The sequence below is a fragment of the Adiantum capillus-veneris genome, chromosome 3 (genome assembly GCF_014529385.1).
Source record: "Adiantum capillus-veneris isolate H3 chromosome 3, ASM1452938v2, whole genome shotgun sequence".
NCBI lineage: Eukaryota > Viridiplantae > Streptophyta > Polypodiopsida > Polypodiales > Pteridaceae > Adiantum > Adiantum capillus-veneris.
Genome location: NC_140933.1, coordinates 92,269,573 through 92,341,661, shown reverse-complemented (window position 1 = coordinate 92,341,661; position 72,089 = coordinate 92,269,573). Strand labels below are relative to the sequence as shown.

General features: G+C 43.7%; 1 protein-coding gene and 2 pseudogenes across 2 annotated transcripts; 1 reads left to right on the top strand and 2 right to left on the bottom strand.

Annotated features, from left to right (window-relative positions):
- Window positions 1–24,333: 24,333 nt before the first annotated feature.
- On the bottom strand, window positions 24,334–59,005 carry RAD51C (RAS associated with diabetes protein 51C). 2 transcript variants are annotated; one of them, XM_086508884.1, is made up of 9 exons: window positions 58,849–59,005; window positions 58,582–58,683; window positions 27,809–27,931; window positions 27,312–27,345; window positions 27,172–27,242; window positions 26,865–27,079; window positions 26,055–26,186; window positions 25,547–25,613; window positions 24,334–24,945 (listed from the first exon to the last, which is right to left on the bottom strand). In XM_086508884.1, the coding sequence occupies exons 1-9, from the start codon at window positions 58,961–58,963 to the stop codon at window positions 24,773–24,775; spliced, it is 1,032 nt and encodes a 343-aa protein (XP_086365010.1). In that variant the 5' UTR covers window positions 58,964–59,005; the 3' UTR covers window positions 24,334–24,772. The 2 variants fall into 2 exon arrangements, with proteins under 2 accessions (XP_086365010.1, XP_086365011.1); XM_086508885.1 differs by having other exon boundaries at window positions 26,865–27,073.
- Window positions 28,400–38,804, top strand: LOC147461307 (uncharacterized; annotated as a pseudogene).
- Window positions 59,006–59,463: 458 nt separating the features above from the next.
- Window positions 59,464–59,877, bottom strand: LOC147461305 (putative cellulose synthase A catalytic subunit 10 [UDP-forming] pseudogene; annotated as a pseudogene).
- Between the last annotated feature and the right edge of the window lie 12,212 nt (window positions 59,878–72,089).

Here is a 72,089-nt window from a genome sequence, read left to right as displayed (position 1 = left end):
ACTAGCTTCCATGTCTTGTTTTTATGCAGAGCTGTCATCTCTGACTGCATGGCCAATTGCCAATTCCCAGAGTCCTTCATTTGCACCGCTTCCTTGTAACATGAAGGCTCATTGCAATCAGTCAACATGACATAGTTCATAGATGGAACAAACCTATCAGGAGGTCGCGTGAAACGTCCAGATCTACGCACAATAGGTGGCTCAGGCTCAGCCACAACCTGTGGTTCCACTCTATCCTGTCCTTGCTCCTCTTGAGCCCTGACATTTTGTCTTGCACGTGTAGGTCCATCTTCTTGGAAGACAACTCTTCTAATCTCCTCAACCCTCTCTGGTTTAGAATGATATTTGGATTCATTAAAGTGAACACCATTGCTGCGGACAACCTTTATGGATTCAGGATCCCAAAGTCTGTACCCCATCTCACCAGAATTACCATAGCCTAGAAAGATGCACTTTCTACTCTTTGGCTCAAGTTTGTTCCTAAATTCCTTTGGAACGTGAGTATAGGCCTCACAGCCAAAGACTCTGAGATGCTTGTATGAGGGCATTTTGCCTGACCATACCATCTCTGGCACTGAATCCTTCTGCAAAACCTTACTAGGAGATCTATTTACAAGATGAACAGCTGTTGATACAGCTTCAGCCCAAAACCCATTTGGCAGCTGTTCATTAGACAACATACTTCTGACCTTCTCTTGTATGGTCCTATTCATCCTCTCAGCAACACCATTTTGAGGAGGATTGTAAGGAGCAGTAAGTTCACGTTTTATACCTTTTGACTCACAAAAGTCCTGAAAGGCCTTTGAAACATACTCTCCACCATTGTCAGTGCGTAAGCATTTAAGCTTCTTGCCACTCTGATTCTCCACAAGTGTCACAAACGTTTTGAAAACACTAAACGCTTCATCCTTGTGCTTGATAAAGTAAACCCATACTTTCCTCGAGTAATCTTCTATAAATGTCATAAAGTAAGAAGCTCCCCCTAGAGATAGGTTAGGCATAGGTCCACACAAATCACTATGAACAAGTGCCAACTGTGTATCTCTTCTACTGCTTCTATGCTTATGTGGCTGCTGTGTTTGCTTACCATACAGACAATGTTCACAGAATTCAAAATCATTAAATGAAAAGCCAGACAAATAACCAGAACGAGACAAGATTTCCATTCCCTTCTTGGACATATGTCCTAACCGGCTATGCCACAAAGAAACGTTCGGCTGCTCGGTTACATTGATTACATTTTTAGAGACATTTGATACATAAATCATGTAAAGTCCTCCAGACTTTACTCCATGTGCTACTGTCATAGAACCCTTGGATATCTTCCACATGTTCTATCCAAAAGTGGTGATGTAGCCAGCATCATCAAGTAAACCTATGCTGATCAAGCTCTTTGTAATTGCGGGAACATGTCTCACATTCTTCAGCGTGAAAGAAGAGCCATTCTGAAACTTCAATTGAACATCTCCAACACCTAAGATCTCACATGTCTGCCCATTGCCTAGCCAAACATGATCTTTAGTGGTCACATAAGAAGTAAACCACTCCTTGTTTGGAGACACATGAAGTGATGCCCCTGAGTCTATTATCCAGTCACTCAGTGCATTTCCATCAGATGCTGTAAGAAGAGCTGAGTCCATTGTATTCTTCAAGAAGTAGATGTCTCCTGACACTAGACTGTCATCCTCTGCAACAGTGTTTGTCACATTTATTTCTTGAATCTTCACTGAGGACTTGTTCTTCTCACCATGGTCTTCAGCTTTCTCTTTGCCTTTTTCTGCTTTCCATTCTCTGTAGTCTCTTTTCATGTGACCCTTCTTGCCACAATGGTAGCATTCTATGTCACTCTTGCCTTTAGCACTGTGGGACTTGCTACGAGACTGATTCCTCTTTCCACCTTTGTACTTTTCTTTGGTCCATCCCCTGACAACTAAGGTTGTTCCTTTTCCTTTGTCCATTGTCTTTCTATTGGTTTCTTCAGTAAGCAGACTTCCTTCTACACCTGCTATGTTCAAACCATCTGGAGGTGCAGAATTACTCAAAGCTGTGCGAAAAGTGTCCCAACTTTCCGGCAATGTGATCAACAGGAACATAGCTCTAACAGGTTCATCAAACTTGACACCTTGAGCTGACAACTGACTATAGATTGTGTTGAATTCATTCAGATGATTGGACATAGGTGTCCCTTCTTTCATCTTCAAGTCAACAAGCTTCTTAAGCCAGTATACCTGTGAAGCTGCACTCTGCTTCTCATAAAGATCACTCACCTTTAACCATGCTTGATAAGCCGACATCTCGTCTGCTACATTGAAGTAAACGCTTTCTGCCAAAGTCAGCATAATGGTAGAAAGTGCCAATTCATCCATTTCGCTCCATTCATCTTCGTCCATATCTTCTGGTTTTATCCCTTTGAGCTTTATAGGTTTTATCTGCTTCTTTTGTACCAACACGTGCCAAATTTGCTTCTTCCACAATGGGAAATTGGTTCCATCCAGCTTCTTGATATTGTAAAGAGCAGTGTCCTGTGATCCAGCCATAGCTACTACGCTTCACAGTAGTTTACTTTCCGGGGAAAAATTCGACAGAGTTTCCCCTGTAAACTGACCTCTGAACCAATATCAACCTGTCAAATGAACCAAGAAAGCTTCAGATTCTGTAGAAATTTTGGCAGAGTCTCCTTTGTAAAATGGCTCTGGTGTACTAAAAACAGACCAAAAAACAGCTCAAAAAACCATTGTCTCTCTAACACTGTAAGCTGTGGGTAAACCTGTCCTGCACCTGTACTGTCCTGTCACTGTCCTGTAAGCATAGACTGCGACAATGCCTCAACGGCAGTAAAGCAAAGATGCAATCCCAACTCTCTAACTCACAGTCAATACATCCTAGCTGCCTATCTAAGGGTGCTCGAGGGATCGCTCCAAGACCTGTATCACCGAAAGGATCTCAACATTCGAGAATCCCCCATCTCAATAAAACCTCACTCGACCCTCAACAAAGGCTGCAGTAAATCTAACAGTACATAGACTTCCCACAAAGTCATACATCCACAAATTTCCCACTGTATGCTGTAACCGCTGCGGCGGTTGTTTGCTGCGTGACTCACAGCCATCAAACCCTCAACAGACATACATCATCTCTGACAATACATCCCATGTGGAAGTACCTGCAATGTCAGGATGAAATCTGGAATATCAAGCAGCAAACACAAGCTACCTGATGAACTAGTTGATGTCGCCTACAGTCTGTGTGTAGATGCGCCTGTGTCGTATGTGACACGCCTCCAAGAACTGTGAGCCGTCCTTCGATGTGTAGACAGCCACAAATCAACACTCTGGGAGTGTCGATATCCTCAGCACCTGCAGTCGTAGGCCGAGAACCCCAAATTTGCAGAGTCGGATCTGCACCCGTCGAGACCACGTAGTCGAAAATGGCCTGCGTAGACCTTTGTCGAAGCCGAACGGTGGCCGAGATGACCTCAGAATGAAATTCTGACAACACCGAGCCCTTCGATTCTTCCCACGAGATTTGGGGCCGTGTCTTCGCCTGTCGAATTTCACTCCAATCTGAGCTCGTGACTCTAGCCTCCTGCAGTGCTGCCCCGAGCCTCGATCTGAGCTCTGATACCAGTTGAAGGAGTACGAGCGGAAGTGAGACGCGAGAGAGAGAGAGAGCGAGAAGAAGAGCATGACGATATGGTGAACTCGCTCTACTGTAATGTGTAGAGCATAGTGAGTTCTTATTAGGTTTTTACAAAGAATATGTGTACATACCTGGCGGCCCGCCCACTTACCTAGGCGACCACATTGGGCTTTATACCCAAACAGAGTTGTATGGTCTAGATTGGCACAAGAACAATTATATGGTGGAGAGGGGGAATGGGAACACACCTGGAAACACAACCAAATAGCCTCTCTATAGCCCAAGGTACTCATAGCACCCCACTCCTCTCAGAAACACCTTCAAAACTTCACACATCCACTAGAAAAACACCACTTGCATACATATCAACATACACATTCTCTACAAAATCACCAAACATCACACATCCCAATTTTTGTCTGCTTCTAGCACTTCCACAATGCACAACACCTCTCTCTCTCTCTCTCTCTCTCTCTCTCTCTCTCTCTCTCTCTCTCTCTCTCTCTCTCTCTCTCTCTCTCTCTCTCTCTCTCTCTCTCTCTCTACACACACACAGACGGTCCAGGGGGCACACATGCTCTCACACACACACACACAAGAGACAAGCAAAGAAGAAAGGGCAAAGGGGGGAAAGAGGATGTCACAATCGACAAAGGGGGAAAAGGGAGGAAAGAGGACGTCACAATCGACAATGATAGCTTCAATTGCAATCCAAAAACACCATATACATCTTTCATATGCTCTTCTCTGAACTGCACCATGGCCATCTTCTCCATACAGAGGGACACACACCTCCCTCTTGGCTCAATTCCATCGACAAATCTCGATGAGCATCCCTTCTCCTTCGCTTCCTCTTAGAAGAAGCTCCCTAGATAGTCTCTGTGCTTCTACCACACGTGTCAGAGGTTGGGGACTTGTCGAACACTGTGTGAGAGCCACGAATGGCTGCAAGCACACAACCAAACTATCCTAGTAAGTTCAAAGGAGCAATGGTGTATCACTCACCACTCAATGCTTGCCGTCGTGAAGGATTTCGTGCCGTGAAAAGAAGCGGGAGTCGCCGCCGCTGCGCTCAACCTCTGATGTCGTCGCAATGCTTGATCACTCTCTCTCTCTCTCTCTCTCTCTCTCTCTCTCTCTCTCTCTCTCTCTCTCTCAAGTATACACACACACACACACACACACACACACACACACACTCGTGAGCACACGATGGAGAAGAAGATAGAGGTAGAGCAAGAGCACTTCTTTAGCATGCACCTCCGGAATGAGGATTTTAGGTCAAAATGGACCTTTTATATGAATCTGACTCATTCACACATGGCCGCCCACAGTGGTCGGTCATAGCAAAAATAATATAAAAATGAGATAAGTGGTGCACCTCTCATCGCCGATCACCTACGCACCTATAGAACCGACAAGCCCGGTCCATGACTCACATAAAGTAATAAGGCGTCCATCAAAGGTGACAGGGTGTCCGTAAGTGGTTAACATATCCCCCTTCTGATATAGATTCCGTCCTCGGAAGCTGGTGAAGTGAAGTCCGTTCATCGAGGTGGAAGAGCATCTGAGATTGAAACATTGCAAAATCAACCAAAAATGACACAGTAATTGCATTCTCATAGAACATATATAATTGAAAATCATATGCAGTGAATAGGCACACAGATTGACTGGGAACAGAATATTAAATAATTTTTTAGCAGTAAAAATTAAACTGAAATATAATCAAACGCATAAGCACTTGTAAATGTCAAAAAATAAACAAGTCTAGGGTTGCTAATTTAACGGTCAAAAGGCACTAGAGGTCAACTATTAATACCACGGGCAAGCTTCTCAATTCTCTCTGGTCAATTACGTTGTTTAATCGTGAGAACAAAGTATTTCATGTCCGAGAGCTAACTAGAGGCTATACCTAAAAGACCTTCTAGTTAAGCTACGATAAAGGGTATTGCATATGAAATCATCGCCTGAATTATTCCCTTTGTTTGACCCCCCAAAGTGTTTTTACATTGATTCAATTTTTGACGTGTGTGTTTTATTTGTATGCCTCGGGATTTTTGCTTTTCTTAATTCATAAACCTAGACAAAGGACTATGACATAAAATTATATTGAATTTAATGTTTAATACTAAGAAAATGCGCTAAATATTGTGCTACCAATCACAATTAAAGCAGACAAACATGGATGCTAAAAAAGACAAGAGGCAATTATAATGGACAAGAAACACATGTTCGTGTTGATGATCGCACTCGATTCAAAGAGTGAACTAAACAAAGATTGCATGAAGTTCAAAATTTCCAACTACTGCAATGCTATCTTGTACAAACTAGAAAACACAAGGAATACCTCTAGGAGGCACATCAGTGTGAAGAGGCACCAACCTTTATTGAACACAATCAAAAAAACATAAAAAACCCTAACGTAAGTATTTGCACCCCCCTAGAGGGTCAAGGGAACAAGATATTATATAGATGGGCGGGTAGCCTTAAGTCTAAACCCCTATCCTCATCATCATCAAGAATAATAAAGTCATCATCAGTGAGACCATATGTGCCATCCGTATAATCATGTAAATCTTTATCATCATTAGATGCACATATGTTCACTAAGAATGTCACTAGGCGTGTTTAGTCATCTTGCTCAAAAGGGTAAGTTTGTGCAATTGGAGAGACATTCTCTATTAAGTAGGGATCGGTCGTGGTCAAGTCGTGGTCAAGAGACGTATCAGCCATCTAATTCCTCAAAATTTTTCTCACATACTAATGTATCTACCAAATCCCATTCACGAACAAGCATCGGATAGACTATGTGAAACACTTGTAAAAAGTAAAGAGGGTACCTCTCACCCAAGGTAGGAGTGGATGACTCTAGCATACTAATCATATATGTACACACATATAGATTTTGGTTAGTGTAAAAATATTATAAGGGTCATGTCAAAAGGTCTTGTCCTTGTCCATAATGTATTATTATGATTTTTTGATCATGTACTAGAATTTGTAGGTTTCAAGCTTTTTGTTTGGTGGCTCTTACTCTTTTACTTTTTTATTTTTACTTTCTTGAGTAGAGGACTATATATATATATTCCCTAAGATTGGGAGATTGAGAGGTTGGGGAGGAAGGTTAAGAGGGGAGCAAGTGAATGATGGATGTCAGCAAATACTCCCCCCTTCCTTGGATAGATCATACCTTTTGGAACGATGTCGTCACCTTTTGAAACCAATTGTTCCAAGTTGTAATGGGTGAAGACTTTGACCAATAGTTTTTCACCACCCTAGGCGTTTCATCTAGTTGCAAGGGTGGTAAGGTACTCTCTCATGATTTTACTTGAAACATTGTTTTAGGTGATGAATTTACAATGGGAGGTGCTATTCTTTCCTTGTTTTTCTGTACAATTTTGATGGTAGGTGGAAGTTGTGAAGAAGTTTGTGTTTTTGTAGAAGAATTACATGAAGAGCAAGAAGCTTCATTTGTTTTTTCTATGTTTGAGCCAAGCGATACAAGTCGTTCTCGCTTGGGTACCCAAACTAGCTCCATATATCAGGTATATTGTATTCTGTGATCTTTCCCTTCCCACGGTCTTCAATCGGCTTTATCATTACAGGATTTGACTCACATGGGTCTATAGGTGACATGTAAGAACACAATTTACATTTATGCACTCATACTTGATCATTCCTTTCATAGTAGCCTTGGGCTTCCAATAGTCATTTAGGAATCCAATGCAACGTTTTCTTACATTTCTTGGAGTGAATGGGGCGTCTCTTACAAGGCTTTTGTTTTTTAGCGTCAGAAATGGTCACTAAAGAAGCTTTAGGGACCCATTTGTATGTTTTCTTTGTTATATTATGATGAGTCTTGTGTATCACATGCTTTGTTTCATGTACAGAAGTTGAAGCTCTAGAGGGTTGGGCTATAGGTGTTGATGGTTCAACCTCTTGGACATGCAATGTTTTGGGTTGTATTTCCTCAGAAGGTGATATCTCAGGAACTATCCTTGAGTGGTAGGGCTAAGAGTTGGTTCTTGTGTTGTGACACTCCCAGTCCCCCAATCAATAGTTCATTTGGTCGCTAACATCCACTTGCATCCTAGGTTTATATTGCCTTCCATAGTTCCAACATGCATGACCAAAAAGTCTTGAGCTACAATCCCGTTGTCATAAGTGACGGAAGTGTGTCAGGTTCCAAAAAATATATTTTTTTTCTTGTTGGTACCCTTGACTTGGATGGTACTCTCAGATAAAGATGGCTTTCCTAACTAACACCATAATCCGTATGATAGCACATGTGTCCAATAAAGTGTTATATAGCACTTTTCCATAGGCGTTATTTAGCTCAATAGGGTATTGTAGAGGTGTGTCAGAGTCCAACCAATCATCCTCTATTTAACTTTGAAATGCATGTGTAACTCCAAGGTTGGCCTCTTGTTGGCTTCTAATACGTTAATGTCGCTCCTTAGCCTCAACTTGAGCTTGTATCTTTTTCAATTCTGCTTGTGCCTTGGCTGCTTTTTTTTATGGATGGCACGTAGCTCCTCTTGGCTTAAAGGATCATAGTATCTTTTAAATTTACTCCCATTGAGGAATCCAATGGTTTCAATACCATCAAGAGTTTCCACACGAACTTGTGGGGTGATTTCACAAACTCTATATGGTCCTTTTCCCGCATATTTCAACTTTTTCTTCTCGTTACGCACTCCATACATAAGGACTTTATCCCCAACCTTGATGTCCTTGTTCTTTAAATGACAGTCAAACCATTTGTTTCTCCTAACTTTCTCCACGAGTTCATTTTGCATAGCCACTTGTCTCTCTTCATCTAACCTCTCAAGGATATATAAACGCTCAACTAAAGGGTGACCATCCCAACATTATTGTGAAGCTACTGGCAGACTAGGAATTACAAACTTCCATGGCATAACTGCTTCTTGGCCATATACCATCTTGAATGGTGTACAATTAATAGCCACTTCGTAAGCAGTATGATAAGCCCATAGAGCTGAAGTCAACTTCAAATCCCAATCCGTGCGATGAGCTTTTACTGTTTTGGTCAAGATAGAAATTAAAGTTTTGTTAGTGCTCTCAACTTGGCCATTTTCTTGTGGATAATAAGGTGTAGACTTATGGTGGGCTATCATGATGTTTGTTGTGAGTTCCTTTATGAATCCATTGATAAAATGAGTACCATTGTCACTCACAATCTCAAGGGGACAACCAAATCGTGTAATAATGTTCTCAAAGAGAAACTTAGCAGTTGACTTGCATCAACCTTGCGTGTCGCCTTGGCTTCCGCCCACTTTGTCACATAGTCAGTGGCAACAATAATATATCGAGATTGAGTGTTTTGAGCTGCCAGACTAATTGGACCTACAAAGTCTAAATCCCATTTTTCAAATGGTTGAGTCACTTTAATAGGATGTAATGGCATCTTATCCTTTCATTGTGTGATCTTGTAACGTTGGCATTCATCACACCCTTTTGCAAAAAGTGATGCATCCTTGAATAAGGTAGGCCACCAATAGCCTGATTGCAACACCTTTCTAGTAGTCAGTTCCTTGAAAAATGTCCTCCGGCTATACCCATGTAGGCTTCTTGCACTATGTATAAATACTCATCCTCACAAGCACAACGTCTAAGAATATCATCCTTCCTTAGCTTGTAGGGAGTTCCTGCAATTAGAGAATAAGGTTCACATTCCTTTAATAGTTTTCAAGCTATATCCTTACGAAGCTCTTTGGGTGGAAAACCATTAACTAAAAAGTTCACAATCTTCTCATTCCATTCACACATGGTCTCGACTAGGAATAGGAAAGTATCGGGCAATTTATCATCAATTCCAGTAGGGGCTTTACCATTGGGTATACGAGACAAATGATCCGCCATGACATATCTTTTATCGGGTCTCACCACAACGGTAAAATCAATCTCAAGAAGAATTAATAACCATCGTGTAATTCTTCCCGTGGAACAAGGTTTATTCACTAGATACAACAACGCTTGATGATCCACATAGAAAACAAACTTGTTGGCAAGACGGTAGTAGCAAAATTTCTTTACTGTGTAAATCATAGCTAAACCTTCCCGCTCTATAGTGGTGTAGTTCCTCTCAGCATCATTTAATTAACAACTTGCAAAGCTAATGTGGTAGTCCAATTTATATTCTTCTGGTTGAGCTAGAACACACCCAATACCAAAGTTTGATGCATCGATATGCACATGGAAAATTACATTTCAATCGAGTACCCGTAGGATGGAAGCACTTATCAAGGCCTTTTTTAATAACTCATAAGCATGGCCACAGTTCGCGGTCCAGTGGAACTCAATAAGAAGCTTGTACAATGGGCGAGCTATCTCGATAAAGTTTAAAATAAACGGCCGGTAATAACCAACATGGCCCATAAACCTTTGAACTCCTATATAATTTGTAGGTGGTGGCAAATTGAAAATGACTTTAATTTTGCTCTCATTTGTGGAAATCCCATTTTTGGACAACCCAAAATTGGCATTTGAAAGGGTTTAATGAGATGCGCTACAATCTACACTTTTCAAACACTTTTTGTAAACATGATAGATATTCTTTCCAAGAAGAATAAACACAAAGGTCATCTAAGAAAGCTTCCTAAAACTCCCTCAAATATTCTTAAAAAGTAGTGTTTATTAATCTTTGAAAGGTAGCAGGGGCATTGATTAAGCCAAAAGCCATAACACGAAATGCGAACACTCCAAATTCGATTATAAAAGCAGTTTTAGCTTGGTCCTTTAGTGCAATTGTGATCTGATTGTAGCTAGAGCACCCATCTAAAAAGCTATAAGCTTCCTTCCCTGCAACTCTTTCAAGCACATGTTTTGAATATGGCAAGGGGTAATGGTCTCTCCTAGTGGCTGCATTGACCTTCTTGAGATCCATGCACACTCTGAGTTTCCTATTATTTTTTGGCACAATAACTATTGGAAACACCATTCGAAGTGCTCAATAGGGTATATGAATCCACATTTGACAAGATTTTCAATCTCTTCTTCAACAATCTTTGCATACTCTTAGGATCCATTGGGTAGGGTCGTTGCTGGATTGGTTTAGCCATGCTAGGCACCATGGGAATTGTGTGTTGCACCACGTAAGGTGGAACACCTTTCATATCATGATATGTCCAAGAAAATATATCCTTGAATTCCTTAAGAAGCTCCTTAAGTACATATTCATCAGTCTCTATCAGGTCTTGGACAATGAAAACAGGTTTGGACTCCTCATGTGAGTCTGCTAACTCTATTTCCTTAACTATTGCTGGACCATCATAGACTCCATTACTTCCATCGATAGATGTTCTATGGACCTTTGTATACACTACCTTACGCTCCTCCATGGTGTAGGATTTGAAATGCTCAGGTGCAGGATATAAATCTGTGGGTCTTGTTGTTCTGTGGACTGTGATTTCTATTCCGCTTCCTTTTGTTGTTGAGCTAGCTCTTGATTTTTTCGTCTCCTTACAGTACGGCTCAACTTTGGCTTCTCTGTACCTTCTAGCTGTGCGATGTCAATGGGTTGTGGACTGCACCATATGACACTTTGGAGGTATTCGCCCCAATTTTTCACCAAATTTCAATGAGCATCACATGCCCCCATATAACTGAGCCATTATGAATTAGATTTCTTTTCATTTATCCTAGCACGTACATTGGCTCGATATTGTCGTCTCTTATATTACTCACTCCTCTTGTCTATTTTTTTATTATGGCCGATCTCTATTGCAGAATCGCTAGATGAATCGCTACTTGTGTCTTCTCCTCTCCATGAAGATTGTCATCTAGGGTGCCACTGGGCCTTGAATGGTTTGTCCCCACATTTGCACCAAGATTTAACTCAAATTCTTTGTCCTTAGAGTCAATTTCAATTGATGATTTCGACTCTGAATCGTGTAGGCTACAGTCTTTTGAGGTGCTATTGGTTCCAATGTCAGTCAAGCCTTCATCTGGTAGGTCATCAGAAGCTATATGCATTACTCCTATCATATTTAAAGGTACGAGTTGAGGTATTTCATCCCCCTCAAGTGTTACCCAAGTCGTCTCCCTATTTTTCCAAGTGTCTATGGTTGCTTCTAGGTGGACCCAATCCACATTGTCAGACTCAGTCATCCCAGGTAGAACATCCATATAAGGGGAATCTTCCCCAACATCAATGTCCTTTTTACACGTGTAATAATACTGCAATGGGGCTGAGTGAATTGTGGTGTCAGATCTATGATCAATTATAAATGTGTTGCTAGAGGATGTGCTCGACCAGTTACAAGATCAGCTCGAATGACAGAGTCTTGGAACTGCAAGTAGACATGGTTTTAGAACAGTCATGCACCATTTTTTATTCCCTCATGAAAGGACGTCCTAATATCATCTCAGATGACATAGTGTGCTTGGAAAAATCCATAACAATGAAGGTATGCCTTATTTTGTGTCCAAGGACCTTGACCTTGAGATCTTCTAGCATCCCAATAGGTTTAACAATAGTCCCATTGGCCATCTTTACCACTATGCTTGTAGTCCCAAGGTGAGGAATTTCCATAGATTCTCAGCAATTTTTAGTTACAATGTTAGCCCCAACGCCACCATCAAGGATTTCCTTCACAATTAATCCCTTGGTAGTGATTGGTATGGTCGCATTGGATTCATCGCCTTCAAAGTATTATCCCAACTTGTCAACAGGTATTTCAACAGCAGAGTTCTCATCTAGGTTGGGTCGTGGATCTAAATGTTCCTCCTCTATTGGCACCTCCCTAGCTCCATCCATATGTGCAAATTGTGGTAGCCCGACTTTCAGTTCTCCATTGAGGAAAGCTCAAAGAGCTAAGAATAGCTCGCGGTCTCCATATAGTTTAGACATGATGACGGTTCTAACTTCTGAAGCCATGAAATCAATCAATTTGGCAATATTTAATAGAACTTTTTGGGCTTCAGTCCCTTGACATGGGCAGATGGGATTTCCATTTCTTCCTCGATAGGCTTAGGTAATCCCTCTGTAAACATTCTCTCCAACAAGAAGGGAGTACGCCCACTTCCCAATGACTTAAAGTCACTTTCTTCTTGGATGACACTAGGTATGGCTAGTGGTCTATGGTCTTTGTGAGGTTGATGTTGCGTAGAGAACAATGTGTCTGTAATCTGGATCTATCTAGGTGCTACTCTAGATCCCTTTGGGTCTCTTCTACCAAAATCATTAATTGCTTGACTCGCTTGATCTCCTCTATAGGGTTTGTGTAAGTTCCTATCTTCTTCTTGGGTTCCTTGGGTCCTAGCCATTGTGGCTCATGATGATCTTCCTTGTTGGTTTCTTTCCTAGTGATCATTTTAGTCTCCATGGTCTCATTCGAATCAGAATCCTCTTCAGCGTCGTTCATATATACGGGGTCGTCACCAGTCCCTCTATTGGTCTTTGAACTGGGGTCTGACTTTGCTATTTTTTGTGATCTCTTCCTTCGTGTTTTCTTCTTCCTTCAAGATTGGGCAATTGATGTTGTGTCTCTTTCTTCAAGAATATAATTTTGGTTTTGGAGCATCGATCGTGTGAGTGCATTCACTAGTACCGCAAGTGTACTTTGTGATGGCTCCTTGGTAACCTCAATTAAGTTCAATGGCGTGATCTTTGGCTCATTTGGATTATTAGGACATTGGGGAATCAAATGATCTATGCCACATCGATTATAGTATCGACATTGTAGTTGTACTCGCTTGATTGGTTGGCATTAGTGTGGCATTCTTTTGTAGTCTAATAGGACACTTGGCTACACGATGTGAACCCAACACTCGGAGCATTAAAGAGGTGGTCTCTTGGCAATGAAATTGATATTTTGGTCTCTTGCCACAAGAGAAGCTACTTGATAGACAGGTTTGACTTGTTCCCAATAGTCCTCCATGTAGTATTGTGGACTTTCTTCAAGTGCATCAATCCCATAGGCAATATTAGGGTCTAACTCATCCTCGCAATCCACACAAGCAATAGATGACTCACAACCCACTTGATTCATAGAATTGATTCTCGGATGTGGGGGTTGTGGTTTCAGCATTGGAGGTGGTAATGGTGTTGTTTGAACAACATTTTGGGCCCTAGGGACCGTGTGTTGTGACGGTTGTTCAAGAGGTGGGGCCGGCATCAATGCAGGCACTCAAGGTGTATTCGTCCATTCTAAAATTGGTCTATTGGCCATCGCGCATTTAACTGTTATGTAATCCTTGTCTTGATGACCATACCTCCCACATGCATTGCAATTCCCATTAAATTTTACTCTAAACATAGGGCATTCACTGGTACTATGTGGACCAAAGCAAAATGAGCACCATTGTTGCTCCCTTCTTTGTGGAGCATGATTAAGACTTTCTTGAATAGCCTTGGTGAGATTTTCTAAAGTCATCTTAGATATCTTTGGCTCTTTAGCAATAGGCTTTATTGTCATTGGCTCATGCCCCGATGTTTGCGAGCTAGTAGATTTAGGCTCAACGGACCCTCTTTCTCCTTGAATCATTAAATTGTCCTCCAATTGGATAGCATTGGTGGTGAACTGCTTCCCAAGTGGTGATACCTCTAATGACTAGGCCATTGTAGATATCCTCATGTCATAGTCTCCTAATGAATCTATCGAGCAATTGGTTATTATTGAAACGCTCATTTGGATTACAACAAGAATTCAAATGCTTCAAGTGACTAATAAAGTCTCTCACGGACTCCCCTTCCTCTCGTTGGGCTTTTTGGAGCTGAGAGGCTACACCCCAAAGCACTCCCTCTCGTATGTACTCGTTCAAGAACAGTCGCCTAGGAGTAGGGTAAATCGTAGTCACTTCCACCCTTAGGGTGCTATACCAATCCCCAGACTTCCCAATCAAGGTCAGGCTTAAAGCATTACTCTTATGCAGCTCATTGTGTTCTCCTAGGGAATCGTATATTTGTTCAAATACTTTGATATGCTTTCTCACATCCCCGTCTCCACTAAATTTTTGTGTGAGCTTGGCTATTTATATTGCCTTATTTCTAAGCTCTCTATCAGGCATGTTATGCATATTTTCAGCAATAGATCGATCGATAGCTTGAGCAAATGTTGCCAAGTCACCCAAGTGAGCAGGTATAGTGGGGACAGGTGCTCTTGGGACTACATGTGGCATGGGGGTTGGCATCGGGTTAGGCATACGGGTGATCCTTGGGTCCCAAGTTCGGTACCATGTTGTGCCATGTGGTGGCCCAAAGTTCATATGTGTGGCCATGGGCATAGCAGACGTGGGATGTGACATGCTAATGCTAGCTTGTATGGTCCCATTGAAATAAGGGCTTGGATGTTGTGGTCGTGGAACATAAGCTATTGAAACAATGGGAGGGGTAGGAGCTACATGAGCACGGGGGCCCATAGTTTCATATGATTGATACATACTTATAGGTATTGTTGTAGGCATTGGACAACCATGTAGCAGTGCTTTACTAATAAATGAGATCCATGGCGTGTTTTTTGTCATGCCCATCACTGGGGTAGACATGGTAGCCGTGGTGTCATCAAGAGAAAGAGGAGTTAAACTTGGAAAGGTAAAGCTATTGCTTGTGGGCTCAATTGTATTGAGACCCCTGGAGAAACAACATATGGAGGATACATCGGGCTTACGAAGTATGTTTTCATTTGTGATAAAGTTGGTTGCTTAGCCTTCCCTGTATCCAAGAATCTCATGAGACCCATTGAAGGCATGTGGATCCTTTTGTTCTGTCTCTCCAGCTCAATAACCGTATGGATGACATCACAAACTCTTTGTTGTTGCTCCTCTATGCTAGTAGCACCCGATGTGGATTGTAGGACATCTAACCAGCCCACGTGATAGGTGTGACATGTGTATAGATCGGTTAAAGTCTCCGTTTGTTGTTTCATACTCTCAATTTTCATTTAGAAACGCTCCATCTAGGATTGAGGTGCTAGGGGTGTCCATTGAACTAGATGCAATGTGGCTCTATATGGTTTGACCCTTAGTGGTTACTAATTTAGGAGCACTTGATTGCTCGACTAGCATGGTTGTTGACATAGGGGCCTTCGCCTTTAGCTCTCTCCGTTGCTCTGCCTTGCGTAAGCTTTTGATTTCCTTTTCCCTAGCTGCAAGGATATATCGCTCAACCTCTTGCACTTTTTCAAGGCTTCTACCATCAGGTAATATAACCTCGGAGGGGAATAGCTCTGAAGAGTCAGGGAGTGCAGTGAATGGAGTATTCACATGCACACTCTCCAAGATCAAGGGGTCTATATTGGTCATGAATGGTGAATTTACTTCCCCGTCCCCTTTATTTACATCACTAGCTCCATCTTCGGAGTGAGTGGATCTGCTAAAAGTCTCTTTCAAGCGGCTAAGAACACTTGGCCCGAACCGTGGGTCCATGGCATGCATGTCTTGGCTTGAACTATCGGGATTGGATGTCAGGTAACCTTCCATGACGTCGTAGTCAGAGGAAGAGTCACTAGATGCAATATGTGGGTCATGAGTGGTACTACCTTGGGTTCTCGCTGACGGCCTAGAGCCTAATGTAGAGGAATGATGGGTGCCAACGTAAACAGAGACACTCTCTATATGATCGTCCTCTAGCACACGACCAGAGTGTAGGTGCATGTGACCTCAACACCCTAGAAGTGTTGATGAGTGCCCATGAAGGCTACTCACCTAGCTTTTTGGATGTTTTGCAACCCAAATTCTCTCTTTTTTTATATTTTTTTTGTCTTTTTTTTAACCAAGCCATAGAATATGGCGTGTGATAGCTCAAAACAAGTGTCTTGGTTAGAGAGACATGTTGTGCTTTATAGTCTTCGATTCGATTACTTAAGGTCCTCAAAATCCTAAAAACAATCTTTTTCTAGTCGGAAAGAAGGCTAAAGTTAGTAAGTGCAAGGGTGTAAGTGTGAAGGGAAGGGTGGAGGACTTGAAGGACTTGTCCCACATGCCCTCCCTTCCTCTTGAGGAGGTAGTCTATATACATACTAAGCAATGAGTGCAGACTAACTTTATATACCTACTATCGACAAGGCACCTACTTTGAGTCTTCTCAACGGAATGTATCAAATTTTTATATATAAAAACCATAACAGTGAGGATAATTTTATTAAAAAGGACAAAAAGAATTACATTAACAACCCAATGAAAGAGGTGGAGATTACAACCTAAACCAACAATCATTCGAGGGAATCAATCTCTGTTTGAACTTGCTTCAGCATCCTTCATGGATCCAAGATTCTACGTGGGCGATCTCGCTATTAACCTTAGCCTCCCATGCAACCTTGGTGAAGAGGATGTCCTCATCTTTATAGTCTTGCTTCTTGTAGAAGCAAGAAGGCCATGCTCTTGGATTTGGAGAGGTTCTACAATGTATTAATTTTTCAAATTCAATTCCGAAAAAAAAATATTTTAATGCAAGAAAGAGAACTGTAATAGCTTGTTCTCAGGTGGGTGTCCTCCTCTATGCATAATCCTGCTCCTAGCAGATCTCACTCGGAATGAGCCATGCCAAGGGCCCCCATGAGCCCCTTGTACACACCCACAAAGAGGCACACCAACACGTATTGTTAAGTGCTGCAGACGAGAGAGAGAGAGAGAGAGAGAGAGATTTAGCGCGCACATGCTACGATCACTCTTGCGTTCGGTAGCAATAGGAACGGGGTTGGCCGATTGTCTATTCGCGCACATGACATGAAAAATTGGGCGTTCGTTCCTGCCACTGTCCAGCTGACAAACTGCGTGCACGGTGGAGAGTGTTGCAGTGAGCGCCACCTCAGCCGGTAGCAACTTTTACAGGCTTTGTGCGCATCCAGCTTTGTTCCTGCCAGCTGAACGTTCAACCGTTCACGTGAACGTGTTGGAGGGGGGGATCATTGTGGTGAGATTGGTGACTGAACCGTTTCTTTGAGATAGGGGTGTGGTGGGCTTGGTTGACGTGGCAGTCTCTTTTTGAACGAACGCAGAGGTGAACGCCTGCATGTGCACAGCACGAGAGAGAGAGAGAGAGAGAGAGAGAGAGAGAGAGAGAGAGAGAGAGAGAGAGAGAGAGAGAGAGAGAGAGAGAGAGGTCATGCGGCTACACTTTACCATTAGGTTGCATTGTTTAAGTGATGCACGCACGTGCGCACGCACAGAGAGAGAGAGAGAGAGAGAGAGAGAGAGAGAGAGAGAGAGAGAGAGAGAGAGAGAGAGAGATGCAAGCAGAGTATTATGGGGTTTTCTGAGCCTAGTATGGTTGCAGATCCACAAACCCATCTTGGTAGGGGTAGCGTGAGCATCTCGAGAGGCATGTGTATGTGCTTGTAGAGTGCAGCGTGCGCGCGCACCTGCACGCGCGTGCACACACACACACACACACACACACACACACACACACAAAAAGAGAGAGAGAGAGAGAGAGAGAGAGAGAGAGAGAGAGAGAGAGAGAGAGAGAGAGAGAGAGAGAGAGAGAGAGAGAGAGAGAGAGAGTTTAGAAGCAGGTAACTTGAAGGGCAGGGTGCTATGGGTGCCCATATTGTGCATGTATGAGCAGTGGCTTATAAAGAAATAGCCGGGAGTTGTATATGCGCTCTTCTTAGAGTGTTCAATATTGCCAATGCCCCCATGGAGAGATGACAAACAAGGAGGGCATGCAACAAGAGATCGCAAAATGTTAGCATAAATGTGAGTGGCGATGGTGTCCTTCAACAACTCAACAACATGCAGCAACAAGGACTATATGACATGCCCATGTGCTTGAATTATTTCTCGGCCACTTGTAGCAATGGATGCTCAAGAGTGATGGGTGATGGTCAAAGTAGCGGGGGGAGGGCAAGAGCAAGAAGCTTCAATATGTTCTAATAGAGAAATCCTTACAAGCGAAGATGCCACTTCTTTGACCTTGATTAAAATTATAGTACGCTCCTCATGAGCCTGATATTGCTTCCACCACCACCCTTTCCTCGTTCACTACTAAGATTCCTTGTGCACCACTCTTCCCTCTCCTCCTGTAGCTCCCATGGCGACCTTCAATAAACAATGTCCACATTGCTCCTCTTCTCTAAGAAGACCAGCACATGGACAATGTGGCAAAGAGTTTCATTCTTGGAATGGGCGCATACAATGCCACACTGAATGGAAATGGAGATTCATCTAGCTTGCGATGCGCCTCCTATTGCATGCCGCTATGTTAAGAGTATAAAGGCAGCTTCCAAGAATAGTGCATATCACATGTCCTGTTATAATTTGTCTAATAGGGCCATGTTGTGTCTTGTGTCTACTTGTGGAGAGGGATGTACGTCTTATGGTCACGAGAGACCATCCATATACAAGTGTATCATGTATGGTAAGCCAAAGAATCAAAGTATTATTGTGGTTTATAAATTATGACCACTGGTAGAAGAGAGCACTAAAGTGAGAGTATTGAAGCTCTATTGGATTAACCTTGACTCTAATTATAAGTATCGTTGGTGCAACTAAAGTTGATTGATGCTATGAAGTGTTCAAGGCAGGGCTTTGTGTGTTTACAAGTACATGATAAAGTGGCAAAGCATATATCAAAGTCAAGGGCAGGCAAAGGGCGGTGAGTGTGTATGCTTAATGTGGGTTTTTGGGCCAATATGCCTTGTCAAGGTGCCTATCAAAGGTGGCTATTCAAAGTGCTCTAAGTGAAAAAAATGAAATTGCCAAAGGTGGTCCTCGATGTGTTCTCTAAGTTGGTCCATATGGCTCCTCAATTTGACTTATGAAGTGCAAGATATGGCGGTTTGAAGCTAAAAGTGGTTTGCAGAGCCCTGCCGGATTGGACAATTGCATATGGATAGTCATAGTGGAAGCAAGTGCATGAGCATAAAGTTCTCACCTCATGGTGCATGTTAGTCTTTTTGGATTGACAATCAGAGTTCAAACAACCAAGTTATAAGCAGTTGAAGTTTTGTCGGGGGCCAGTTGTGTGCATGTTTGGTCGCCACGGTAGGCATGCCATCATGTGGGTTTTTTACCTTGCCAGAGTCTACATGGATACTATGCGGCACGTGAAGTTCACTGGAAGTTATAGGGCATCAATCAGAGCTCGGAGTGAGAAGATACGCCCCATTGAAGTTGGTGGATAAGTGCGAAGGTGTGGAGACTGATGGTTTATTGCAAATTTTGGACGAGTCGTTCGAGGTCGCGAGGAGATCAAAGTGTCTCGAGGGTCTCGGATCTTGAAACCTGGGCTATGGAGTTTCACCGAGTCTTTATAGCCTGAACATTGGATCATTGAGCAGTAAATGAGAAGAGGTCAAATGTGGCACCAAGAGAAATTTTTTTAAAAGTGTTTTGGTGAGGATTTCCAAACTTCTTGAGGGTTGGCTCGCATGGGACTGCCAATGGCCGTGTAATTTATCTCACATGCACCGCCAGAGGCTAGAGTACCGTGGTATTTATATTAGATAATGGCCCTCATTTGGTTGACTCAAGAACGAGAGAGAGAGAGAGAGAGAGAGAGAGAGAGAGAGAGAGAGAGAGAGCTTCAATGGATTCTCTCTCTCCACTCGTGTGTGAACGCTACGCAGGCGACTAGACAGTGCTATTGGACAATTTTCCGGCGCGGTGGGTGGCTCTTGGCCATGCGACACCGCTCGATGGCGGTTTGGTGGTGACGGTGACGGTCGAAAGGGGCACACTCACAAGGGAGGGTCCGCCGGCCTTCCCTTCCTTTTGTTGAGGGTATGCAAACTTGTGTATATGGGCCTGATAGCGTCGAGCAGTGTTGTTCAAAATAGATTGACTCTCCCACGTGCAATCTTAAAATCAAGCCGAGAAAAGCAACGTTTTCCATGCGAGCATGCATAAACGTGGGACAAGTGTCCGAAAAGAAAGGTAGTTGCCAAAAATAGAGGATTCACCCCTTTTTTTGTCATTTTGGGGAAGATCGGAGGTCTAAAGGAGCTTGTGAAGCCAACAGGGACTATGTTAATGTCATAAAATATAATATCTAACTTTACCAAATGATTTTCTCATATTAAACTGATCACTTAATATGGGAAGATAAAAGAAAAAAAAAGAGTTAGGATATATATGTGTGCTTTTAGAACTATCTCAACAAGGGACCAAAAGGAGAAATGGTTGCATCTCAATAGGGGCCCAAAAGAAGACGATCTACCAAAGAGCAATCTGCAATAAGTGCTTCTAGATTTACCTCAGCAAGGGACAAAGAGGAGAGATGGTTACATCTCAAAAGAGGTCCAAACGGAGGTAGTCTATCAAAGAGCAACGTGCATATAATGGAGCCTAAAAGACCTTAGGGTTAGCTTCATTAAAGACCTCCAAAAGTTAGTGTTAAAAAGTCATTTGACCTTACGCAAGCTAGGGCTAACCTCGAGGTGAGAATCCTATCCAAGCATGAGGTGCTAAGATGCTTAAAGTGGTTGTGGAAACCTCATCCAAAGCTTGAGGTGATTTTTATGCTTAAATGACTAAGGTTTTTGAAATGTTAAATTCGAAGATAAATTCTCCAGAGGCATGAACGTCCATGCTTGATTGACTAAGGCTTGAAGTATTCAATTCAAAACAAATGACTTAAGAAGCATAAAAGACACATGCTTACTTGATTGATTAAGTTTTTGAAGTATTCAATTCAACCAAATGACTTAATAAGCATAAAAGACATATGTTCAAATGATCTTCCACATGTGGCCCTCATGATATGCTTGAATGCTACTGGTTAAGTTTTAAAGAAGTCCAATGAGAATTTAGATACATAAAAATAAATAATTAAGTTCTCTCTCAAAGAGAAAAAAGGGGACACATGTCCAAATGAAATAATAAAATAATACGAGAGAGAGAGAGAGAGAGAGAGAGAGAGGTGTGGACCAAGAATGAGAGGGGAGGTAGACTCTCTCTCTCTCACACACACACACACACTCTCATTGTGTGAAGTGCAAAATGAAAGAGCTCCATCTCCTTCTCCAAGCTTGTTAAGAAGTGGAGAGCTTACACAAACACTCTTGGCTATGGAATGCAAATCCAATCAAGAGCCATGCTTCAATGCTTAAGCTTGTCATCTTCTTCATCTTCATTACTATGCTATTATGCTAAGCTAAGCAAAAAGAGTGATGATAAGTGAGGAACTATTTCTTTCTCATATGGAATGTTTGAAGGTGTTTGAGGCCTTGGGACTGAGGCTTTGGATAGTTAATGCTTTTTGCAAAGTTTATGTTAAGCTCATAATGCATGAAGCTTTCCATCTTCATAGCATCACCAAGGTCACAAGGAACACAAAGATTGTATTGTAACAAAGTCTCTCTTGATGGGAGAATCTATAATACAAACGCCTTCTGGAGGGGAGACCGGCTCCAAGTAAATCCGATCCTCAATTATTGTCATGTTCTCTAATACTCTCTCTCTCTCTTGCAAAAGTATTGTTCAGGTCAAGTTAATTAAGTACTATGTTTATGTTGCTACCACAATTAAGTTCACTCTCTATGTTCTCAAAGTGATCTCACAAAAATGCTCACCTTAATTCTCTTAATTCTGCTATTCTCAAAGTTCATAGACTATTCCCATTACAATTAACCACTTACGGACACCTTATCACCTTTGACGGATGCCTTATCACTTAGCTTGAGTCATAGACCGAGCTTTTCGGTCCTATAGGTACGTAGGTGATCACCGATGAGAGGCGCACCACTTATCTCATTTTTACAATATTTTTGCTATGACTGACCACTATGGACATCCATGTGTGAATGGATCAGATTCATATAAAAAGTCCATTTTGACATAAAATCCTCATTCTGGAGGTGCATGCTAAAGAAGTGCTCTTGCTCTACCTCTACCTTCTTCTCATTCGTGTGCTCAAGGGTGTGTGTGTGTGTGTGTGTGTGTGTGTGTGTGTGTGTGCACGCACGCGCTTGAGAGAGATCATTGCGGCGGTGGTGAGGCGGTTGAGCGCGGCGACGGTTGCTCCTTCTTCGCGACATGGAATCTTTCACAACGGCAAGCATTGAGCGGTGAGTGGTGATACACCATTGCCCCTTTGAGCTTATTAGGATAGTTTGGTTGTGTGCTTGCAACCATTCGTGACTCGCACACAGTGGTCGACAAGTCCCCACCCTTCAACACCACGTGCAGTAGAAACGTACATTTTTGGCACCGCTATCAAGGATTTTGCCTTGGACCAAGCTTGAGGAGCACTAAATGCTACCTCGTGAAGCCATTCATTTATGTCCTTTTCGTTTTTTTTAATGAGTTGTGATTAAATCTGTTAGTGCTGCAAGGTGCAACTTTGTGTAGATTTTGTTAGATATGTTTAAGCTTTGTAATGCGCAGATTTGAGTATGTCTATTAGTGTTAGTAGCTCTATAATCTGTAGGTTTTTTACAATAGGCACTGAGCAAGTTGTTAGTTCTGCTAGTGTTGCAGTGTGCAGTGTAGCTAAGTTCTGATAGAGCTATAAGGTGCAGTTGCATGCATAGGTAGAGTCTGTGCGTGTGAGCTTGATGTCCACGCATCACAACCTTATCCAAAAAAAGTTTTTTTTTTATAAAAAATACAAATAAAAAATATAAGAAAAGTAAAATATAAATAAATAAATAAATAAATATAAACTAAAAACACCCCAAAAAAATTAAAAGGAAAAAAAAATTGCTTATATTAAAAAGAAGGGATCGAAATCATTCCCCGAGCCCAAGCCTAGGCCTCAATCCTTAGTCTAATATCCCAACAATGAGTGTCCAATAACTTATCCACCTATCAAAAAATTGTGAATTTCAAAAACAAAATTGCCATTTTTCATTAGCAAAAAGAGGAGGCTTAACCCCTTTGGGACATGCCAAAACTTATTACTCGTACACTCTGCCCTTTGTGTTGAATGCTCCTACTGTGACTTAGGCTGGGTTCAGATTGAACCGTCGAAAGAAACAACTCTACGCAAGTCTTTTGCTGCCTCGTGTGAACAATTTTGGGAGAAGGGGGATAAGAGAAGCCATCAACTGAGAGAGAGAGAGAGAGAGAGAAGGGGGGGGGGGGGGGGGGGGGGGGGGAAGAAAAATGGAGGGCCCGACGAAAGACTGCCTCAAATCCTACCAATCAAATTTTGACATGGAACCTTGACGCCCCTGTGCATTTCTCTTCGGCGCCCTAGTTTGAACCCAGCCTTATAATGGGGAGATGCGGCTTGCTCCATTTCGTGAAACGGTAGCGCTCTAAAAGAAATGTGTTGAGAGAGAGAGAGAGAGAGAGAGAGAGCTGGGTTGCGTCCCTCAACTGCTTTCTCGTGCTATCCCTCCTGCACCTCACTCCTCCCCACCTCACACCCTTCTTGGCTTCCTCCTCTGGAGTCTGCAGTAAAGAGCAGGAGAACGTGTTGGTGCAGTGCCTTCAACCGTGCTCGCCAGGGTTGTAGCACCTCTGGCACATGCTGTCAACATCCCGCCATCACCCTCCATGCTTTTGAAAGCGGGAAGGTTTAGGTGTCAAATCCATCTAAGAGTGCAAAAAAAAAACAGTTTCCACTATGTGCAGATATGTGCCAAGATTGCCCTTTTCGTGGTCATCCTCTGAGACTTGAGATTCCTTCTCACCCTTCTTGAGCTACTAGTTAATTACAAGCATACTAATCTTGAAAAGTAGAGATCAGGTATGTCGTCCAAAGCACCAAAGTTTGTGTGTAGCAGTGGTAAGCTTGACTGTAAGTCTCAAGCAAAATTTATAATTCTGATGTGGAGGCGGGCAGACACAAGTTCTCCCGATGGAATTCTTAATTCAGACGCTGGGGACAACATTGAATTGGACTAGCCATGCCTTTCCTCATAGACTAGAAACTGGACAAAACCAGGCTCAAATTTGTCCATGCCATGTATGTCTGGTATGACCAAAACCTACGCTCACAAGAGTGCAATAAAAGGAGGCAGGCTGACGTTGATAATGAAGATACATAGTTCATCACGTCCGTACAATAATCGTTGCATGCCCTCTGTATCATACCCCTGCTGGTGGACCATCACATTTTCCCAGCTTGCAGATCCAACATAGAATCAAATTTTTTGGAACCGAAACACAAGAAGCCAGGAGCTTTGAGGTGGTTGCCTGAGACCTCTAATGAGATGTTCGACTGTTTACAAAGTTCTACTACCCAACAAAGAACGCCGAGATGAAGGTTCGGGATAGCCAGCTACAACCTCCGTGGCCTTTTGCTATAATCAACACCACAGATTCCTTCTTGTGTCACTGAAAAGGGAGCTGAAACCGATGGAAGCGAAGGCGACTTGAACATGTAAGCATGCCTCTGGTTGTTCTCCCAATAAAGAATCAACCTGTTTGTGCAAGCATGTGACCAGCTTTCACCTGCCCATGTTTCAGCTAATAATAAGAACAAACACAAGATACAAGAACCTTAAAGCTAGAGTGCAAGCAGTAATCGAATGCCAAACACAGACAACTATGAAAGTATGAAATGAGCTTGATTCAGACCCCTAGGCCAAATCAAAGGCAACTCTAATTTTTTTGCATTTCACAGGCATTCAAATCCAAAATGGCCATTGTGCACTGGAATAGATTAACCCAACTTCGCAATTTGAAACCGAGTTACAAACTCGAATTTTATCAAGCGTTTTTCACACGTCTGCTACCAACTGAGTTTGAATCGAACATTGGCTAAGTGTAGACCTAAATGATCATCTCGTACTTAAGCCTTACACACTAAAGAAAAAGCTTTGAAAATTTCCATTTACATTACAGTATCTTAGTATTAAAACACCTCTGTTACAGAGGCTTTACATTTAATGGGAATTTCCATGTACATTACATTATCTTAGTATTAAAACACCTCTGTTACAGAGGCTTTACAAGGCCATCGACAACCGACTCGCTTTAAGACAGGAAAGCACCTAGCATGTAATAATTAATTTTCAGAACAAGAAAGAACCTTAAGAATATCTTTCCTTACCTAGGGCAGGGACCAACTTAGAAATTCCTCCAGTGAACTTTGTGGTAACCTGATTCACAAGTACTACCTGCAATGGTGTGGTTGAGAAATATCAGAGACAAAGTCTGTCTTCTTATGGCCACCTTCCTAATTCGAACGACTGTCAACATTTGGGTTGCGGATTAGTACCTTATCTAAGATATCTAGAACTTTAATATGGATAATTAAAGAAATAATCTTATCCTGAGTAGAATTTCATTAAATCAATGCAGGAAGAACTTTGCAAATGTGAACACACTACAGCATCCTCTTCTTTGAAGGTTTGAGATTTCCCTAGACATGATAAGGTTAACTGGTAAACTCAACTTATCTCTGCACACACATCAATGTCCTCCAATACATACACAAGTACATACAATTGTCCACCCACGTAGCACAAATACCCCACACACAGAGAGAAAAACCTCACAATTGAGCATGTTGTCACGCATAACACAGCCCAAATATCAAGGACTAAAGCTTGACATACCGCAACCTCAAACAACTCCGAAAGCCGCATAAGTTTTTGTCCCATGCTACTCAGAAGTCGTGTCCGCAAAGCCATATCTTCAAAACCATGTCGAAAATGGAAGGTTACACTATCAATAACCACAAGTTTGACCTGATGAATAGTGAAAAGAAGATGCTTAACGTCAAAAAGCCCGCAGAAGATGATAGAAAAAATCACCTTATCATGCCACATGCAGCAGTTTCATATACCTGATATTAGAATAGTGCTAGCTGACTAGAAGAAATGGTACACCATTAAGTTTATCGATCTGAATTTCAAATTTTTCTAAACTTGGTGTTAGAGTTGAAGGTTTAGAGACAAAAAGAGGCATGGAGATTGCTGCAGATAAGTGTTTAATTCTCGAAACAAGGAAGAGGCAGAGAAGGCTAGGCACATAGCAATTGGAAATCATCATCGACATCTGCAGTGGAGAGATTTGGAGGATCATAATTGACTTCTCCAGCGGAGAGTGTAGGAGAAAACAGTTCATGGACACATTCCCATCCCTTCCAACTTACAATGGTGTAAATCTTCTCCTCTCATGTTTTGCCTCGGTGCCGTACCCCTTTTTTTTCCATATAGTGAAAAGACAAATTTTTAGGGTCAGAATGCTCTATTCACTTCATCATAGATCTTACAACCAGACATCAGAGGTAGAGGTACACAATTACACAGATATCACTCATTGAAGGAAAAGAGCGATTCTGATACATGTAAGCAAATCAAAATGAAAGCACTGCATAAAACAGTAATTAAGAGACCAATTGAGGCAAAATGTTAGTAAACAACCTCTTTATGTTCCTCAAGAAACTTCTCAAGTTGATTCACAATGGCAATCTGCTCTGTAGAGTCACAAATTCGAAAGTAGTATATTTTTGAAAGGAAGGTATCCACATTGAAGGAATCTTCTGAATTGAAGCTCAACCCATCAACAGAGCATAGCCGCGCCACACATGCTTGGGCCATTTGCAATGCACGTTCAACCATGAAGCTGCCTTCTGTATCTGTCCACAAGACACAATGCTCAGAACAAGTCTAATCAGTAGAAAAGACAGGAATCTCCTCTTGGACAAGCAGCAGGAGTTTCTGGCGGGACCTATATACACAGCACTTCCTCCAATTCCATCAGCCTCCTTGGGTATCTGCACATTGATTGCTAACTGCATACTGAAAGGATAAACATATAAGCATCTCTCTAATCTTGAAAACATATAGCTAAATTCAGCAGATACCGACCCAAACTGCGTTTTACCAATACCTGGTGCACCACCTGAAATAAAAATTGCAATATAAGAGGCATGAGCTGATAACCTCCCCGTTACCCCCGTCACTATATGGCACAAGATCCCTCACCAGGGGGATCTAGGGCCCAAATTAGGGGGCGCAGAGCGGCTTTAATCTCCCCGCCGTCCGATTGCCCAGGTGAACTAGGAATCAACTAAGGGGTGAACCAGGGAGTGAACACCTGCCGTGCCCACATAGTCCCCCGGCACACCATAGCATGGTGGTAGGGCTTTCATGTAGGAACCATGAAGTCCCAGGTTCAACCCCACACCATGTGAGGGGGGTGAACTGGGAATGAATTAGGGGCACCATTTTTGGTACCTAGTTCACCGCCTAGTACACCCTAGTTCACCTTGGAGATTGGACAGCAGAGATCAAAGCCGCACCACGCCACCTAATTTGGGCCCACCGTGACGAGTCCGTTACCCTTCCTTCTTAAAAGACCTTACAGATTTCTGTTACTTCTTGCAAGCATATTCCTCCGCCTAATAAAGAGTCCAGCTCTGCACAGGACGTGCTTATACGTTTCCTTGTTTTCTCAATGCAAAGCAAGTCCCATGCCGTTTTGGCACCTGAATGGACGTCACAAATATATAAGTGCGAAAAGCCATTTTGTGACTTAAAGACAAGAGAGCACAAAGCAAGAATGCCATAACTTTTCATAGAACATCTTCATTCACAGGGACACATGCATACAAAGTTGACAGGTGCACATGCTATTCAACAAATGTGCAGGAAATGATTTATATTGATTTTCAAATGCTGAATTCTAAGAGTTGTGCAAACTATGCTGCATCTGTATTTTTTAAGCAGGTTATAAGACTTAATTCGGAAGCCAATTTCCAAATGAGTGGTCGGATTCATTTCAAAGCACAATGAGCATTCTCTAATAATCAAAATAACGACAGCTTGACTTACAGATTTAGCATATTATACCTTGCAGAAGTCAGGGAAGGTCAACAAAATCTTACAATGTACGGTAATGACCTTGCGCAAATGACTGCAGTTAGCATTTCCAACTTTTGGATTTCTCTTAGTACATGCGAGCAGACTTGCAAATTTCCCCAGCCAACAAAGCAGCAAATGAGCTGGATGTTGCACCCAGTCATACACAAGGCTTGATACAGCATGCAACATTGTCGCAGGCAGCAACTAATAGATGCAGTCAAGCTCGGTTGCCACGCTACTCAGATGCAATTCTTAGCTTGATAAACCTCACTTAAGAAAGTGCAAAAGATGCGGTTTTCAATCTGCCACCTGTTTTGATGTCTTTTGGCCAAATTTGTTCAAATTTTTCCAAATCTAAGCTTGAGGATATGTTTCCTTTTGTATGCACTACTGATCTAGAAAATTTTCGATCAAGCTATCACTATAGAACATGGATTGCGATTTATGTTTGGAGGTCAAATTGACTTTTCTTGGTACCATCGGGATCAACATGCTTATTAGATGTTATGGTATTAGAAATTTTTGGATTTGGACCTCTGGCTTGAAAATTAGGTCAATTTTAGCACTTGCTCACAATCCTTGACAATTTTGTGCTTTTGACTTGGTTTTTGACGTCCAAATTCAATTTTGAAAAGACCACTAGGCTCCTTGTGACCTGCTCTAGCTATGATATAAGTTTAGTATCAATCTGTGACAAGGGGACATGGATCGCGATCCATGTCCCCTTGTGTCAAAAGGTGATGAAACTTGGCACACAGCTTGCCCTTGGTCCACTGATGCTAGCTATGTGGTTTTTGTGTGGTTTGAACTTGATTAGGTCAATCAATAGTCAATCCCTAGGTGTGTTTGGTGGTTTTTTACTTTGAACTGTTTTTGGCCTTTTTGACCCACTCTTTGAACTTTTTTGACGATCCCTCCTTTAGGAAGTTTTGATCACAATGGTCTTTGCTACAGGTTGGTATAGTTTCTAACCGAAAATTCCTGTGAGGGACATAAATCGCGATCCATGTTTGGTGACCTCTGGACTTGGGATTTGGTAAGTTGATAGCTTATGATGTTTGTAGCCTGCTCCCCAAAAAAAATTTGAATTTGGATCAATTTTGCTCAACCAAAAGTGAATTCTCCAGTCTGCTATGACAATTTTGACAATATTCTGTTTTTGGCTCTTTTGACCACTTTTTACAACTTTTTTGCAAATGCTTCTTTTGGTAAAAAATGTTTGTCTTTACTGCTGCTCAAATCTCAGCCAAAGATCTTGATGGGAGACATGGATCACGATCCATGTTCCATCAGATCTGAACACCAAATTTGGCCTGCTAATTACTTGCAGTATCAGTAGTATACTCCAGGACTTATTTTTAGATTTGGACAACTTTTTGTTCATCATAAGCAAGTTTTTCTGTCTGCCTTGCAATTTTTGACTAGTTTCTATGTTTGGCTATTTTAACCAACTTTTTTCAGTTTTTTGCTATATGCCTTTCAGAAAGTTGTTCCAAATGATATCAACTTACCTACTGGTCAAATTTTAGCTCCAGATGATCAAGGGGGATATGGATCGCGATCCATCTTTGACCACATTTGAACATGAAATTTTGGTCAATTGTATGCTTGCACTCTGTGGATGTCAGATTTTCACTTATTTTTGGATTTGAATCTCAAAAAGTTGAAAAGCTTCAAATTTTGGTCAATTTCCAAGATTTTGTGTCTTTTGCCCAATTTCTTGATTTGAGCAAGTTTTCAACGTCAATTTCTCACCAAAGGTATATATTCAGTGATTTGAAACCACATTGGACCCAATGGTATCACTTCCTGCTCAAAAAGTCATAGGGGGACATGAATCGTGATCCATGTTCCTGCATCAAACTGCATGAAACTTTACAGATTGCTTCTAAAGAGTCTACTAATACCCTTGATCAACAAATTTTTGATTTGGATCACTTTTCAGATCCCTATCGTCAAATTTTCAAAATTTCAAAGTTATGGTCATTTTTGCCAAAATATGGTTTTCAACAGTTTTTGCCCTAGTCTTTCAGCCCAAATTTAATAGTGGTAGTTTTTACTTACCTTACTCCTAAGTATTGAAATGAAACCATGAATAAAAACAAACAGAACGGTACAAATTAATGTCGAAACGAAAAATAGTACAGCACTCTGAAAGGAATGAAAAATCCGAAGAATAAAATGCTTTTGGCTATCTCACTCACAGTCCTCTTTACCTTGAGAATAGATCTAGCAAGTCCTTGACTTCTATACTCTACCAAGCACTAAACCCGGTGTCTAGCCGCTTCACTGCCAAAGTGTAAATAAAATAAAAAGACAAATCTTCGGAAAAGAACGCTCTAAATACGCACTAGATCACTCAACATCTAAGGATCATTCCTCGACAACGGCGCCAATGTTAGCGAGTCGCCGCGAGAGACGTCTGTAGCATAGCTATCTAGCACTAACATAATGTCAATACTCAGGGAAGTGACTGACTCGGATGGGGCACGAAGACTCTTTGAGGTTATCAATCTCAAGAAGTGAACCTAACAAGCTGACATTGATACCAGCTCAACACGCAATCACCACTCAATGATCAGAAAATCTATTTGTCCTTTCTTACCACTTTCGGTCATCACACCATTTCAGCACTCAAACGAAGTCAAAATGCAACGAAACTTAAAGAGGAGGTCTATAACACCCCTAGGGGTACTATCCTACCAAGTCTGGTCACAATCTAACAAGGTACCAAAATCACGATCCATAATGAAAAAGGTCTTGAAAACTGCAACAGAACTATCTAGAAAGATCGCCCTACGGTTTAGGAACACTCTCATATGGTCGGAGCGTCAAAAAACAGTGATTTAAATACTCAAATCTGAAGATTAGACTCACTAACGCATAGTTGCGAACCTCAACAAAACTGACAATGCTTAAGACTTAATTGAAAGAGCAAAGAAAGAGGAACGCAATGCAAGTCTCGGAATTGAAAAAAAAAAAACCCAATCATTAGTTAAGATGATTACAAGTTGGAGCTTCGTAGTCACTTGAGCGTACGTACAACAGAGCTTCTTTTTCTTCTCCCAAAGATAAGCCTTTCTTTCACATTAAAGTTATTGACCTTTATACCTAAGGCTTTCTAAATGGCCAATGGCCGGCTCACATGGACTTTTACAAATGTCATGGCAAAATTACAACTCAAGAAATTGACTTGCTACTCTGGAATCAAGATTTACATACAATATGATGATGCTAAAAAGGAGTATGCTTGAAGTGAGCACAGATGGGAGTTTATAATCTAGAACTGCAGTGCTTGAAGTGCTCTACCGGCCTGTCTTTACGGCTCGTCGATTAGAGCTACGATGAAAAAATTATGACAGTGAAGTTTGAGTCAACTGCAGATTCGTACCGGATTGGGCAACAGCTGAGGGGACAGAAATGAAGTGAATGCATGGGCCTGAAGTGCTCACTTTGTATAGCGCATCAGTCTTTTCAGATCAGTGATCGTACGGTTACCAAGATATTGCCAAATTAAATTTCATCGGGACCGATTTCCTATCAGTCTAGTTGCCTCGGTCGGGGTGTCATCTGGGAGTTTTGAGCTTCAGCCAGGTTTTGGAATGCAATAGAATAAATGCTCGAGGAGAATCTTGTCCAAAATGTCATTACTTACAATGCATTGGTAGCTGGGTATGTTCGGTAGGCAAAAATGTACCTCTATACTACTTTGGTCAACATTTATGGAAGCTCGGAGAAGTTTAAACCGAATGCGAAGGGAAGGCCTTTCGCCATATGCAATCACCTATACTGACATCTTGAGGGCATGTGGCACTATTCAAGACCTTGGTTATTATGTACGCCAAATTTGGTGCCTTTTCTATCATTGCCTTGGTCAACATGTAACCAAATGTGGTGCCACTACAAGGGCCGGCCGCCCAAGGCAAATGAGGCAGTGGCCGCCCAAATTAAAGAGCCAATGGCCGCCCGCTTAAAAAAGGGGTAAGCGAGTGTGAAGGCGAGGGAAAATAAGAAGAAGAGATGGCGCGCAGGCAACGGCAGTGCAGGGAGGAAGGAGGAGAGTCGTAGCTCCTGAGGGGGCGCTTAGATAAGCAAGGCCAAGAAGCGGGATATGCTCAGAAGCTCGGGGCGCCCATGTTCGATACCAACCGCGTCAAAAACGGTGCAACTGCCTCACCGGCCTGCCACGTCATAGGCACAATTCCCATGCCACGTCAATGACGGCGCCGTCACTTCAAAAAAGAAAGAAGGGAGCATTGCAAAATAAAGGAATGAAGGACATGGACGTAATGAGGGTTACGAAGAAGAAAAAAGAAGTGGCATGAGGCATCGAGGAGGAGGAAAAAGGAGACTCAACTCGTGAGGCTTGAGCAGGAAAGAAGGAGACTCGCTCTCTCTGGTGCATGAGCGAGGAGAAGCAAGACTCTCTTTCTCTTGTTCTCAGACGAGCATGGGAGGGAAGGGATTCTGTCTCTCGTGCTTAAGCAAGGAAGAAGGGGAGACTCTCTCTCTCTCTCTCTCTCTCTCTCTCTCTCTCTCTCTCTCTCTCTCTCTCTCTCTCTCTCTCTCTCTCTCTCTCTCTCTCTCTCTCTCTCTCTCGGGACTTTGAAGCAAGAAAAGGGTATTGTGGGGAGATTGAGGAGAAAAAAGGGAACTCAACAAGCTGTGGCATAGGCAAGACAGGCAATCTCTCTCTCTCTCTCTCTCTCTCTCTCTCTCTCTCTCTCTCTCTCTCTCTCTCTCTCTCTCTCTCTCTCTCTCTCTCTCTCTCTCTCTCTCTCTCTCTCTCCTTTTTGAAGCAAGAAAAGGGTATTTGTGGGGAGATTGAGGAGAAAAAAGGGAACTCAACAAGCTGTGGCATAGGCAAGACAGGCAATCTCTCTCTCTCTCTCTCTCTCTCTCTCTCTCTCTCTCTCTCTCTCTCTCAGCCCCCCCCCTCCAGCCTCCCCCTCACGCAGCCCCTCCCTCCCCCTCACGCAGCCCCTCCTCGCTCCCCATCACGCAGCCATCTCTCTCTCTCTCTCACGCAGCCTCCACGCCTTCACGCAGCCTCCACGCCTTCACGCAGCCCCAGCCTCCTCTCTCTCGCAGCCCCCCTCCAGCCTCCCCCTCACGCAGCCCCTCCTCGCTCCCCATCACGCAGCCATCTCTCTCTCTCTCTCAGGCAGCCTCTCTCTCTCTCTCTCTCTCTCTCTCTCTCTCTCTCTCTCTCTCTCTCTCTCTCTCACACACACACACACACACACACACGGATACATACCCACACACACACTACACACATACACGCATACACACACGTACTCCCTCTCTTCCCCTTCTCCCCTCTTCTTCACAATATGAAGAGAGGGTAGTTACGAAGACAACCATGTCTTCCCCCATCATCAAGACGCCGACATCGACAATGAAGACAACCTTCATGCTCACGAACAAGAGGCTTGCACAATTGGAGAAGGACATGAAAGAATGGCGGATGGAGAGAGAGATATGGAGGGAGGAGAAAGCCACCTTCATCAAGCTATGGAACGAAGAGAAGGAGGACATGAGATCGGAAATCCAAAATCTCAAAGAGGAGAAGGAGAGAAGGGAACGGGAGAACGAGAAGGAGAGGGAGAGATGGAGGAAAGAGCAAGAAGCGATGAAGGCACAAATCGATCTCCTTCATGCTTCCATCACATCCCTCACCCCCGAGGAAGGAGAGATTAAAGAGGAGGCTAAGGAAGCCCTCAAGGAGGAGATCACCAAAGCCCTCACCGCAAGCATTGAGAACAAATTAGAGGCCACCAAAGAAGGATGGGTCGAAGTGGTCAAAAAGAACATCAAGAAGGTAGCAAGAGAGGAAGCCCAAAAAGATGAGGTACTCATCGTACACACAACCATCGAGGAGGAGAAGATGCGACAAGCTCGCCGTCTCAATGTGCGAGTGACCGGCATCAAAGAAGAAGAAGGGTCTACACCCGAGAGCGATGGGAAAGCTTTATGCAAGAAAGTGGGATACAAGGAAGAAGAGATCCCTTTCTCCAAAGTTTGGAGAGCCGGCAAAGATCCAAAGAAGAGAGCTCTCATCCTCCAATTCGCCTCCGAGGAGTCTCGAACTTCTTTCCTCCGAAAGAGGGTCATCTTGAGAGGGCTAGAAGGCCCCCCGATTTATCTTGATGATGACCTCACAAAGATGCAACAAGATCACCATCGCGCGTGCATGCCTAGAGTCCACCAAGCCCGCAAAGAAGGGAAGAAGGCAGTATATCGAGATGGTAGGGTTATCATTGATGGCAAGACCATCGCATAGGGACTCGCGGCCTGTGGGACACACGAGGAGATTCATGTCACGGTTTGGAATTGCAATGGAGACCTATGGACACACCCAGAGAGACTTGAGGAGGTGATGAGAGGTCGAGACATCATTCTACTTACAGAGACACACGAGAGCCCAGAGAGAGGGTTACCACGGATACATGGATTCCAGTGGGAGTCTCTACATCGGGGATGTATGCGCCAGCACACCACTCGCGGCTCAAGAGGAGTGGCCATACTCTTTAGACAGGGGCTTCACAGCAGACTACAGATTGTTGCCCGGGACCCACAGGCCCGCTACATGTGGATTCGCCTCGAGCTCTCACGAGACAGGATCGTCTACATTGCCCTTTGCTACTTTGCTCCCACAGGCTCCAGATTCGCCCCTATTGAGCAGGAGTCACCGTACGCATGCCTCACGGAGGAGATTATGGAGTACTCCACACTGGGTGAAGTCTTCCTTATGGGAGACTTCAATGCTCGTACGCGCAGGGAGCAGTGTGAGGCATATGACCACGAGGGACCAGAGGCACTACACACTCTAGATGAGGAGGCTACTATGAGAGATACAGCAGACAGAGCTCCAGTCACAGCCTACGGACGACATCTACTTCGACTTGGCTCCCAGCACCGTCTCGTTATCTATAACGGGATGGTCCAATGGCCCACCTCAGGGGGCCTGACTTGTATGCCACATGGAGTTGTAGAGGGAGGGGGGAGTACAGTCGACTATATTCTGGGACCCAGGGAGGCTACACACCTTATCACATCCTTCACCATTCCACCCATACCCATCGGAGCCGACCACACATACCTCTCTTTCTCCATCACCGGAGATACCATTTCACACAGCTCCACAGCACACACTCCACACACCACCATCCATTTCACACATGAGCTAGCCTCTCTTTACTCGGCCGAGGTCAAGCATGGCCTATGCCTCCTCCACCCATCCACACCACTCTCAGTTCTCACATCACATATCTCTTCCGTTCTCCACACTTCAGCTATTAGCTCTTTTCCACACACCACTCACACAGGACGCACTCCCCCCCCCCGGGACTATGCCTCAGAACCGCTGGTATGATGATGAGTGCAGAGAGCTATACCGACGCCTCCGTGCACGGCGAGCCTTAGGAGAGATCACAGAGAGAGAGGCCAGACGGCATATGAAGACGCTGACACGCCAAAAGCGGCGAGCATTCGAAGAGGCACAGGAGCTTGAGCTATACCGCCTATTCATGAGCATGGATAGCGCGACGGCATGGCGCACCCTGCGCGAGCCACGTCCGACTACAGCTATTGAGGATCCACAGATATGGCATGATTATGCAGAGCGACTTTATGAGGTGCCAGGGCAGCCTCCTATCCCACAGCCACACGAGCCACGCCCCACGTGCTCCTCCTTCTTTACAGCAGAGATGGTAGAGAGGGCCATACGCCGCATGCAGCACAGACGATCAGCTGACCATACTGGATTACAGAGTGAGCACATCATTTATGCGGCCTCCACTATAGCCCCGTTGATTGCACATGTCTTCAACCGGGCTATAGGGGAGGGCTTCCCAGAGGAGTGGACATAGCACACCATAGTGCCTATCCACAAATCTGGCGACACCCTGGACCCAGGGAACTACAGGACTATCATGATTGGCCACACGATGGCCAAGCTATATGGAGCAGTACTTGAGGCACAGCTCAGCTGCTACGCAGAGATCGAGGGTTTACGAGCTCCAAGCCAGGCAGGTTTCAGACGAGCTTTCTCCACCACTGATCACATCTTCGTTCTGCGCTGCCTCATTGATGGGGCAAAGGCACGGAAGAAGAGGCTTTACTGCTGCTTTGTGGATTTCCGCAAGGCCTTTGACACAGTCCCACGCGAGAGACTCTTCCAGCGCCTTCACAGCATTGGGGTACCAACAGAGATGATTTGGGCCATATATGCTCTCTACGAGAGGGTGACGGGTCGAGTTCGTTGCCCAGGCGGTTTTTCAGAGACCATTGCTAGCACCATTGGTGTTAAGCAAGGATGCCCACTTTCCCCGACACTCTTTGGGCTCTACATCGACGAGATCTCCGACTAAATACTGCGAGCAGGAGGAGAGGGGAGCGACTTGGCAGGTACTCCGGTCCACATCATGTTATATGCTGATGATATTGTGTTGATTTCAGAGTCACCCGAGGGCTTGCAACGCCATCTTGAGGCCTTGGACGAATTCAGCACATACAGGGGGTTGACTGTGAACCTTGGCAAAACCAAGGTTATGATCTTTCACACATCCAGTGCAGTGAGGAGCGTTGCCACCATAACAGCAGCAGGAGGACAGGTTGATGTAGTCACCTCCTATGTCTACCTTGGCATCACATTCACCAGCCTACCAGGACCCTTCACTATGAGGCAGGCTGCTGCTGACAGGCTCACCCGAGGATACGCAGCTCTGGCCATGCTAGAGCGGAGATGCCACCAGGCACACTTTCAGGAGCCCCGCACGAAGGGGTGGCTTTTCGACACCTTAGTCACCCCGGCCTTGATGTACTCGGCGGCAGTATGGGCACCAGGATTGACAGCTGACCAGTGGACACAGCTTGAGAGGCCACAGGTATGTATGATCTCACGCTTGCTCCGCAGCAAGAAGACAGTGCCACATGACATTATTAGAGCCGAGCTCGCCACACCACCTATGGTTGTAGAGGCACTATTCCAGACAGTCTGCTTCATCCAGAGGATGAGAGAGCTACCTCCTGACAGACTTACTCGTAGAGCATTTGAGGCAGCTATACAGCTATCAGAGAGTGGGCATGAGAGAGCATGGTACTCACAGGTCAGAGCATGGTTTGAGGGACACGGTCTTGACATGGAGAGCCTACCACCATTCCAGTACGACCCCGACTCACCATATGTTCACCTCTCTCGCAGTGAGAGGAACTTGGTATTGAGACAGGATCTGTGGCAGCTATACACTAGGAGAGTCTGGGAGTCACCTGGCTTGGGGACGAGGATGTCAGATTACAGAGACCAGTTTCTCACCATATTGTCTGGGGGGTTCATACAGAGACCACGCTACATGGACACATATATGCAACATAGCTCACGGGTGGCGATTGGTCAGCTGAGAGTGGCTTCACACAGGTTAGAGATTGAGATCGGGAGACATACTAGTGTTCCCAGGGAGGAGCGAGTCTGCAGAGCCTGCACAGAGGAGGTGGAGAGTGAGGAGCACTTTGTATGTAGATGCAGAGCATACACTAAGATCAGAGGCAAGTATGAGGCCTTATTCAGAGGACAGCCCACTCTCCGAGAGATCATGGACTCTCGAGATCAGAGACAGCTCGGACGTTTCTTACTAGAGATACAGAGCCATCGGGACACACTACTACAGCCACACACAGCTACACAGACAGAGGGGAGACAGTCGCAGCTCACAGACTTCTTTCAGAGGATTGCCGCCCCTCCCTCACCAGACACCCAGAGGGGAGTGACACTCCCACAGGCGGAGGTGAGCCGAGCTAGACGACGACCACGAGTCACACGCTACAGGGGCGCGAGCTCCCACCACCGACAGATCGAGGAGATCCGAGCCCGGGAGCGCCGTGCCACTGAGGAGCGAGTGGCTCAGATGAGGGCCGACCCGACAGCTTTCATCCGGGTAGCCTTGGCACCAGACCCGCCCATGTACCACATCTTACATCCCCCCATTAGTATAGGATGGAGCTAGATAGCTTGATGCATTCTCATGATTGTACTACCTTGAGCATATAGACATGCATATACCCCTAGAGATAGAGCTCCATCCCTCCTCAGATACTCCACTACCTACATTCAGTTCAGTTTTGTTTCATTTGTCTTTCCGATAGACGGATGACATACACACCATGCACATTTGATTTGTCTCATAGGCCGATTTCGGCCTGACATAGACGTTAAAAATCTTTCTTTCTTTCTTTCTTTCTTTCTCTCTCTCTCTCTCTCTCTCTCTCTCTCTCTCTCTCTCTCTCTCTCTCTCTCTCTCTCTCTCTCTCTCTCTCTCTCTCTCTCTCTCTCTCTCTCTCTCTCTCTCTCTCTCTCTCTCTCTGTGTGTGTGTGTGTGTGTGTGTGTGTGTGTGTGAGCAAGGGAGGAGGAATCAACTATCTGTCTCGTTCTCGGACAAGCAAATAGAACTTCTATTTCTCTTGCTCTCAAACATAGGCTATTGGGAGAAGAATAGGATGCAAAAGGAAAGTAAGCAGGTCTCTCTCTCTCCGAAGTTTGTGCTCTCTCTCTTGGCATGAGGGAGCTCGATCTCTCTCTATATTGAGGGCTTTAAGGCTCTCTCTGCGAACTTGGTGGGCAAGAACAGATGAGATTTTTGGGCGAAGAGCAATCAGAGCTCGAATTTTTGGCAACGCAAGGCAAGAAGGAAGGATCTCAAGGAGAGCTATTAGGAAGAGATTAGTCAAGCAGAGAATGCCACATAGAGATAGTTTGCAGAACATTTGACAATAACTGAAGCATGAAGATTGAGGCAGTGAGCAGAATTAAAGTTTGCAGAATCCAAGGGGCAATTGAAGCAGGTAAAGCGACAGGCAAAAATTTCCATCATCGTCATTAGTCCGAAGATTGATTAATTGTATTATTAAGCCTTGGTGTCGTTAACGACCCGGTTAATCCTATAACATGGGAGCTTATACTCCTAGTTTGCAGATGATCCAAGTGACGGTGTTGTTAACAGCCCGCCTTGGCTAAGGATTAAGTTGTACTCAAAGCATTATTCAATTAATTGATGATTACCGTGATTGCCATAGCCTTTTGCACCTACTGTTCTTATTCTCTCTCACACCTCTCACAGCCAGAGGCCCAGTGCCTTCCTCGCTCACATTTCGAACACATATCCCCCGACACCGTCACACCACAAATCCGAAAGACGAGGCAAACCCCCGAAATGGCTAAGGAAAACATCCACCAAGATAATAATTGCACTGTGTGCTCAAGCACACCATCCAAAACCACAAGAAATGGGTAAGGAAAACCAAGGACTGGAAGACACCGTGCATGGTACTCCATTGTATGGAGCACCGGAAGTCGATTGAAGATAATAACCTAGAAACCCCCTCTAAAAGAGAAGTATCCTCAAAAGTACGCTATGAGGTACCAATTGTCTCAACCCCACATCGGACAGAGCAAACACTATCACTGAAAGCTCAAGAGCTGAAGCTGAGAACTCCACCTGAAATAAAAATTCCCTCTCCCGCTCAATCCTAGGAAAAGAGAATGAGTACCACCAGAAAGAAATCTGAACAACCTGGAGTAAAAATGCTTCCTTTGTAATTGAATAGCAACACCTGAATCTCATAAAGCTTGAGACTCAAAGAGAATCACACTATCGGTAAACTCGGACTGCTAAGAATAGGAAGACGTAAAAGGTTGTCACCTGAGAAACATGTTTGCCAAAGAAGTCGTCGGGGTCCAAAAAGAACCTAGCTACTCAAGCAAACTCCCTGAGATCAAATCAAAATGTCCACCACTTCTTTGCATCTACCAAGATCAACCCTACTGGTACAATCCAATACAATATGCCAGACTACATACAGTCTGGAAAGAGCACATATACTCCCACTGATGTAACTTGCTTCCTTAAAATCACAAAAACTGTCCTTTGTACTTGTGCTATAGAGAACATACCCACAACTGAACAATGCAATCAATATCCAATACACAACATGACTCCAATACTCAAAGGGAGAGTAAAGGAACTGGCTCGGGAAACAAGTCCAAGAAGAACGATGGGGCTAATTTGTAACATGCTAGAAAGCTAGGCAAAAAAACTACAAGGAAAGAACCTGCTATACTAGCCAGCCATGGCCAAATCTGCACAGTTGAATAAGGGTTGCCCCCAAGGTTGGAGCTCTCCAAAGGGATGTATGGAAGAAGCATCCAAATGTTGCTGACTGCGGGAGTAGGAACTAGATGTCCCCACCAATTGTCGACACTACGTGCAAACCTATCATCCAAAGGATCTCGCCAAATCTGCTCTCAATTGTCAAGTAAACTGCCCATTCAAGGTTGCAAACCTATCCCGAAACTAGTGTTGATAGGCTCACAAAAGGGCAAAGGAGTGACCAAATCTATAGGACCAAACTACCACCAGAGAGAGAACATGGAGACAAGAAGGGTCCGCACTCCAACAAAACCTCCTCGAACTATTGTCATTGTTGGCTAAGGGTCTGGCACAACATACTCCACCTCTCAACCTCATCCAAGGAAGTTGGATGATCAAACAAGAAGTGGTTCTGGAGAGAAAAGTATCCCGCTCTGCCTATCAAAGCCAGCTCCAACACATGCACCTGAACTATTGCATACTAGAAGAATAAGAGTCAAGTGAAGCCGGAACTGGAACTTCCATCCTTAGATAGAAAATGAAAAATCATGGAGTATCCTCTGTTTCAAGAAGGAAAGAAATCCCTCTCTATCATCCTCAATCCACAATCTGGTACAAAAGTGCAACTAAATCATCAACCTGCTACCCATCGGATAGGTAGCTCCGGCGACAATTCCAAGATAGATGTGCACTTGCAAAAGGCACAACAAAGCTGCCAATCCATCTTCTCGGAGAAAACACAACCATAGAAGACTCCTCCAGAAGTGATGAGGAAGAGTCGAAACACTTCTCTTTGAAGAAGAAGCTGGAAATGAATAGCTCCCCCTCTGGATTCAACAACCGCATGCATGCTCCCCTTGCGGGAAGGCACGGTAACATGACTCCATCGGTAACATGACTCCATCTGGGGAATCCAAAGCAATCCAGCATTGCTACACATCCTGTGACCTCCATCTAGTTCCCTCGGTGAAGAGAGGTTGGGGTAATCAAGGGTAAAGACGAGGAAGTTGTAGACGAGGATCCAAGGCCTCCACATACCCAAATCTACCCCGAACTTGGAGAAAACAAGAAAAAAACAGCAAGCTTCTTCTCTCTCAATCATGTCCAAAACTGCACCAGATCAACCACATCCAAGCATCTAGGGTGGTCGTAACACCTAGAGCTCTGATACCATGTCAAAGGTGGCAGCAGAAGATGCAATGAAGACAAGAACTCGCTCGTGATCCGGTGGGTACCTCGACTCCAATCTAGAACACCTGCAATGCCAAACACATGAACAAGGCACGCCTGTGGAGAAGAGAGATCACAAAGAGACAGGACATCTAAGAATGTGTGAGAGAGAGAGAGAGAGAGAGAGAGAGAGAGAGAGAGAGAGAGAGAGAGAGAGAGATCTGGGAAATGCTCTCCATGCTGATAACAATCTGCTCATACAAGTGACCAAGGGTGGTCTGGCATAGAACTGACATACCCAATGGATAGACCCGAGGCACACACAACTGCGACTGCTACTGACATTGCCAACTGCTTTTGCACACGAGACTATTGTCATGGTCTCGTCATGGGTTGCGCTAGCCTCTTGTGGAACCGAGGCTTTGGCAGGATCTCCTCCTAGCAAGAAGGTTGATTTGAAGGGAGAAGGAACCGGATCGGGGCTGCCCTAGGGTATGGCTGCCCCATGACGAACATGGATCTGATCCTCTCGTATGCCTGCACCGTGATGGAGGTGCTCTACATCTACATGATCATAGCGCCTCCATGCATCTGCCTCTGGAAGGAGAAACGCAAAGTTGATCCCCTACCTTGCTCATGAGGAAAAACGTTGGGCCTCCATGGGAAAAACGCAGGGCTGAACTGCCCCACTAGCCCTCTGCATCACCTAGGGCTGCCCCCTAGGGGCGCCTATGCTCCCAAGAGCCTGCACACAATTGTACTCCCATAGAGTCCTGCCCTGAGGCCCTCACATATATACCCCCAAGAGACCAGGTTGGCCAGCTGTCCACCAGCCCCCACAACTTGGGAAGTGGGAGAAAATAGGAAAATGACACCAGAGGCCCTGTGGGCTGTAGGAAAAAATACCGGCAAGGCTGGGAAAAATACCCCCAGCCTGCAAGAGCCTAATGAACATGAAACTGAGCCAAAAACCCGAGCTAAACATGGCTAGACACGCCCCGACATGAGAGACCTACCTCACACTGACCGAGCATAGCCACAAAACAGCCCTCACTCCCTAGCACCTGTCCCTGGGAGAAATTGGGACCAACTAGACGAATCCGGAGAGATGCCTAAACGCCAACAATAACTGATACAAAGCACCTCTTATTAGTGAGTTATTAACTTACTAATAAGTGACATTTTAGAAATCATGGGTTTTTATCGACATTGCCCAACTCCATATATACGTGACCCTAGGAGTCACTTCTCGAGCATAAGTCAATACCCTCACTACCAACACCAAGTACCCGTAGAACCTTGGCATCTCTAGCGTTTTTGCACCAAATAAGCCTACAACACCCCATCATCAGCCAGTTTTCAACTCATGACAGTAGATCAGCCAGCGTTTTCAGATTCAGCCCTCTAAATAGCCATCATTTTTTAGTTTTCAACCCATCCTCGACGTCGACCACAGTAAATCAACCCATAGTCTCAACAAACTTACAGATCCCATTCAGCATCCCTCGCATTTTGCATTTTCAACCCTAAGCCTTGTAGATCCAAGCATCAATAGCAAGATCCTATCAGCATCTCAGCACCTAGGACCACAGTATCAACATTTGTGCAATCTAAAGCAAATACCTCACTAGCGATAGTGAGAGGGCCCTTATTCGCGGGTTTGGGACCCCATCTTGTCACGTGCACAACTAACCCTATGCGCATGTGGACAAGTTGTTCCTACTTCTAGGGTTTAGGTAGCCTAGGGAGTGTTCTAGCAACCTTGTGAGCTTGTACGCGGGCCGTGCATGTCCAAGCACTTAGAGTAGCTGCATACCCTCTGATTGCACAACCCATAGCATTAGCATCATGACCCAATACCAAGCATGAGCATGTTCCACTCCATGGATCCCCTCTTAGTCTTATAAGGTCGTTTATTTTATAAGTGACTTTATTATTTGTCAGAAATCAAGGGGGCATTCTCTTGCACTGCTAGACCCACTTGTTGGAGGCTATATAAGGAGTCCCAGGGCGCCTACAAGAAGCACAAGAAGCAGGACACAAGGAGGTACCGCCGACTGCAGCACCTCACGTTCCCAGCGTTTTCTCAAGAAGCACCAAGCCTAGCATTTTTGCAACCATCTGCATCAGCGTTTTGCATCTGAAGGACCAGCGTTTTCAGCCCATTGAACCAGCGTTTTCAGATCAGCCTTACCCTTGTCGTACCGCTCCCGTCAAGTCGTAGATCCTCCCCGCAATTACGCAATTGTTGCAGATCTGTCTGCACTCAGTTTTCAGCCCAAAACAGCCAGCGTTTTTGCATTTCAGCCCTTGCACGCATTGGTGGCAGCAGATCAGCCCCATAGCATCGCAATTCGGGCAGATTCACAGCAAAACACCTGCATTTTCAGTTTTCAGCCTTGACGTCGTCATGGTCGTCAACATCATCGTCGACTCATCGCCATCACTGTCATCGTCATTGTCGTCGTCGTCGTCGTCAAGTACCACAGCATCTAGAAGCATTGTACCAAACTTTGTGCAATCTAAAGCAAATACCTCTCTAGCAATAGAAAGGGAGGCCCTTGGAGGCGGGTTTGGGACCCAATTTGGTGTCGTCTCTTCTCTTTCTCTAGCACTCTCTTGCACACTCACTCACAGTTTGCATTCCACTCTCCTATTTTGGTCTTTGTACATTCTCTCATTAAGTCAAGGAAAGTTCTCCCTTCCCGTCAGTAAGGAACCTTGAGCACCCACTGATCACTCATCCTAAACCATACACCATCATTCACTTCTGCTGCACATTACATTGCTCTTTGGCAGTGTCGGTATCATCACTCAAGGAAAGAAGCACAAGAACCACAATAAATTTTTTTTGTTTGTTGTGGTCACACGTAACCCAAGACTACATGGACGTGTCGATCACTAATCTATGTTTTTGAAGAGTGGCAAGTAACCCAAGCAAGAAGGGCTTGTCCAGCCTCCACTCATTGGGAGCGGACCTTTCACTTAACGGCAGGCCAATCGATGTGAGGTGGGAAAAAGCAACCTTGGTGTGTGCGCAAGACCGCCAAGGGGTGCACCCGTAGGAAAGAGTCGAGCTTGGGTAAGAGAAAAGCCTTCTTAAACGCAGATTGCAATCCAAGAACTCAAGAACTTCACGACCCTCAAAAACTCAAGAACCCCAAGTACCCAAGAGCTTAGTGCATGGTCATCACCCGAAGCGGAATGGATACTTTGCGCGAAGGTGATGAGAGTGGAGTTGGAGAAGACGAAGTTTCTACACTGGAGGATTGTTCCCCGATCCCCCCCCATCCCCATATACACCACGGATTGCACCAAACCCTATGGAGGCTTTGGTCAAGTCGATGATGAAGATGATGCTACAACAAGAGGTGCAACGCGCCACAATGGAAGAAATTAAGGCAGCCATGAAGCTTGAGTGTGATCAAGCACGCATGGCGGTCGAAGAACGAAAGGCAACTATGGAGCTCGAGCGTGAGAAAGCACGCGAAGCTCAATGCATGGGGGCCGAAGAGAAGCGAGCGGCTATGGAGTTAGAGCGAGAGGCGCAGAGAGAGTCAAGACCAACACATGCACGAGTTGGTCCTACAAGTACTCTCCTCGAAGACCGAGCCACTCAAGGAGGTTGACAAGTCATCATGTAGCACAGGTAGAGACGAAGATTCCAACAATCCAGTCACTGAAAAGTTGAGGTTTAGTAAGTATGATGGTAAGATGGATGCATCTGTGATTCATTCTTGGTTGCATCAATTTAATGCTTACTTTGCGACTAACAAGAAAACAAGCAAAAGTAAAGTGTTAATCGTTGTCATGTATCTAGTAGGTGTCAGGTGATGCCATTAATTGGTATCAAGCTTGGCAGGAGTCACAGTTGGCTGAGCATCTTGAGCGTGCCGAGGAAGGCGTACCCCTCTCTTTCACTTGGGTCAACATCCAAGACAAGCACAAGGCTCGCTTCATGCCACCACAATACCTTGATCAGTTAAAAGAAGATTGGCGTGGTCTTAAGCAAAATGGATCCCCTGTTATGTCTTTTTCTAACCGTATTTTGCATATTAGTGTTCAGTTGCGTAAGTCGGATGAGGATCACAAGGAGGCTTTCCTCTTTGGATTAGACGAGTACATCAAGTTTGATGTGCAAAGTTTTCAGGCCTAAGGACTATAATGACGCCATCAAAATCGCCTTAGCACAAGAAATGAAGCACAACAAAGGCAAGCCCAAGGAGAACAAGTCGAGTATTTCTCACGACCAACTGAATGGTAAGTACGGTAAGACCATTGGTAAGCATGACAGTAATTCTTCTCAATCTTCTTCTACACCTCGAGCACAGAATTCTCACAATGATGATAAAGGAAAGGCTAAAACTCAGGACACCCCTAAGTTGACGCCTGATGAAGAACCTGCTCAAGGAATCTTAGGAGGTAGATTAACTCTTGAAGGACAAGCCGAATATGCACGAGACAAAAGATGTTTTTAAGCGTCACACTAAAGGTCACATTAAACGAGATTGTCCTAAGGAAGAACCTAAAGAACCCACAAAAGAACCCACAAAATCCATATTGTCTGTGAATGCACTCAGTGAGAACACTAATGTGTCCGAAGTTTCTCATGATCATGTAGATGAGTCTCTCATGCAAAGTTATGGTCATGTGAATAGTAAACGCATTGTGATCTTGTTTGATTTGGGTAGTATGCATGATGTGATTAGTGACTCTCGTGAGGAGCGCACGTTTAGAAGCTCTTCCCATAGATCCCGTTGTGATCTCTGGATTTGCTCTTGGCATGCACTCTTCCTTCGTGCATGAATGTCCTGATGTGACAGTGATAGTTCAAAATGTCGCTTTTCGTCGTAGATTTGTGGTTTCTCCTCTCAAAGGATGTGATTTGATTTTTGACATCAAGTGGTTTAAGATTATAATCCACGCATTGTCACAAAGTGATGACGTGGCGGACAGCAAAAACCCTAATTTCTGCCAAAAACCCTAAAATTCTTGCAAACCCTAATTTTTGCCAAAAACCCTAAATTCCGGAAATCGCGGAGGCGGATTATTAAAAAAAAAAAAAAAAAATTTGGAAAATGATGAGCGACGCGAATTTTGCTTTTGCTTTTTTTTTATAAAAAAGAGAAAAGACTCTCTAAGAGAGAGAGAGAGCAATTGCTTTTGATTTTAAAAGCTTTTGGGGCTCTGCTTTTGGGCATCCCTTGTAACCTTTAAATTAGTGGTGAGGGCCTCACTTCTCAGAGGATCTGGACGCAGAGTCTGAGAATGAAACCCTAACCGCTCTCTTGTACTTTGATGATTGATTAATACAAAAAGAAATACCGAAAGGGGCGCCAGTCTTTGGGGCCAATATCTCTAGGCACGGAACTCCGCCGGGCCAGTGCAAATCTATTGTGATCTGTGAGTTGTTTTGAAGTGGTTATTTGGTGCTGTCGCGGTTGATTCTTGACTTGGAGTGTCCAAGTTTGTTGCAGTGGTATCAGAGCACGGCCGATTTCTCTTCTACGGGAAATCCGATCTCCGAAAAAAAAATTCCGCGGCACCTATGGCTTCAGGCAATGATCAGTCGACTCCCTCTGCATCTGGAGATGCGGGCTGGGATCACAACGAAGATTCAGGCAGAGAGTATGGCCCGCCTTGGCCTACTTAGGCGGAGTGGCGAGAGATAGAGCGTCGCCAGTTGATCAGCGATGCAACAATGATGATGCTCAATTTTGCCAAGGATCCGAAGATGGCAAAATATATGAACCAGACCTCTTTGAAAGAGGTACAGACAGAGTGACAGAGAACCACAACACCACTCCCGAAACCCGCTCTCAAGAAACCTTCTACCTCCAAGAAAATATACGGAGCAGGAACTGGAGAACGTGGTTGATGCACGGATTGCTCAGCTTTTTGACACGCAAAAGAAAGCCAAAAAGCACGGCAAAAAGCAGAAGAAAGGCACTGACTTCCCGGGATATTTAGGTCGTCGGTCGACATTTGACAAGGCAAAGAAATTAAAGAAGCGCGTCAAGTTTGAAGACCTACCCAGTTCTTCTTCTTCTTCTTCTGACAGTTCTTCTAGCTCCTCGGATTCGAGCGAAGAAGACAGAAAAGGTAAAAAGCGAAGCAAGAAGCAACGCTTTGGAAAGGGCAAGAGAAAGGCAAAGAAGGCTAAATCTCGCCCAGAGACTCACAGTTCTACTGAGGACTCGTCTACAGACAGCTCAGATTCCAATGACGGAAAGTTTTATGCGAACAAGAAGAATTTTTACAAAGCCAACCAGTATGACTCTCTCGAAGATAAAAGCAAGAAAGTCCGAGAGTTTAAGGAAGGTGGCCACTCGATCAAGTTTGATACTTTTCAGGATACTCAGATGCTTCGAAGGCTTTGTCTTTTATACAGCAGTTTGACATCGCTTTCGCGGGAGGACGCTATTCAGAGCACTCCAAGATTCGGAGAGCTGCCTCTTACTTTAAGGGGAATGCCCGTACTTGGTGTTCCACGCTTCTATTAAGCAAGATTGTGCCAGTTACATGGCTGAAATTCAAGAGGCTTTTTATTTCTTCTTGGTTGACTCAAGAGTTTGAGCGAGATATACGAGCTGCTTGGAACCATCTCCGGATGACCAACAGCGATACAGTGAATTCTTATTGTGAAAGATTCTGGAGCTCTTTTCTACCCGCCTCTTCATTCAAGAAGATCTCATTCAGAGAACAGATTGAGCGGTTTACCTTGGGTCTACCTACAGAGATCCGAGACCACTGCTTGGAACAGAAGTCAGCTTCTATTCAGGAGTTGATGAGTCATGCGAAGCGGGGCTTTGCAATTCACTCTGGCAGTCTGACCTACCCCACAGATGAGGCCATGACACAACGAGCCGAACAGACTTCTGGGAATGAAAGTAGAATGAAAAAGAGCAACCCAAAGAAAAAAAAAAAGGATGCACGACCCAAGCTTACTCCTGAGGAGAGAGCTCGCTTCATCAGAGAGGGGAAGTGCTTTGGATGCGGGGAACATGGACATATTTCCGCAAAGTGCCCTGATAAGGCACAGAAAGAACAGAATGATAAAGACGACGACAGGTCTGAGAGTTCGAGAGCAGCTGAGGAATGTGGCAGAAAAGGCAGATAGAAAAGCAGAACTGGTACCACATGGCGTGGGACCTGCACCGAATCTAATGAATGAAAGTACAAACTTTGCCGCTTTCGGGGCAAAGTGAAGGATCAGGAAGCTCTTTTGAAGGAGCCAAGGCCAACTTCTTTTCACTTGGAATTGGCGGCTCGATTTGGAACTACGCCCGGCAGACTGACGCCACAGGCGGAGGTAGTTCGACTGGCACCCGGATGGGATGTTGCCATTACACCGAGCATTGGCAAACTTTGTTTGCAATGACAGGGGTGTTCAGGGCACGTGAGTGACGTTCTACTCGGGATCCCTTGGTACCACAAGAACTACGCCGTGGTTGACTACCGGGCTGAGAAAGCGACTTTGATAAATGAAGGGTTTAGAGATTGTACTTGATGAACTTCAGTTTTCTTACTCATTCTTTTGGGAGAACTGAACGATGGATAAAGGTTGAATATGTTTTGACCTGAAGAAAAGAACGCCAAGATTTTTTTTCTCCACGCTCATGCCGATTGCTTTTGAGAGGGCCTGAAGATCATACCATTGATCTGATATCTGGAAGCACGCCACCGAATCGGCCACCTTATCGTGTGAGCCGAGTACAGAATGAAAAGATTATGAACTCAGTGAAAGACCTCTTGGAAAAGGGTCTTGTCCAGCCTAGTACTTCACCGTATTGCTCTCCAGTGTTGTTGGTTTTGAAGAAAGACGGATCTTGGAGAATGTGCATCGATTATAGCACTCTCAACGAAATCACCATCAAGAACAGATTTCCGATTCCTAGGATCGATGATATACTCGACAGGTTACAGGGATCCTCATGCTTTAGCAGGATTGACTTGAAGAGTGGATATCATCAGATCAGAATAGCACCAGGAGATGTCTACAAGACAGCTTTTCGGACGACTTTTGGGTTATTTGAGTTTTTGGTGATGCCTTTTGGCTTAACCAATGCTCCTGCGACATTTAACCGGATGATGGACAGGATTTTTCGAGAGTACAGGCTATTTGTTGGCACTTTCTTTGACGACATCATTGTTTTCTCCAAGAATGAGGCAGAACACAAAGATCATCTGCTTCAAGTCTTTCAGGCATTACGAGATCACACGTTAGTGATTAATGCAAAGAAAAGTGAATTTTTCCTACTAGAGATACACTTTTTGGGACACATTGTGTCAGCAGCAGGAGTGCGAATGGACCCGGCCAAGATAGAGACTATCCGTGATTGGCCCGATTTGAGGAATGTCCAGGAAGTTAGAAGCTTCTTGGGACTGTGTTCGTACTACAGGCGGTTCATACGAAAGTTTGCAGAGGTTGCTTCCCCTTTGCATATCTTGACACAGAAAGGAGTACCTTTTTCGTGGGGACCCACAGAGGTGACTGCCTTTCAGACATTGAAAGAGAAATTCACTACAGGACCAGATTTGACTTTGCCGGACTTGCAAAAGTCATTTGAAGTATTTTGTGATGCTTGTGGTCGTAGTCTGGGTGCGGTCTTGATGCAAGAAGGCCATGTCATAGCTTACGAGAGCCGTTTGTTCTCTAGGCCGCAGATGACAGCACAGATCTATGGGAAAGAGCTTTTGGCGGTTATCCATGCTCTTACTCAGTGGCGGCATTACCTACTCGGAGCGGATTTTACTGTCTTTACAGACCATAAGAGTTTGCGCTACTTCTTGTCACAGAAGCAGCTTTCGGAAAAGCAAATGCGGTAGGTGAACATCTTGTCACAGTTCCACTTCCAGATTGTCCATGTGCAGGGACAGAAGAATGTGGTGGCAGATGCTTTGTCTCGAAAACCGTTGGTTCTGGCTATTTCCGCGATACATCATAGGAGCTTCGAGGATATGGTCGATCAGTGTGCCACAGATACAGATTTTGCAGATATTTTCACATAGATACGGGATGGGGAGACAGTAGCTGGATACTCCCTTCAGGAAGGCTACTTGATGAAAAAGACTATGTTGTGCGTTACACAGCCGTTGAGGGAAAAGGTTATGACTGATTGCCACTGTCCACCTTTTACGGGTCACCGCGGCATTGCTACCACCATGAAAGGGGTAGAGAGAGATTTCTTTTGGCGGAGACTGAAGAAGGATGTGGAAGAGTTTGTGCGCAGTTGCTTGGTATGCCAGAAGGTCAAGTTTGACAGGCATAAGGCACAGGGATTGTTACAGCCTTTACCCATACCCACCCGCCCCTGGGAAAATATTGAAATGGATTTCATTTTCTTTTTTTGATCTCCCGAGAATACAGAATGATCACGATGATTTTCCGATTACATGGCACGCCTGAGACGGTTGTCTCCGACAGAGACCCCAGATTTATGAGTTTGTTTTGGAAGGCAATTTGGGCGAACATTGGCACGCAGTTGCAGTTCTCGTCATCGTTCCACTTGCAGACTGACGGGCAATTTGAGATTGCCAATTCAGTGATTTTAGATTTATTGAAGTCTTGTATCTCGGATCAGAAGACTCAATGGGAAAAGAACTTACCTTTGGTGGAATTTGCCTACAATAACACGATACACTCTTCGACGGGGAAGATGCCATGTGAGATTGTTGAAACTGTTGCGAAGGTTCCATCCTTCCTGAGCACGAAAAATTAGAAATTTGAAGCGGATGAATATTCGCGAGATTTGGATACGGCTTTTGCCAAGGTTCGCGAGACTTTGCAGGAGTCTCAAGAACGACAGAAAAAGGCAGCGGATCGCCATCGTCGCGACTGGAAACTGAAGGAGGATGATTGGGTGCTCTTACTTTTGAGAAGGCACGCCTAAGAAAGAAACAGGGAAAGGAAAGGCTTTTTCCAAAGCTTAGTATGTGATACTACGGACCTTTCCAGATTACTGACAAGATAAATGATGTCTCCTTCTGATTGAAACTGCCAGATACTTGGAGGATTCACAATGCATTGCATGTGAGTCTCTTGAAACCTGTTAAGGGTGATGTGCCTGATGATGGGGAGCCTGATGAGCAACCCAAAGTGGAAGAAAACGAGGAGATCCTTGTTCCTGAACAGATTTTGGCACATAATGATACGAAGAAAGGTAAAGTCCGAAGGCGGTTCTTGGTTAAGTTCAAGAACTTTCCTGCATTTGATGCGAAGTGGATGGAGGAGGAGGACCTAGCAGATACTCCTCGGATTTGTGAAACTTTACCTCGATGTTTTGGTTTAGCATAGTCTACTCCAAACGGAACCCAGAAACTCAGCTTGGCCGAAGATCTGGAGCAGTGGGATGCACAAGAGGGGAGTCACTCCACTCCTTTGTCAACAGATGCCTCGATTTTGATACTAAAGTCACTGATGTCTCTTTGAGCTTCAGGGATACTGAGAGCTGACAGTATTCTGCTGGATGACTTTATGAAATGGAATTCCTGATTATGATACTGATTTGTTCTTGACTTCTTGTGAGTGCAGGAACTGATAGCCGAAATGACTGCAGCATTTTGGTCTGATTGATCTCGAATAGACATGGTTGTAATAGGGGTTAGTCAATCGGACATCGATGAGGTCCCGATTGGACCTAGATGTGATTGCTAGCTACATTGCCGATAAATCATGGTCTAAGATCCGAATGAATGTTGAATGTCATGTGATGTCCTGTGATGTCTGGTGATGTCCTGTGATGTCGTGTGATGTGACTGTCGATTTTGTACATGTGCTAGATGTGCGTTCCTAGTACGTAGGTACTAACAGTCAGTGTCTGCTAAGACGGTTTATGGCTTTTGTCGATTTTGCAGGCATAATCGCGGTCGATTACAATGCTTTCAAGAGGGGGGTATGTCACAAAGTGATGACGTGGCGGACAGCAGAAACCCTAATTTCTGCCAGAAACCCTAAAATTCCTGCAAACCCTAATTTTTGCCAAAAACCCTAAATTCCGGAAATCGCGGAGGCGGATTATTTATTATAAAAAAAAAAAAATTTTGGAAAATGATGAGCGACGCGAATTTTGCTTTTGCTTTTTTTTTATAAAAAAGAGAAAAGACTCTCTAAGAGAGAGAGAGAGCAATTGCTTTTGATTTTAAAAGCTTTTGGGGCTCTGCTTTTGGGCATCCCTTGTAACCTTTAAATTAGTGGTGAGGGCCTCACTTCGCAGAGGATCTGGACGCAGAGTCTGAGAGTGAAACCCTAACCGCTCTCTTGTACTTTGATGATTGATTAATACAAAAAGAAATACCGAAAGGGGCGCCAGTCTTTGGGCCCAATATCTCTAGGCACGGAACTCCGCCGGGCCAGTGCAAATCTATTGTGATCTGTGAATTGTTTTGAAGTGGTTATTTGGTGCTGTCGCGGTTGATTCTTGACTTGGAGTGTCCAAGTTTGTTACAGTGTCCAAGTTTGTTACACGCATTGATTGGAAAGAAAACACACTCTCTCTCACAGTTGAAGGAGCACCTCCCGTGGTCCTTCGTTGTGACAAGAACATTCCATCTTTGCCATTAGTCTCTCACTCTCAGGTTTTGAAAGAGGATAAAAGACGTAGTATGATTGTTTCTCTCAGTGCACAGTCCCATAGTCTAGAAAAGCATGAGTCGTTGCACAAAAAGAACTCTCTTGTTGTCATGTCTTCTCCGAAGCACGACACACATTTTTTGCATGATAGAGATGTGATTGTTCGTAAGGAGAAATTCGGTGGTTTGGATGATTATGTGCCTAGTAAAGCTAACCTTATTGCAGATACGGTCAGTCACGCAGGACCAATCTTGGCTCTCGAGTCGAGGTCCAAGGAACCCACTCAGGAAGTATTGTGTGTTCGCATGATTAGTCAGTATACATTGTTCGCGTTTCTCATTCGTGACGGTCTCTTGTATTTTCGTCACCGTCTTTATGTGTTCCCTTTTCACAAGCATGCTGTATTGCACAATGCACATAATTCACTCATGGATGAGCACGGATGTATGCAGATCACTCTAGAAAAGATGAAATTTGCATTCAAGGAATTCACAATGTCTCACGATTGCCCGTTTTGTCAGTCGATTTTGCATGTTCATTCCTTGGCATGACACAGTCACACAAAAAAAGCACGAGCACGATTGTCCATCAAGCATTGGCATTTCTGTTGTGATTTCCCATAGTTGATAGGATTAGGATGAAAAGTCAAATTTCGATCACACTTTTGGCATGTGTTTGGTGAACGGTTTGGCACTCCATCACATTGTTCATCTGCAGTTCATGCACAATCATTTAGAAAGAATAATCGTTTTCTTGTCACTCTACATGGAACGGATATGTTTATGGTTTTGTGTTTCAAATGGTTTCAAGGATATTCCTCGGCGGAGATTCTTGAAGGTAAACCCGCGACCATAGACGAAGTTGGAGCATTGGAGCCGCAGCACATCATTCTAGTTGCTTTCGGCACGGTCCAAAGAAGCAAGCATTGCAGACTTTTCTAAAGTTCAAGTATCACATGACCCACGCAACAAGGGGTTGTTGGCAAACTCTACGGACGCCATACAGCTCGGTACCAATATCTCACCTTGATAACGGGGGCATGTCATGTGCGCATCTAACCCTATGTCCATGTGGAAAAGTTGTTCCTACTTCTAGGATTTAGGTAGCCTAGGAAGTGTTCTGGCAACCTTGTGAGCATGTACGCAGGTCGTGCACGTCCAGGCACTTAGAGTAGCTGCATACCCTCTGATTGCACAACCCATAGCATTAGCATCATGACCCAGTACCAAGCATGAGCATGTTCCACATCATGGATCCAATTTTCGACCGTGCATATGAACCACCTCTTATAAGGTCACTTATTTTATAAGTGACTTTATTATTTGTCAGAAATCATGGGGGCATTCTCTTGCATTGCTCAACCCACTTGTTGGAGGCTATATAAGGAGGCCCACGGCGCCTAGAGGAAGCAGGACACAAGGAGGTACCGCCGACTACAACACCTCATGTTCCCAACGTTTTCTCAAGAAGCACCAAGCCTAGCATTTTTGCAACCATCTGCATCAACGTTTTGCATCTCAAGGACCAGCGTTTTCAGCCCATTGAGCCAGCGTTTTCCGATCAGCCTTAACCTCATCGTATCGCTCCCGTCAGGTCGCAGATCCTCGCCGCAATTACCGAATTGTTGCAGATCTGTCCGCACTCAGTTTCAGCCCAAAACAGCCAGCGTTTTTGCATTCAGCCCTTGCACGCATTGGTGGCCCTAGCGTTTTCAGTTTTCAGCCTTGACGTCGACGTCGACGTCGTCATCGTCGTCGTCGTCAACATCATCGTCGTCGTCGTCAAGTACCATAGCATCTAGAAGCATTGTACCAAACTTTGTGCAATCTAAAGCAAATACCTCTCTAGCAATAGAGAGGGGGGCCCTTGGAGGGGGGTTTGGGACCCCATCTGGTGTCGTCTCTCTCTCTCTAGCACTCTCTTGCACCCACTCAGTTTGCATTCCACTCTCATGTTTTGGTCTTTGCACATTCTCTCAATAAGTCAAGGAAGGCTCTCCCTTCTTGTCCGTAAAAGGAACCTTGAGCACCCACTGATCACTCATCCTGAGCCATACATGATACACCATCAACATCCGATGCACATTACACATCTAGTGTTAGCTCTCTCTCTCTCTCTCTCTCTCTCTCTCTCTCTCTCTCTCTCTCTCTCTCTCTCTCTCTCTCTCTCTCTCTCTCTCTCTCTCTCTCTCTCTCTCTCTCTCTCTCTCTCTCTCTCTCTCTCTCTCTCTAGTTTCCCACTACATTAAAATACTCTTCACCGGTGAGTGTGTGCTAATAAAAGGAGGAAAATGGTATAACCTTTCTATCACCCAAGTGTGGTAGATTGGTTATGCCATTTCCCTCTTGAATAACAGGTCTTGAGTTCAACTCTCCTCATCAGATAATTCTTTAAAGTCTCTTGGGATAGTTTCCCACGACGTTAAAATACTCTTCTTCACGTGTGTGTGGGTGTGTGTGTGTGCGCTAATAAAAGGAGGAAAATGGTATAACCTTTCTATCACCCAAGTGTGGTAGATTGGTTATACCATTTCCCTCTTGAATAACAGGTCTTGAGTTCAGCTCTCCTCGTCAGATAGATCTTTAAGGTCTCTTGGGATAGTTTCCCACGACGTTAAAATACTCTTCTTGACGGGTGTGTGTGTGGGTAGGTGTGCGTGTGTGTGCGCTAATAAAAGGAGGAAAATGGTATAACCTTTCTATCACCCAAGTGTGGTTATGCCATTTCCCACTTGAATAACAGGTCTTGAGTTCAACTCTCCTCGTCGGATAGACCTTTAAGGTCTCTTGGGATAGTTTTCCACAACGTTAAAATACTCTTCTTCTTCTTCTTCTTCTTCTTCTTCTTCTTCTTCTCTCTCTCTCTCTCTCTCTCTCTCTCTCTCTCTCTCTCTCTCTCTCTCTCTCTCTCTCTCTCAAAACCTTCATTCACAATATCGTTCTCTTCTCGCTTTAGTCTTTGCACATCTCTCATGTTGGGATAGTTTTCCACAACGTTAAAATACTCTTCTTCTTCTTCTTCTTCTTCTTCTCTCTCTCTCTCTCTCTCTCTCTCTCTCTCTCTCTCTCTCTCTCTCTCTCTCTCTCTCTCTCTCTCTCTCTCTCTCTCAAAACCTTCATTCACAATATCGTTCTCTTCTCGCTCTAGTCTTTGCACATCTCTCATGAAGTAAAAGGAACTCTCTCATGAAGTTAAAGGAACCTTGAGTACTCAATAAACACTTATCCTGAGCATTCACCATCAATCATTTCCACTGCACGTTACAGTTTTGGAAAGAAGAGGTTGGGGGGTGGAGGGGGGTGCTCAAAGTTGGTTGTGGGTGATTTGAGTGCATCACATTCAAAGAGGGTAGTGAGGCGGGAGCTCAGACAGAGACACACAGCAAACTTGGGTGGCACTTGCACAGTCGTTGCCCACCAAGATGGCCTGCTACAGAGGGCATTTCTCATGTTGTCATATGATAGCTTTATTCAGCTCCCTCCATAAATGGATTCGTTCCTAGCATATCTTGAGGTCAAACTTGCTAGAGTAGAGGAGATTAGAGCACTTCAAAAACAAAGAGCCCTTGGTTACAGGGCACCCCATTGACACACGTGGCCAATCCAAGATATTAGAACCAAACATAAGAGACACCTTCAAAAGAGATAAAAGCAGAGGACTATTGAGTCTGTAGAAACTATTGATCTCTACAAGGCTCCCCACACGTACACCACCACAGTGCACCCTCCCATCAACACACAATGGAGCTTACTAGGCTTGCATTTTTTGAGATGATGTACTATCCCAGATATATAGATATGAATTGAGCCCCATAGAGAGTAGAGCTCCATGTAGCCCTCATGTATCCCACCACACCACTTTCATGATCTGTATACCATCCACAGTCTATGACAAAGCTACATCGTAGCAGATGCTCCTTTTTTGGTTGATTTTGTACTATTATACCAGGATGACGCTGGCATTTTGTACATGGTTTTATCTCAAAGGGGAGTTCCCTTTGGCCTCTATGAACGTTGATAAAATCTTTGTTCTCTCTCCTGTAGTATTTTCTCCCTCTCTGCAATCTCACTCTCTTTTGAGAGCCCTCTTCATTGGTGATGCCTCTCTTCTCCATTTTCTTTTGAAAGTGTATGTGCAAGGGGAGCAATGATCAATCAGAGCGCAGAGATCACCATTCAGCCCATCCGGTGGATGCATTGGCGTGTCCTAGGCAAAGGCCTATCCACAGAGAGGGCTGTCCATCAGTTTGAGGCTGATGCGGAGGGAGATCAGAATTAAATTGTTCAAGTCGTGGTGCTGTTCACACTCGAAGAGAGTTGTCATTGCACCCATTGCAGCTCCATTCATCATCCGATTCGCCTTTTCCACTACCACTTTGATAGGGCTTGCCACACTTTTCCAGAGGGCCCCTCCAATAACACCTCTATTAGGCCACACTTTATCCATTGCCTATCACATGAATGCACTTCCAAGACACTAGAAACATCACTTATTGAGCATAACAAACAAGAAATGAAAGAAGGCCTATGCAATTTTTATTATTCATAACCCAATTGGTAAAAACACAAAGCAAAAGGATTAGGGATCATGAAGAATGATCCTTAAGGAAATGAAATGGAAAGGAAAAACCCAAATTCAACTAGATAAGAGACTATTAGGGCGATTTTGACATTTATTGAAGCAAACACCACATCCTTTGATTGTTTTAGCCAACTATCGCATCGAGGACTAGTTGCACACTTCAAGAAGAGCTTAGTATTTCCTGTTATTCTGGCCTTCAAGTTGGGCTTAAAGCTCTAATAAAATTGCAGAGATGAATACCACATCAAATGTTGTACTCTAGAGACTTTCATCCCACATGCAAAAACTCTTCGAGTATAAAATGCAATTCAAGGGCAGAAACACACCGTGCTAACCAAATTTACACCCATTTCTACAGCTACTCCTTTCATTCGCCATGGGAACGAGTCCATGCGCAGAAATTGGTTGAAACCAATGCTTACTGCTTAGAAAATAACATAAGAAAGACCACTTGCCTGCATGAGTTTTCTACTAGATTGCAAGCTGTTTTTGCATGAATTGCATCATTTGACATATTCTTGCAACATACTTTGCATTATATGCTTCCTAATTACAAGTTTGAGCATTGAAAGATACATCGTGCGCACATTTGCACAATGATCTGCAGGCCTATACTCATTTTTTGTTCTTCATGAAATACATTCAAAGATGCAAACAATCATGATCGATTCATATACCACAGTGGATACATCGTTAACCACACAAAAGAAACATTGATCAATTGAAAATTACAAGTGAAAGACCGTTCTGCCTTAATAGGAATAGCCATATAAACAAACAAAGCTCAGAAGGTTGTCTACATACTGCTGAGCAAGCTTGAGCTGGTAGAAGAGCAAGTAGGAGCATCGTCTATGCCACGCAACGTTTTAAGAATCCGAAGAGCTTCCCCTTGCGAGACTTGAATGTCTACAGTGAATAGACACACCCAAAGGGATCGAACATTATAAACAGAATCAAACCTATGTTTGTGTGTGTGTGTGTGTGTGTGTGTGTGTGTGTGTGTGTGTGTGTGTGTGTGTGTGTGTGTGTGTGAGAGAGAGAGAGAGAGAGAGAGAGAGAGAGAGCTCACACCACGAGCCAATGCAGAAGGCGAAACATTCTGCAGAGAAGCGAGAGTAGAGTAGCCAGCAGCGGCGAGCTTGGACCTCAAAGAGAGCGGGAAAGGCCACACTCCACTCACGTCCATTGCTCACTGTGAATGCACGCTCCACACGTTGTGAGTTCGAACTTCCTAGAACCCACTTGTTATTGACTTGGTTAGCCCACCATCTTTTTGCCAAACCCACTAGGCCAAATCAAAAACAAAGTCGTCTACAGTAGACAAGGACACTGCCTTTGATTAAAAATTAGAATTGTTGGTTAGAACCATTATTGAGCTATATATGCGTGAAATCGTATAGATGTAATTTATGCTTGGTGGTGACAAATAATATAAGTTGTGGTATGGGAAAAGAGTAAACTCACCAACAAAAGTAACTAGATTAAAGAATATCGATAGTTGTGTGTTCTAAGAATATATAATGACTTTTATGCTTCTATCCCAAAAAACAAGCGTAAGAATATATAAAGATTCTTATGCTTCTATCCCAAAAAACTAGTAGTAATGTTCGGGATAAATCAAATAATGCTCTCCATATTTTCCAACTGGTGAAATGTAGATCTCAAACACAACAAACCTTCATTGCTCTATGCTCCTTGACAAAAGAGGGAGTCTTTCAAGTAGTCAATTTTCTGTACAAAGTACATCTCAAGAGCTATAGGTTCGAACGCAAACTTCTTCCAAAAAGGAATCCACTTCCTAGCAAACTCGGACGTCTTTGACATTGCCTCAAATGTCAGCATTGCAGCTCCGTCCTCAGAGAGATAGCAGGCAACCTTGTCAACTGGATAGTTGACAGCCAAGATAAACAAAACTATCTTTGCAGTAAAAATTGGAGGTTCCTTCATGTGGTCCACTTTACTTATAAATACATCTACTCTTGCTAGTTCTAACAGCCTTCCATCCTTCTCATCAAACTTGGAGTGCCCACCAAGATCACGGCCAAAAAACTTGGTTGTATAAGATGGAGGCCTAGCAAGAGCCTTGGTAACATCAACCATATTGACAAGGTTTGTCTTTATTCCATTGCCTCAACCTTTGTAATGAGCCGAGGCATCTTATACCTATAAAAGCATCATTCTTGTTGTGGGCCTCAATGTTCAAGAGAGCCATTGCAATTACTAGTGACAAACAGGAAGGTGAATCTTTGGAAGAGGATGATTTTTCTTTTCCTGCAAAAGATCAATGTCCTCGCACCTAAAGGTCCCCTTGAAGATAAGCAATGTAGTAGGATGTGCGAACAGACACACGACTTAAAAATTATTAAGGAAAGGATGCATAAACATCCAATTCAACTTAACCTTCGGCTGCATACAAACAGTCGTTTTGCACATGACAAATGACGTCCAATGTGCAAAGGAAGTTAGGTGAGGATAGATCAACATCACAATTATAAAAGAGCCTCTGGTGTACAACACAAATCAGTTCAATGACTATATGAAACACAAAAATGTGATGTATGAGCATATACAAACAAAAAAAGTCTCAATTAAGTGTGCATATGAGCTCAAAACATCTACATACCTTCATCATAAGGCCAGCATAAACCTGCATATAGCACAAAATCAAGCCCATGAACCTACAAGGAAAAAGAAAGTGACAATGCAAGACCAATTTAATATACTTTATTATTAGATTGGGAATATAAAACCAAGCGATAGCTACTTCAAAAGTGACCTTGACAGAGCAGATGAGCAAAAACAGACAATGCAAGAACTCAACTTTTGTGTCCTTAACAACTTTTGTGTCCTTAACATCAAGGACAAATCAGCCCTAATAAGCTATCTAGGAAGGACTATTTTTTCGACTTAAATCTTGTAAATAAGAGGGGAATGGGGGAGAGAAAATAGTTTGCGGAGTCTACCGCAACCTTAAGAACATAATGTGATGCAGACACAAGCTCTCACTTTCCCTTGAATGATGTAAATTGGTCCTTATTCAAAGAGCAAATATAGCTCACAAAGAGTCATTTCACCAAAGCGAGAGCAGCAAAGCACAAGAAGAAACAAGACACAACAAACTAATGAAGCACCCTCCACCTCCTTTGATATGCACCAAAAGTCTTTCCATCTTCCACAGTCATTGTAGCTGAGGGTTTGTGGATGTTTCACAAGAATTGTAACATTTAATGGCCTAGTAACTTGTGTGTAGCGGAAAATAGCATGAACATAGTGAGCATTTCATTAGAATATATTCCTAATGAAAATAACAAGAGTGCTTGAGTGGAGAGAGCAACAAAAAGCATAACACCTAGTTAGATAGCAAGAATAATACTTCAAAAGAGAGAGAAATTAAGCAATTGACAATAGTCGAGGACCGGATTTGCATGGAGCCGGTCACCCTTCCAAAAGGATTTGTATTATGGTTTCTCCCATCAAGAGAGACATTTCACAATACAATTCTTTGTGTTCCTTCAATACTAGCTAGTGCAACAAAGATGGAAACTTCAAGCACTAAGCAAAACACTTATCGAACACAACATCAATTCCCTCACGGTCTCAGACCCAATACCTCACACACCTTCGAAGATGGTGAGAGCTAGCGGGGTATGAGAGTAGATTGAGAGGAAGAAGGAGTAGTCTTATGAGAAAGATGTACATCTCCTCACATAATCACTCATATTAGCATAGCTTAGCTTAATAATTAGCATGGTAGAGGAGATGAGCATGCATTGAAGCTTGGATCTTGGTTGGATTTGCATCACAAAGCCAAGAGTTGTTGGTGTAGGCCTCCCTTCTCACAAGCTTGGAGTAGGTGATAAGCTTTCCATTAAAGCTTGAGAAGAGAGAGAGAGAGAGACTTCTTACTCTACACATGAGCTTGTGTGAGTGTGTGTGGATAATTTTCCTTGAAAAAATCACCCCCCTCTCTCTCTTGGTCGACCCCTCTTGCTATTTGCTCTTGCTAGCACCTCATTGGACCTCTCCCGCTTAGCCAATAGGATTTCAGGAGCGTAAGTGATAGCCTTATGACAAGTGTCCCCCTTTCCCCTTTTGTGAGAGCTTTAGGTAATTCATAAATGCATTTAAACTCTCATTGGATCCCTTTGCCTCTTGGCCAATAGGAATCAGACAAGCCATTGGGAGACTCTCCACTTAATTTTTAAGTGTTTTTAAATTAATTAAACTAGATTTACTCTAGCCTAATTCTCATTGGTCCACCTCCAAGGCCATCCAATAGGATTTGAGTACACCTTGTGGGCATCTGGCCTATGGAGCTGACATGTGTCCCTCTTTCCCCTTGTGTACAAAGGAAGCTTGTGAGTGTGTGTGTGTGTGTTTCTCTTTCATCCCCTACTTCTTGGGTTGGCCCCCTCCTATGTAGGAGTTTGTGAAGACTTTTGGGACACACACAAAGCATCCAATTTCCTAAGCTTTTGACCATTGGACACAACCTTTGAATTTTGGAACCTTAGCATTTTGGAAGTCTTAATGGACTGAACCTTAGGGTCTTTTAAGCCCATTGTTGCACATTTCTCTTTTGCAGATGCCCCCCCCCCCCCCCCTTTGGATCCCTACAACGGTCGGTCTTCCAGCTTAACCAATATTCTAGCTTTTTCTCCCTTGTCACTTCTCCATATTAAATGATCAATTTAACATGAGAAAATCATTTAGGAGAATTAGATATTAGTTATTATGACATTACCTTTATCTTGAAATCATAGTCGTCCTCGACTATGGTGTAGAGAAGATAAAGCATATTCATTAGTCCTTTTCCTAGCGGGTAGAGGATCCCTATGTTACCCTACGACACCGTTCCAGAATGGATGACTAGTTCATTTGGCGCTTGAGAGCCTAAGTTGCCGCAAGCATATCTGCACATTAGTCCTATCAATCTTCCATAGTAGAGTGACAAGCTCTGCTTGGTGTTTGGGAGATGCTGTCTCCGCAAACTTGATCTAAGCATGCATATTACTTCACATTTGTGCACAATAAAGAAAAAGAGAGTCTTATAAGACAAAAACTTTGTTCATTTTTACATTTGCTTACTCTTGGGAAGCATTGTAAGCATTGATAAGGTTTAGGTTATCCTTTAACTGTATGCCCTGCATCCATCTAGCATCTTCAAAATTCTTAAACTTAATAAGATATCTTTGGATAGTCTTACCGCCTCTTAGTACCTTGTCTTCATGTCGGAGGATGGACTCGAGCTGCAACACCTCTTCTTGGTCCTTAATCTCCGGTGGGTCTTCAATAGTTGGTTCTTGAGGTGGCTCTCCTTTGTAAGGCTTTAATAGGCTCACATGAAAAGCATTGTGTACGAGCCAATGGTTGGGCAACTTGAGTTGATAGGCCATCTTATTGATTGGTCTAAGAATCTGGAAGAGACCATAGTACCTTTTTGCTAACTTAGCATAGTACTTTTGGTGTCCCGTAGGATTTTTGACCGTCGTGTGCCTTAATCGAGCCTTGGGAAATTTGAGTAAGACCCAATCATTTTCTTTAAAGGCTTGGGCTCTTCTGTGCTTGTCAGCAGAGCAACCTTTTGCCTTTGCTGTGAGATAGAGATAGCATCCTTAATCTTTTGGAAAGATTCTTGTAGGTCTCGGCTATACTCATCTGCAGCGAATATCTTCCCGTGTACCTTAAGTAGCAGGGGACTTTTTGATGTTCCCTCAATTACCTCGAAAGGTGCTTTTCCCGTGGAAGTATGTACATTGTTATTGTAGGCATACTCCACTAAGGGTAAATACTCCTCCCATTGGGATCTTTGATCTACTTCCGTTACATAGGATTTTAGTAGATCGAGAATTGTTAGGTTAGCTATTTCACTTTGGCCATCCGTTTGCGGGTGATAGGCCAAAGAGAAGTTTAGCCTTGTTCCTAAATTCTCAAAGAGACCCTTCCAGAAATTACTGGTCATTCTAGGATCTAGCCGACACTATAAACATTGGCAAGCCATGGTACTTAAAGATTTGTGAAATGAAGAGGATTGCCATTTAATGGGCTTTGTTAGTTTTTTTGACAGGTATAAAATGAGCTTGTTTACTGAACCTGTCTACTATCGTCCATATTCCCGTATTCCCATGGATAGACTTAGGCAATCCAAAGATAAAATCCATGGATATGCTCTCCCATGGTGAATTAGGGATTGGCAAAGGTTGAAGCAATCCAGATTGCTTCCCTCTATCAAACTTCGTCTTTTGGCATACCACACGTTTAGAAACATACTCTTGTATGTTTGCTTTCATGGTAGGCCAATAGAAATATGTTTCAATCCCCTTTAGGGTAGACTGAATCCCTCAATGTCCCGCATAAGGAGGAGCATGAGATTCATACATTACTTTCTCACGAAGAGTTAGTAACGCATAGTCTATTGCCATAGAGAAGATAACCATCTTGTAAAGTAAATGGTTCCTCTTTCTTCCCTAGTGCAAGGGCTGAAATCACATCTCTAAAATCGGGATCAATAGCATACTCATCTATCATAGAAGATAGATCATTGTGAGTTGCTATGGAAACCGCATTCACTCTCGGCCGTCTTGAGAGTGCATCGGCTACTTGATTATGCTTGCCAGCAATGTGAGCAATATGAAAATGAAATTGCGAAAGGAAATTTTCCCACCTCATTTGTTTGTCGGAGAGCTTCGTCTGTGTGATGCAGTACTTAAGACTTTGGTGATCTGTTCGCAGAATGAAAGGAGTCTCCAGTAAATAGTGCTTCCATGAGTCTAAGGCATGTAGAACTGCAAGGAGTTCCTTTTCATAGATGCCTAGAGCTTGCTCAATAGGGTCGAACCTTCTACTTTCATAGCCTATGGCGTGCCCTTCTTGGAGCAAAACAACTCCAAGGCAATCACCACAAGCATCACATTGGACCTCAAATGGCTTTGAGAGATCCGGTAGTGTAAGCACAAGTTGAGAGATAAGCTTTTCGAAAGCATTGTTCTCCTTGGCAGACCATGTCTACCTAATGTTTTTCTTTGTTAGGTCATGTAATGGTCCTACTATTAGTGATAACTTTTGTATGAAGTGTCTATAGTATGCACACATACCTATAAAGCTTCTTAGTTCATGAAGATTCCTTGGTTTAGGCCATCCTTTTATTACCTCTAACTTTGATGGATCCATTTGGATGCCATCTTGATAGATAATGTGACCTAAATATTGAATCTCTTGTAAGAAAAATTCACTTTTTTTTCGATTAACATAAAGTTTATTTCCTCTTAAAACTTGAAATATTACCTGGAGGTGTTGCTTGTGTTTATCTAATGAATTAGAGTAGATGGTGATATCATCAAATAACACTCCAGTAAAGGTTCGGTGAGGCTTGAATAGCTTCTCCACAGTCAAGTGTTTGAATGTGGCTGGTGCATTGGTCAAGCCAAAAGGCATGACAATGTATTCATAAAGACCAAAACGTAGTGCGAAATGTGGTCTTTACAATGTCTTGATCAACTATCCTTATTTGATGATAGCCACTTTTTAGGTCAATCCTACTGAAGTAGGTGGACCCTTGTAGCTTATCAAATAGGTCTTCTAGTCGTGGAACGGGAAACCTATTCTTGATAGTGATCCTATTTAGTGCTCTATAGTCGACATACATACAATATGTGCCGTCTTTCTTTTACACTAATAGCATAGGAGAACAAAATGGAGATGAGCTAGGCCTAACCATGCCCTTCTCAACTAACTCATGCACTTGCCTCATTATCTTCTCTTGTTGAGCTTGAGAAACTCTATAAAGAGGTTTGTTAGGCGGTGAATTTCCTGGAAGAAGCTCAATTGCATGGTCATCATTGCCTTGTTTAGGAGGTAGCTCACAAGGGATGTCGTCAATAAAGACATCTTGAAACCCCTTGAGAAAATTGGATAACTCTGATTCCTTTTGATTTTGTATATTTTCTTTTGCTAAAACATTAGGTTCATTTTGAGAGTCTTTAACAAAAATCATGTACACGGAAATAGAGCTCTTAATTTACTTATTAAAAGCTTGCGTATGTACAATGGGTATGGTGTTACCCATTTCCTTAGCATCTATGTACATATCTTTTTCCCTGAACCTAAAGGAGATTCTCCTTTCGGGGAATTTAACATTGGCAACCATGCGATCAAACCATGGTGCCCCTAGGATTACATCCTCATGCTTGAGAGGAGAGATAAAGAAGTCCTCTTTGTCCACATAGCTTTGGACATGGAGCCTCGATTTCCCAAATAAGGGAGTGACTGAAGCTTCTTGCCCCTTGAAAGCGCCGTCTGTGCGGGTAGGACATCTCCCATCTCGTAAGCTTGTATGCTAGCTTGGTGGCCAACTATGTGGATATGAAATTGTGAGTAGAACCAGGGTCAAAGGGAATAAAAGCATCATGTTCTCTTACCTTTCCCCAAGCATGGCATAGAGGAGATCCTTTGTGGTGATTTTCCTCCTCTTGGATTTCGACCAGGGTAGCTCTAGGAGGTTCATGGTGGGTGTTCTTTTGGGGACAAGCATGGTACGCATGCCCTTGCTCGCCGCACTTGAAACAGCGGTTATCCTTGCGATAACGCTCAAGCTCTTTAGGAGAGAGTTTATTTTTGCCTTTGTAAACTCCCTTCTCTTTAGCTTTGATGGAGTTGCCCTTAGGAGACTTTTGGACATTGTCCTTCCCCTTAGGCTCATTGGAACCCTTGTTTTCTATGGGCTTAAAATTTCTTTTAGCCCCCGTTTGGAAATTGATTCGAGAACCCACCATAGTATGGACGCCGATATGGTGCGTGGCCTTTGGGAGTTGACATACTCCGACATTTCTTCAGTTAAGCCCGCACAAAATTGTTGCTTTTTCTCTCCAAAATCCAACTTCTTGAAGACAGTGGCTTTGAGTTGTAAGTCCCAAAACTTGTCTACATATTTGTGAATGGATTCGTAGGGAGAGAGCTTCAAGCTTCGCCATTCAGTGAGTACTTTGTCTTTGGCATCGATGGCCAAAAACTGCTTCATAATGGAAGCTCTTAAAGCTTTCCATGTTCGTGGAGCTTCATTGTTGGCCCATAGGCTAGACCACCATTGCCTAATGGACTTTTGAAAGTGCATAGCTACATGGCGTAGCTTAGAGGACTCCGTGAAGCCCTCATCTCCAAACGCCGCATCGAATTGTTGGATAAAGGCCAAGACTTTGTCCATAGCACCAAAGGTGCCATCAGGTAAGGAAAGAGATGCTCTTCCCTCCCTCTTTGAACTTCTTGAGCTTGGACGACCTCTTCCACGCGGCATAGGATTTCTTATGGCCTCTTCTTTTTTATGGTTCAAAGTTTGCACCATCACTTTCTTCAGAAGGTGAAGAAATTGAGGAAGATGGAGAAGAGGGTGACCTCTTTCTCGCCTTGATCTTCTTTGTCTTCCCCATCACTTTCATAAGAGGAAGAGGATGAAGAAGATGGAGAAGAGGGTGTCCTCTTTCTCGCCTTTTTCTTCTCTTGCTTTTTGTCATCCCTCTTTGAAGTATGGCGTGGAGAAGTATGTGATGGTCTTCTCTGTTTTGGAGGTGATGGAGAGCGTTTAGCCCGCCGTCTTCGTGGAGCCATCTCCGCCGAGGTGGCAGGAGACTCACTTCTTTCTCGTTCCTTCGGTGAGGGCTCTTGAATTCTCCTTTGAGAAGGAGATGCATCATCAAGGAGAAAATTTTTGAGCCCTTCATATGGATCCTCTTCTTCTTCCCAAATCGGAGAGAGGCCTCTTTTGGAGGTCTTGCAAGGAGGCTTCCTAGGTGCTCTCTCGTAATGGTGGGGAGCTTGGAGAATCCCATGAGCACGAAGCTGCTGTAGCACTTCACTTTGGAGGGATGGATTTCCCATGGCTTGTTGAAGCCTAGAAACAAGATAGTTAACAAGCATCGGGGCATCATTAGTAGCCTGCTCATTAGCAAAATCAAAGTTATCAACACTAATTTCAACCATTCTAACAACTTTTAGGTGTAAAGTTTTTAGGTGTACTTTGGAACTTCAAGCCCTAGTTGCTACTTCTCTTTACCCCATGAGAAAAAGCACTCAAGCTATTGTACTCGTGGTTCAAATACCAGTAATTGCAAGGAATAGAAGAGAGGGTCGTTCAACACCAAAACAACATCGGCTCTTGTCAAGATTTTAATAGCTCAATAGTGTAGGACTCCACTATTAAGGCCATAGCTCTCAACGGTGATGCCCCAATAACTGCACAAAGGTAGGCACACTGCAAGGCTGAAAAATTCCTATTCTACTTACTCACATGCAATTAATCATACCAACCATTTATAGCTAGCTTGAGGACCTCCCCTCTTGAGCAAGAAAAGAGAAACCTTGTGCTCTGATACCAATGTAACATTTAATGGCCTAGTAACTTGTGTGTAGCGGAAAATAGCATGAACATAGTGAGCATTTCATTAGAATAGATTCCTAATGAGAATAACAAGAGTGCTTGGGTGGAGAGAGCAACAAAAAGCATAACACCTAGTTAGATAGCAAGAACAATACTTCAAAAGAGAGAGAAATTAAGCAATTGACAACAGTTGAGGACCGGATTTGCATGGAGCCGGTCCTCCCTCCAAAAGGCTTTGTATTATGGTTTCTCCCATCAAGAGATACATTTATACAATACAATTCTTTGTGTTCCTTCAATACTAGCTAGTGCAATGAAGATGGAAACTTCAAGCACTAAGCAAAACACTTATCAAACACAACATCAATTCCCTCACGGTCTCAGACCCAAGATCTCACACACCTTCGAAGATGGTGAGAGCTAGCGAGGTATGAGAGTAGATTGAGAGGAAGAAGGAGTAGTCTTACGAGAAAGATGTACATGTGCATAGCTTAGCTTAGTAATTAGCATGGTAGAGGAGATGAGCATGCATTGAAGCTTGGCTCTTGGTTGGATTTGCATCACAAATCCAAGAGTTGTTGGTGTAGGCCTCCCTTCTCACAAGCTTGGAGTAGGTGATAAGCTTTCCATTAAAGCTTGAGAAGAGAGAGAGAGAGACTTATTACTCTACACATGAGCTTGTGTGAGTGTGTGTGGATAATTTTCCTTTGAAAAATCAGCCCCCTCTCTCTCTTGGTCGACCCCTCTTGCTATTTGCTCTTGATAGCACCTCATTGGACCTCTCCCAACTTAGCCAATAGGATTTCAGGAGCATAAGTGTAGCCTTCTGACATGTGTCCCCCTTTCCCCTTTTGTGAGGACTTTAGGTAATTAATAATTGCATTTAAACTCTCATTGGACCCCTTTGCCTCTTGGCCAATAGGAATCAGGCAAGCCATTGGGTTGTTGAATGCTCATTGGACCCCTTGGGAGACTGTCCAATAGTCTTCTAGAGAACTTAATTCTTATTGGTTCTTTTATAAGTGTTTTTAAATTAATTAAACTAGATTTACTCTAGCCTAATTCTCATTGGTTCACCTCCAAGGCCATTCAATAGGATTTGAGTACACCTTGTGGGCAGCTGGCCTAGGGAGCTGGCATTTGTCCCTCTTTCCCCTTGTGTACAAAGGAAGCTTGTAAGTGTGTGTGTGTGTTTCTCTCTCAGTCCCTACTTCTTGGGCTCGCCCCCTCCTATGTAGGAGTTTGTGAAGACTTTTTGGGACACACACAAAGCATCCAATTTCCTAAGCTTTTGACCATTGGACACAACCTTTGAATTTTGGAACCTTAGCATTTTGGAAGTCTTAATGGGTTGAACCTTAGGGTCTTTTAAGACCATTGTTGCACATTGCTCTTTTGCAGATGCCCCCCCCCCCCCCCCTTTGGATCCCTATTTTCCCTCCTTTGGATCCCTACTGTGGCCGGTCTGCCAGCTTAACCAATATTCTAGCTTTTTCTCCCCTGTCACTTCCCCACATTAAATGATCAGTTTAACATGAGAAAATCATTTAGGAGAATTAGATATTAGTTATTATGACAAGAATGAACATCTCTAAGCGCACAATTTGACCCCCACATCTAGAGATGTCTGTCTAGTACATTTCAACTATGGAGACGTTTCTGCATATGACTCCCTAAGCATTCCTTTATCAGTGTGCCCATGCATAAATTGCAATTGAATTACAGTCAACAATTCTAAGAATTTGTTACCAGAGAATCTACAACATCAAACCTAGTCAGGTGTGGGTTGCTCTTCCTCATTTGATACAGTTGACAAAACCTCCAAGACATGCAATTATAAGTGTGCAAGATCTTGACAAACATGTGGACTGCCAATTAAGCTATTTTCATACCCCCTGTTCAACTGAAGATCTGTAACTGAATCCTATATCTGAAGTATACATCATAAGATTAGGCCATGAAAATCTAGTGACTACAAAGAAAATTAACCTACTGTGATTCAAGTGCCTCAAAATGCAATGAAGCTAGAGGTGTCAATAGTGCTACCTAGCAGCAAATCCAACCCTATCATTACCTGCAGCTTGTCCCACTTGATTTTGAATAATAGTTTGAAGAACATACAAACTAGGATATTGCAGTTGACCAGAATCAAGGTCTCTACACACTTCTTTGGAGCTAGACTGGCCAAGTGAAACACCCTCTCCTCGTGAGAACAAAGATGGGTTCAATTGCTGAAACCTGGAAAGGGAAGATAAAAAGACCCCCATGTCTTCGTTCATATTTGGTACTAAAGAAGCACCTTGGAATAATTCTGGCACAATGGCACTTTAAGTGCTATGCTCACGAAGACTTGCAAGTGCTTGCATACTACCAAAGATGGAGGAAGCTCTTCAAATTTGTATTTGGAGCCTGGTTGAAGTGATCATAGTTGAATTTCTTGTAACATCTATGTTGAGGGGCCATCTTGAGTTGCCTCTAAAAGAAGATTTCTTGCCACATCAAAAATGGAGGAAGCCTCGGATGGATAGGGATATCCATGTTTCCATCTACATCATCATCTGGCTATGTAGTTTCTCCACCACCTTGGTGAAGTGAGGCCAATGTAGTTGTTGAGGCTAAAACTCCCCCTGGTTACAACAAGGTAAAAGAAAACAAAGCATAGAAAGAGAACTCCATTCTCTTAGGCAAGAAATAAGGTAAAAGTTAAAAACATACAAAGAGAAATCCACCTCTCCAAAGACTTGAGGACACAAAAGAACACAAACAAGCTGAGACTACCATAGAACTTTCTAACAAAACTCAGCCCATGGCTCTAAAAGAATCATGAAAGTGGGAGACCTTAATCAAGCTAATGTTCAAGAATTAAATTTTTCATTCAAAAAGTGACAAAGAGAGAAACCATTGCCTTTAACTAGAGAAAAACTCAAGGCCTTACATCATTTTTGAGAATGGCTCTGATGGCCCTTGAGTAGCTTAGCTGAGGATGTTCCAGAAAAGTGCCATTGTTGTTCAACCAGGGTTCAGATCCAATTGCTCCAAAATTATCCCTATAAAAAGATGATCGCCATGGGCAAAAGGGGTTTGAAGAAAGTAGTTGGATCGAAGAAAGTGTACATGGAGCCTGAGGCTGGAGGGTAGCTGTTGTCTCACAGATGAAACAGACATTTCGTCAAACACACTTCAAAGTCTAGACTCATACCCAACACACACACACACACACACACACACACACACACACACACGTGCATCCCATCAATCGAGAATCAACAGCCTCGTCACTGTAGTCAATACGACAACCAACTCGACATTGGACACCTTACATTTCCCAAAACAAAACAAAAATAGAATTTGCATGCATGGCAGTGCGAGGGCTGGTCGCACAAGAGATGGAATCCAAGAGAGATGCAAAAGAACATTTACTTAACATAATATGGCGGAGGGGAGTCCCCTTTACACGTGGCGCAAGCTGCGAGATGAAGGCTACGTTCCAAAAGAGGGAGAGAGAAAGAGAGAGAGGCCGCTGAAGGCGGCCGGCCGTACTAGTGTATTAATAACTCACCAGTGGGTGGTCGCACAAGAGATGGAATCGGAGAGAGATGCAACGGAACATGTATTAATAACTCATCAATAATTCATAATGAGAATGAGAAGAAAGAACAAGCAGTGCGTGTAAAAACAAGAAAGTAACATATCTTTTTCTCCTCAACCTGCTGCTCAATAATAGCAGAGAGAGAGAGAGAGAGAGAGAGAGAGAGAGAGAGAGAGAGAGAGAGAGAGAGAGAGAGAGAGAGAGAGAGCTAATGTAGATAGAGCAAACCTTGCTATCTTCTTTATGGAGTTGAATGATTCGACTTGCAACACATAAAACTAAGCCTCCACGTGTTTATAGTTCAAATGATTCCGGGTGGAATTCTAGAGCAATGCTACCATTTTGGTGAATGAG

Bases quoted from the DNA above. Each gene is read 5' to 3' on its own strand.
- RAD51C (XM_086508884.1), bottom strand. From the start codon at position 58,963: ATGGACGTGAGTGGAGTGTGGCCTTTCCCGCTCTCTTTGAGGTCCAAG. The intron at 27,346-27,808 runs GTAAGGTCTTTT...TTTTTATTTCAG, and splicing joins GCAAGAAGTAACAGAAATCT to GTGGTGCACCAGGTATTGGT. The intron at 27,243-27,311 runs GTCGGTATCTGC...TTATCCTTTCAG, and splicing joins ATTGGTAAAACGCAGTTTGG to TATGCAGTTAGCAATCAATG.